The sequence below is a fragment of the Malus domestica genome, chromosome 17, assembly GCF_042453785.1.
Source record: "Malus domestica chromosome 17, GDT2T_hap1".
Taxonomy (NCBI): Eukaryota; Viridiplantae; Streptophyta; class Magnoliopsida; order Rosales; family Rosaceae; genus Malus; species Malus domestica.
The window spans coordinates 13,991,216-14,062,789 of NC_091677.1; the positions used below are offsets into that span (position 1 = coordinate 13,991,216).

Sequence of the window (71,574 nt, forward strand, 5' to 3'; positions counted from 1 at the left end):
CCGCTGCTTCTCATCAGTTTCATCAACATCCCAAACAACTTGTAATGGCAGTAAAATTAAATTAGTTATCGCAAAAATATTATTTTTAAACAAAAACAATTACACATTCTTTAATACAAACTTACCGATAACTCCTGCACCATGGAGTTCTTCAACTCCACATGCACCATTTTCCAAGACTTAAACTTGGTAGAACTCTGCTTCCACACCAATCCCTCTATATCGAACCTAAGTTCGGCAGACGCTTCAGTTGAACTGTTGTCATCAAACGAGGGCAAATGCTTACATTGGTACCTCTCTATTGTGAACACAGCTTTCTTCATTTTTTTCCTACCACAAAAATTTAAAACGTAATAACCTATTAAAACAATAATTTCAACCATATCAAATGTAAAACAATTAATTCAACAATAATTTTTTATTTAATTCCCTTCACGAGAGCCTTCTCCCTCCCAACTTTTCGTTGAATCTGAAATCGAATCGACCATCGTTTGAAACAAAACCTTTGCAAAATAAGGTTCTGAAATTGTGTTTATATAAAACCCGACACACTTTGAGAGACGAATCCTTGGTCGTGCAAAGTGTGTTATAAACCCTAAACTCTAAACACTTTGAGCGTTTAATGCGTGGCTGACCGTTTTCAGCTACACTTTGCACGATGAATATGTAGAAAAACTTATCTCGCAAACTTTTGGTGCCAAATTTTATTTACCCGCCTTTTCTTGCGTGATGAACAAAAATAATCATCCTGCTAAATTTTTTATTTTTTATTTTTTTTGAATTCTTCTGATGTTTGTGCGACGTAAGTATGTTTCCATTCCACAAGTTACACTTATGCGACGAAATCTTCTTCATCACGCAAAATATCATCGCCCAAGCTGTTTTTTCTACTAGTGTCTGGTATTCCATGTTCTTTTGGCAAGTATATAATTAGTACATGCAAACCGTTACTCGCTAATATTAATTTGCATAGCCTTCGTAATTATCTAGGGGATTTTCGAAGGGAATGGATAGAAAATCAAGTTTTTAATTTTTGTTCTAAAATTTTGGAATTAGATAGAATTGGATTTTAAATTTGGAATATTTACAATATTCAAAATTTTAAGAATCAGAGTAACACAGAAATTTCGGAACATAATTCATAAATTTATATATTTTACTAGTTTTTGAATAATCTTGAATTTTTTTTCTACATGCTATTTTTGTTTCCTTAATATTTGGTACATGCAATACATATATTTTACAGTTCTCTGGGACCGAGTTGAGTGCGACCACTTGCCTCGGACCCAACGCGGGAAGGCACATCGGAGCGGAGGCCTAGCCTTAGATAAACACTCATGGATGCTTTGCTCCTCGAAATGCGATCTCCTTCCATATTTGATGTATGGTCTCCATGCTCCTACGTCTTACTACTAATGGATGGGAACTGTATCATCTGCAATCCTGGCTGTCTGCGAAATGGTGACTCCTGCTAGATCTCATGACAAGCCAAGATCAAAGTCATGAACGAGGTTGGTTTGAAAAAAAAAAAAAAAGTTGATTGAGCATACTCGTCTGCTGACTGAGCGCCGTAGTTAGGTCTGCAACCCACAAAGAAAGAGCTTCCGGATGGGTGTAATCCCAATGGTCTACTCTAGCATGGGTCTACTAGCAAAAGCATGATGCACTGCGGCCGGAGGCGCTAAAGACTGCATTGATTGGCTAAAGACCATGGGAGCTAGGGCATTTGAATCAATGGCTCAGATCACGAAATTGATTCAACTGGGACCATTCATAAGCGTTGTTGCAGCTAGGTAGGAAGTGATTGAGGGAGCGACAACTATTCGGTGGGGAGTGGCCAAACCTTGTGGTATCGTTCCGACGGTGGCAACTGCCGCCCCATTATTGTTGTTGATGTTGTTGCGTTGCAACCAAGGCTATGTCGCACGGTGGTGGCGCCGCGGCGGTCTCAGTAGCAACACTACTACAAAAGGGACTTATAGTGTCAGTTGGTGGTGTCGGTTTAATATAATGTAGTGGCGGATAAAAGAGTCGCGACACTAATTGAACATGACGTCAGATTTAGTGTCGCTTATAAGCGTCATAAAATGTCTACGTCGCTTTTAAACCGACGTAAACATTTAATGTCGCTTATAATCGACATATAATTTAATAATTTTAAATACTGGCGTCGCTTTAAAGAAAACAGTGTCGCTTTTAAGCGACATAAAGTATTGGTGTCGCTTCTAGGCGACACTAATTAATTTAATAATTTTATAACCCTAAAAAAATACTATAATAATTATATATATTAATTTAACAATTTTATACCCCTAAAAATTAAAATAATTATATATATATATATATATATATTAAATTAAATACTAAAAATTGGTGACCATTGGATCGGCTTAAATATACATATCATTCAATTTCTTAAGTGTTATACGTACAAAATAAATAAATTTAAATCTACTTAATAAATATATATATATACACACACACCATTGAACTTGATAGGATACGAATTCTACGAAACTAATTTCAACGATCAAACCGTCAAACTTGTTTGTATATGCTTCTAGATTGCATCAGCAAAAAATCTCAAAAAACAAACATTCAGAGATCAAGTAATGGGATAAAACGTTTCGACGGTTATCAATGAAAATCACGATTTAATGGTTATTTTAACTCCGATTTTGATGATTTTTTACATCTACACTCCTTGACCCTATATGAATACAATGAATTAACTCGATCTTCAATTTCAAATATTTACACTAGTGGATACCAATAAATCTTATGTTATACTTAATAAAAGTATGAATAAACTCTTAAGTGTTAGTGAATCTATTGTTTTGATGGGATACGCATTCTACGAAACTAGTTTCAACGATCCAACCGTCAAACATATTGTATATACTTCAAGATCGCATACGCCAAAAATTACAACAAAAAAAAACATTCAGAGATCAACTAACGAAATAAAACTTTTCGACGGTTATCAACGAAAAATCATGATTTAACGGTTATTTTAACTCCGATTTTGATGATTTTTAACAGCTACACTCCTTGACCATATATGAATACAATGTATTAACTCGATCTTCAATTTCAAATATTTACACTAGTGGATACCAATAAATCTTATGTTATACTTAATAAAAGTATGAATAAACTCTTAAGTATTAGTCAATCTATTGTTTTGATTTGATACGCATTCTACGAAACTAGTTTCAACGATCCAACCGTCACACATGTTTGTATATACTTCAAGATCATATACGCCAAAAATTACAAAAAAAAACATTCAGAGATCAAGTAACGGGATAAAACTTTTCGACGGTTATCAACGAAAAATCACGATATAACGGTTTTTTTAACTCCGATTTTGATGATTTAGCTACACTCCTTGACCCTATATGAATACAATGAATTAACTTGATCTTCAATTTCAAATATTTACACAAGTGGATACCAATAAATCTTATGTTATACTTAATGAAAGTATAAATAAACTCTAAGTGTTAGTGAATCTATCGTTTTAATGTGATATGCATTCTACGAAACTAATTTCAACTATCCAACCGTCAAACTTGTTTGTATATGCTTCGAGATCGCATACGCCAAAAATCGCAAAAAACAAACATTCAGAGATCAAGTAACGGGACAAAACTTTTCGACGGTTATAAACAAAAAATCTTGATTTAACAGTTATTTTAACTCCGATTTTGATGATTTTTTACAGCTACACTCCTTGACCCTATATGAATATAATGAATTAACTCAATCTTCAATTTCAAATATTTACACTAGTGGATACCAATAAATCTTATGTTATACTTAATGAAAGTATGAATAAACTCTTAAGTATTAGTCAATCTATTGTTTTGATTTGATACGCATTCTACGAAACTAGTTTCAATGATCCATCCATCACACATGTTTGTATATACTTCGAGATCGCATACACCAAAAATTACAAAAAACAAACATTCAGAGATCAAGTAACGGGATAAAACTTTTCGACGGTTATCAACGAAAAATCACGATATAACGGTTATCAAGTAACGATCTTCAATTTAAAATATTTACACTAGTGGATACCATAAATCTTATGTTATACTTATTGAAGGTATAAATAAACTCTAAGTGTTAGTGAATCTATCGTTTTGATGGGATACGCATTCTACGAAACTAATTTCAACGATCCAACTGTCAAACTTATTTTAATTTGTTTTTGTTGTTATTTTGATAACTTTGATAGCTTTTTGTATATTTATTCGAATTAATTAATTTTGTCACTTGAATTGTTATGAGAAAATGGAAATGAATAATATTTATAAGCATTTATGTTAAATTAACAATATTAAATATAACATAAACTTATAATATTTAGTAATATAAGAATATATTATGTTAAATTAATTTGTTTTGCACTCTAGATATTCAAAATAAACTAGGCGGGAACTTTCCCGCTTGTCAGTAGTTGTGTCGATTTAAACCGACACCAAGTGAAACTAAATTGACTCAAAGGCCACCTCATTAAAGCTTGTCAGACCATGGTGTCGGTTTTAACCGACACCAAGGTTTATTAAAGCGACGCCTTATTAATTTCAAAAAACTATGTCAGAAGTAGTTGACTGATTTAATGCGTGTCAGTGGTGGTGTCGATTTAAACCGACACCAAGTGCAACTAAACCGACGCCAGTTTTTGTTCAATAAATTTTGTCAGAAAGTGGTGGATAATGAATGCCAGAAGTTGGTGGCGGTTTAAACCGACACCAACTCTCACTATTACGACGCCAGGGGTTTTAATGCGACGTGAGGGTCCTTAATGTCGGTTTCAACCGATGCTAGTTCTGCATCCATATTTAAACCTCTTATTCCCCCATTTCGCGGTGCATTTATTTGAGTTTCAGTTTCAAGTTCAACCTTCATTTCTTCTCCCTTCTCAGTTTTTAGGTTATTACTTCTTGAAGATTGTTTTGCTATGGATCATTTTGAGGATGAACATGCTGAACTCCAATTCGAAGAGGAAGAAGTCAAAGGTTGTCCATTTTTTATTTTTTATTTTTTTTGGAAACTTGGTACTTTTTTATTTTATTATGGTTCTTAGTTTCAGTTTTTGTTTTTGTAGTCTAAATATTATGATGCCCAAATTGATAATTGTTTTTTGGTTTTTAGTTTCAGTTTATGGTTTTTTATTTTATTATTGTTTTTTAGTTTCAATTTTTAGTTTTTGGTTTTTTAGTTTCAGTTTTTTAGTGTTTGGTTTTTAGTTTTAGTTTTTGGTTTTTAATTGTTTTTTTTCTTTGTTTATAAGGAACAACTCAACAGGGACGGGGACGGGGACTCTCAATGCCCAACTGGACGGAACAACTTTGTTCCTTTGATGCGTCTGGAAAATGCATTAGTTAAAATTCTAGTGCTTTTTCAAAACATGTAGGATAGAGGTTAGGGATTATAGAAATATTCCGTTGGTGAGAGATTGGCGTATGATCAAGGAAGATCTCAGGGAAGCTTTCTGGAATAGAATAAAGGTACAATTTTTATTTTTTTTGGCAAACAAAGGTATAAATATTTTGTTACTTTAAGAGAGTATAATATGTCAATGTTTATATCATTGTTATTAAATTTTATTATATATAGTTGAATTCTTATTTTTAAAAATTTTATTGTAAGGCAACTGTGGAGGGAAGTATTCAAAGTATGATTGAGTTTGGGCAAGAAGATAGTGATGAGCTCAGGACCCGAGTTTATGTGGAGACGATAGTTTCTATTTCTTTTTTTTGTATGTTGTATATTTGTAATGTCGGATTTGTTCGTTGTTTTGACAAATGAGTTTTTATATATTATGTGAAATATAAAATGTTTGTTATGAGTTTTTGTATGTTATGTGAAATTATTTTGATATAAATTTTTGTAATTAATATTCATTAAAGACTAAAGAAGTTTTTTTTTTTTTTTTTTTTAGTTAACGTCGGTTTTGAGCGCCATCATGCCAGCTGTTAATGTAGATGATGTCGGTTTAGACCGACAGTAGGTGTGATTTTTTAATTTTTTTAATTTTACTTAACGTCGGTTTTGAGCGCCATCATGTCAACTATTAATGTCGCTTAAAAGCGACGTAAGAGCTTATGTTGCTTTTAAGCGAGGCTATTGTTTATTTTTATTTTATATTACTTTACTTCTTGGTGACGGATTAAGGGGATTAAGCGACGTCATTGCCCTTTTGTGACGGTAGTATTGGTGTCGGTTACTAAAACCGACATTGCATAATTTAATGTCGGTTTTTTACCAAATATCCGACATTAACATGTGTTTCTTGTCGGTTTTAAAACGCCAGTAATATCCTCTTTTGTAGTAGTGCAATTGTGGTGGAGAATTAGTGCCGCAGTGACAATAGCCCGAATAGTTCTGATAAGAGAAGGATGAACCTCATTGAAAATTGTATCACATCTGGCCCTCCAGATAAACCAACACAAAAGACCAGATAGGACATAGTACGTTCGAGGTCCACCTTACTGCCCTTATTTTGATTTCCAACCGAGTACAACCACTCGCCCAAAGTTGTGACAAAACTTTGATCAATCTGAAGGCTCAATGGACCTTCCTTCCACACCCTAGATACCCACGGGCAAAGCAGAAGAAAATGCTCCACAGTCTCCTTGCGTGCGCAAATGGGGCAAAGTGGGGAAATAGCACACCGACGTCGATATAGGTTGAGTTTGGTGGCACAAGCATCATGGAGAGTCCTCCACAGAAAGTTTCTCATTTTTGGAGGGGCTTTACAACTCCAAACCCAAACCCACACCCGTGGATTCATACTTCGAGAAGATGAATGACGATCGTTGTTCACCGTATGGTGGCGATTGTAACACCACCTATAGCCAAACTTCACCGAAAATGAGCCATTCCTTTCAAACGGCCAAATAAGTTTATCCAATCTCCTAGCTGGCCCCACATGAATGTGTGAAATGGCCACCCGCTCATTCACAGAAACAATATTAGACATGAGATCAGTATTCCACTCCCTCGATACTGGATCAATAAACTCAGCAACATTGCACTATCTGTTTATATCTTATGTGAACGTACTTAATGATCAATGGAAATATTGCAGCCCAACATTTCTAAATCAAGCAAAAATCAGTCATGGAATTCAAGCCGGATCCTTATATAGCAACTTTGCTTAATTGTGCTTTGTGGTCCTTCTATGGTTGCCCAACTGTCCATCCTGACAGCCTTCTTGTCCTCAATCAATGGCATTGGATTTGTCATCGAATTAATCTATATTGCATCTTCTTAACATACTCTTCTGGGAAAAAACCCATAAGAATACCATAAAACAATAAAGCCAGGGTCATCATTTTTTTTTTTTTACAAATTAATTTACTTAATCATGTGTCATTGCACATTTCAGTGTCTTGATTATTCATCCAGCTTTTTTTTCAGCGAAACGTTATCATTGCTCTTCTAGTTTAAGCTGCCTTCTTTGCTATTGTGGTTTTCGTTACTTTACGCTTCTTCAAGTTCCCTCAAGGACGATCTAGGATAATTGGGATCTTATGTATTGTCTTCAACATCATTATGTATGCCTCACCCTTGACAGTCATGGTACGTACGGATAATAATTTTCATGAATTATGCTACGTTTGAATGTCTTAGACAGTGTGTGGATGATCAAAATATTTACATTTTTTTCTATTATTTGGTTGGCAGAAAATGGTGATCAAAACAAAGAGCATCAAGTACATGCCGTTTTCCCTCTCACTCGCCAACTTCTGCAATGGCATTGTCTAGTCCATCTATGCATTCCTTAAACTTGATCAATATATTCTAGTAATTAATTAATATTCTAAACAAGAAGTTTTCAATTTATCCTAGGAGTTTTTTTTTTTTTTTTTTTTTTGAAGAAGAAGAAGGTACGATATTCATTGAACATTGAAAAAACGTACAAATTAAGGATAGGGTGCTTAACATTGGGCCTCAATCAAAACCTTGCCGGGAATTTCAACCCAATCAAAGGGAAAAAGAATGTACCGCTCAATTAGCTAGTAATACCATCCTCTAATAATAATTCAGAAATTACATCAGGAGGCTCTTCAAACCAAGAAACAGGGTGCTCAATAGTTAGACCAAACCTCGCAAGATGGTGGGCCACCTTATTCGTCTCTCTTCGACCAAACGTAACTTTCCATTCTCTAAACTCTTGCAAAAGCTTCTTGGTATCTTCAAACAAATGTCCATAATGACCACTATATGTTGCACCTTTGTTCTGAATTGTGGAGGTCACCAACAACGCATCCCCCTCTACTTGAATTTCATCCAAGCTCCACCTGCATAAAAACACAGCTGTTGCCCGTGCAACAGCAACCTTCACATGTAGTGCATATCGCACTCCTGCTTCCCTGTCCACCTGTGCCGCAAGAAAACCATCATCGGCATCTCTAACTATAAACCCAAAACCTCCAATTGATCCATCTTTATCCCATGCAGCATCAAAATTGCACTTTATCCATCCAGAAATAGGAGGCTGCCATCGAGTTATTCGCATGGATGAGGGTTGGGTTGCAGCAAGATTCCACTTTCTAAATTCCCCCAGCCACGTTTGTGCCTTAAGTTAGGTATCGAATGGAGAAACCTTAATACCATTCCAGATAAATTCATTACGTACTTTCCAAATACTCCAAACTAGGATAAGGAACAACTCAAAACTTTCTTTAAAGACTTCCTACACCATGAACTCCAGCCACCCTTGAAACCCGTTCACACTACTAGTAAAAGATTTAATTCCCAATGGACTTCCAAACCACACAGCTGCCGCTCGAGAACATTTTAAAAGGGCATGTTCTACCATCTCCTATTCCTGATCACAGTTGCCACAAGTAGCCTCCATAAGTACACGTCTCAACTTCAAATTTACCTTGGTAGGCAACGCATTCATGCATCCACACCATACACAAATTTTCACTTTCCCCTGAACTTTTTCCCTCTATAGTGCTTTCCAATGTAACTTTGTTTTCTCGCTAACCATTGAACCTATGGGCTCCTCACCACCCATCCCTGGGCACGATCTGGCCACAAAATACGCACTCTTCATTGTGAATAAACCCTTGGAATCTTTTCCCCAAATCAACGAATTAGCATGATGAAATAAGCTTAACGGTATGTTTAAAATGAGGTATGCTTCTTCTTCCACAAACCAACTACGCACTAACGTTGAATTCCACCGGACACCATCCTCTTCCACCATTAAAGATCTCACCGTAAGAGATGGGTGCACCGCACTCAGTAACGGGCTAAGAAAGTGATACAAGTTATCCCGTGGCAACCAACTGTCTCCCCAAATGCGTATTTGTAGGCCATCCCTCACTCTCCATCGTGCTCCCTAAATAATAATTAATCGAGATGCCGCCACACTACGCCGGCAATAGAAGGAATTAGGCTTAACAGGCGCCTGCAAAAACTCATTGGTAGGATAATACCGAGCTTTGAAGAGTCGTGCAACAAGTGAATTAGGTTGCTATAGTAGTAGGCACCACCCTTGCTTCGTAAGCAAAGCAAGATTAAACATATACAAATCCTTAAATCCCAATCCCATCTCACCTTTAGGTTTACACAACCGCTGTCATTTCACCCAATGTATTCGACGCTTACCTACTTCTCTTCCCCACCAGAACCTTGCCACCATTTGATTTAACTCATCACAAAAAGACTTGGGTAACAAGAAAGTCTACATTGTATACAACGGTACTGCATGTGCCACTGTTTTAATTAAAATTTCCTTACCCACATTACTAAGTAATGAGCCACGTCAACCATTCAACTTTTTCCACAACCGATCTTTAATATAAGCAAATGTATCTTTCTTAGACTTACCGATGAATACTGAAAGCCCAAGATAGCGGTCATGGTAATCCACACGCTTCATCCCTAAGCAATCGGCTAATAAACGCCACACTACTTTTAGACAGGTTGACAGTTTGCCCCGAAGCCCGTTCATAAGTGGATAATAATTCCTTCAATTGCAAACACTCCTGAATAGAACTCCTAGCAAATATTAAACTGTCATTCGCAAATAATAGGTGATGAACACTTGGTGCCCCTTTACAAACTTGTACCCCCTGAATTCGGCCTTGAGTTTCCCACGAATCAAACAAAGCCGATAATCCTTCTGCACATAAAACAAATAAGAAAGGTGACAGAGGATTGCCTTGACGAATTCCCCGCTTCGGATAAACTAGTCCCACAAGCTCCCCATTCAGTTTGAATGAATAAGATACCGTCGAAACACACATCTTTATCCAGTGTATCCACTCATCTGCAAAACCCAACTGCTTCATCATTTGTTCCAAGAAACTCCATTCAATGCGATCATAGGCCTTACTGATATCTAGTTTCAAAGCCATTACACCGTTCCACCCATTATTTTTCTTATGCTTATAATGTGCAATTTCTGAAGTAACCATACAGTTATCAGATATTAACATGCCCGATATAAAAGCGTTATGCGAACATGAAATAATATCCAGGAGAATAGCTTTCAACCTATTAGTAAGCACCTTAGAGCAAATCTTATAAAGCAGTCATCTCAATAAGATCATTTTTTTTTTTGGAATCAAAGTTACATGAGTATAATTGATCTTTCTAAGCAAATGACCCAACGAAAGCATATGTCTTACCCCATCACACATATCTTGGCCAACAGTCTCCCAATACTTCTAATATAAACCCGGTGACATACCGTCAGGTCCCGGAGCTTTAGTCGGATGCATTTGAAACAACGCATCTTTAATTTCCTCATTCGACACTGGCCGTAATCACTCATGATTCATGTTTGCCGAAACCTTAGGGTTAACAACCCTCAAAATATCCGACATATCCACTGGACCCTATGAGTCAAAAAACTTTGAAAAATAATCCATGATCACCGTTTCCATGCCCCTCTTATCTTCATGCCATACTCCGGACGCATTAAATAACCCCAGCAAAGCATTCCTTCATTGTCGTCTAGAAGTCTTTTGGTTGTTAACTAACCCTAGGAGTTTTAAAGAACTAAAAAAGACTTAATTTGATTATTGTAATTAATTAACCTTTTTTTTTTTAATAATTTGGTAGTTTCCAAACGTTTTGGGATCGCTTTCCGGCGTGGTGCAGCTCATCTTGTATGCAACCTACTATAAGGCCACTAATTGGGATGAGGTGTAAGAATATAGAGAATGGTTAGGATCATGCCAAGTGTCATAAGATTGTATCTCTTAGTTAGTTAGTTAGTTAGTTAGTTAGTTAGAGATTTTATTCTCTATATATACACCAATGTAATATCTTGATGAGTAAGAAAAGCATACATAACATATTCTCTCTCTCTACGATCTTCTCTCTTCTTCTTCGATCTCTCTCTCTCTCTCTCTCTAGTTCTTGAAACCCTAGCTATATCTCTCGATCTTTCTACGTTAACATGGTATCATTCGCCATTGATGCTCACACTACTTCCTCCGATCCTCTGGTTGCTTCCGCTCATCTTCTCCGTATGTGAATTTTTCTGTTTCTTCAAGAATTCTGGTATTTTCTTTTCGCCTCTAACTTCTAGGGTTTCTGCAAATCTTGATCTTCTTGATTCTTCGTTCTAATTCCTTTCACTTCTACAACTATGGTGATTGTGTCGCCATTACAGATTATACATTCTCCGATTACTAGCCTTATTTCTACAATTTCCACATCTGTGAATGTTAAGCTTGATGAATCTAATTACTTAAATTGGCATTTTCAAATGCAATTGTTGCTTGAAAGACACGATATCATGGGATTTGTTGATGGATCGCATGTTTGTCCACCTCGATATGTTACTCGTTCTAATAATTCTGAAGGTTCTAATCTTGCTGCTGCAAATTCTTTTACTCAATCTGAGGTTGAAGCCGACATTATTTGGAAAATGCACGATCGTGCTCGAATGCAGCTGATCACTGCTACTTTATCACCAGTTGCAATTTTGTGTGTTATTGGTAGCACCAGTGCTTGTGATTTGTGGAATCGATTGAAAGAACAGTTTTCAGCTGTCTCTCGGACTAGTATTTTTCAGCTTAAGTCTAATCTTCATACTATTCGAAAGGGTTCAGACTCGGTGTCTCAATACATTCAATGTATTAAGGAAGCTAGGGATTATTTGTCTGTTGCCGGAGTAACCTTTGCTGATGAAGATATTGTTATCATAGCTCTTAATGGTCTACCCTCTTAATACAATAAATTTCGTAATGTGATAAGGGAACGTGAGAATATCATCTCTCTCATAGAATTTCGTGTGCAACTGCTTACTGAAGAACTGATCGTGGATAGCACAGTGAATTCTCAATTCATGACTACAATGGTTGCTGATAATTCTAATTCTAAACCCTCTACAGGCCTATCTCAGTCTAGTCTTTGGTTCTCATCCCATACTACTGGCCCTAATGGTGGTTATTCTGGTAGTTCAGGTGGGTATCGATCATTTAATAATAATAGGAAGGATAAAGGGAAGTTTAATCAAGGATATAGGTATCCTAATCCTAATTCGAGACAACGGTTTTTCAATCATTTTTCTAATTTGAATCATGGTTTCTCTGGAGTTCTTAGTCCTCATCCACCACAAAATTTTGGTCAGCATGTACCTCAACAAGTTCCTGGTAAAGCAAATCATACCACTTGGTATTGCTTCTTCAATGACAAAGGGCCTAACTTTGGTGGTCCTCATCACCAACTTTGGTGGTCCTCATCACTCTCAATCAACTGCTAGTGCATATGCTCCTTCTGCACTAGCATTTCCTACTCCAACTCACATGCAAGCACTGCACACAGTTAATTCTCAATCATCTCCAGGTTTTACTTCCCATCAACAACCACAAATATGGATCACTGACTCAAGAGCTACAAATCATATGACGGCTGATCTTAGTAACCTGACTTTGGCATCTCCTTATCCTACCAATGAGATAGTGCAAACAGCTAGTGGACTCTCTTCACTAGCCAATCATCACTTACTTCGTACTCAAGGCACTCCTCAAGCTTCTACATTTCTTGGTCAGCTTGTTAGTTCTAATCTCTGGCATAGTAGGTTAGGACATCCTTCTAATACCATTGTCAATATAATGTTGCATAAGTCTTCCATTTCGTGTAAAAATGATCATATCCCTTTGCTAAGTCATGGCTGTTTAGAGGGCAAATTCATGAAGCAGTCTTTTCAGTCTAGTAACCATAAATCTGTAATTCCTTTCGAGATTGTGCATAGTGACCTTTGGGGTCCTTTTCCATGTAATTCCATTGATGGATATCAATACTATGTGACTCTCATTGATGAGTGCACTAGATATTGTTGGTTTTTCCCTATTGTTAATAAATCAGATTTCTTTGAAACCTTTGTTGCCTTTCATTCATTTGTGAAAACTCAATTCTCTGTGTGTATCAAAACTTTACAAACTAATGGTGGTGGAGAGTATAGCAGTGTTAAACTTAAAAATTTCCTTCATAACAAAGGTATTTCACATCATATATCTTGTCCACATACCCCAAAACAAAATAGATTGGCTGAGAGGAAACATAGACACATTGTGTAAACCACTATCACCTTGTTGCAATCTGCAAAGTTACCCTCTCTTTTTTGGTCATTTGCTTGTCAAGAAGCTATGTACCTTATCAATCGTATGCCTACTCCAACCTTGCAAAAATGTTAACCCTTTGAAAGTTTATTTGGAGTCCCTCCTATCTTAACACATCTTAGAGTGTTTGGTTGTTCTTGTTTTCCATTGTTGAGACCTTATAATAACACTAAGTTCCAACCTAAAACCACTGAGTGTATATTTCTTGGCTATGCCTCGAAGTATAAAGGTTTCATCTGCTTTGATGTATTAAAGGGTAGAGTATATATATCGAGACATGCTGTATTTGATGAGTCTTGATTTCCCTATCCTTATTTGACTATGCTATCTAAACCTAAGTCTGTCCAGTCACCTTTGTCTCAACCATTCATTCCATCTCACGTCCCTACTATGGATAATATACTAGTTCAGCCTCAGTTTCAAACCCCACCATCACAATCTCAATCTTCATCTCCATCATTTGGTGCTCACACATTATCACCATCAATTCAACAGTCTCCTGGATCCATACAATCTCTCCCTGATCATATACCACTAGCATCATCTGATCATGTTTCACCTCAGTCCATTACTGTACATGCAAGCTCATCAACTCACTCCCTGTAGATCCTAATTTTAAACCTGACCTTCTTCAAGTGGTCTTGCCCATTGCGCCACTTAATTTGCATCCTATGAAAACTAGGAGTAAAGATGGTATAGTCAAGAAGAAAGTGTTTCTCAGCAAGGTTCATGATTCTAGTGTTGTTGATCTCACTCAAGTGGAACCTGCCACTTATAAATCTGCATTAAAAGTGTCAGTTTGGTTGAATGCTATGAGAGAAAAACTTGTTGCATTGCAGCATCAACAAACTTGGAGCTTAGTTCCTCTACCATCCAACAAGAATCTAGTTGGTTGCAAATGGGTGTTTAAACTTAAAAATAATTCAAATGGCTCAATTGCTCGACATAAGGCTCGATTGGTTGCTAAGGGGTTTAGTCAAGAACCTGGCTTGGATTATGGGGAGACATTTAGCCCAGTGGTTAAGCCAACCACTGTGCGCCTAGTTCTAGCCATGGCAGCTCACTTTAATTGGCCACTTAGGCAGTTGGATGTCAAGAATGCATTTATGCATGGAGTATTGAATGAAGAAGTATATATGGCTCAACCACCTGATTTTGAGGACACTTATCGGCCTGATTTAGTTTGTAAACTGCACAAGTTATTGTATGGTTTAAAACAGGCTCCCTGAGCCTGGAATGAGAGATTCACAAGCTTTCTTCCCTCTCTCGGATTCCAGTCTACATATTCTGACTCTTCATTATTTGTCAAGGCTGTTGGAAGTGATATTGTCATTCTTTTACTATATGTGGATGATATTATTATCTCTGGGAGTTCTTCTATAGTTATTCAACAAGTCATTCAGTCTCTTGCCACTGAGTTTAATATCAAAGACTTGGGAGAGCTTCATTACTTTCTGGGGATTCAAATCACCAAGACTACTCAAGGTGTATTTCTGTCACAGACAAAGTATATACAAGATCTATTGGAAAAAGTTGAGATGGTGGAATGTAAAGCTTGTGACACACCATGTCTTCCCTACAATAGACTGCTTAAGGGTGATGGTACCCCTTATAACAATCCAACTACATATAGGAGCATCATTGGTGCATTACAATATCTTATATTTACTCGCCCTGATATTGCCTTCTCAATTCATCAAGTTTACCAATTTATGCAGTCTCCAATGGTGTCTCACTTCACAACAATTAAACATATCTTGAGATATCTTAAGGGTACATTATTAGTTGGCATTTCTTATACTCGGGGTGATTTGTCCTTGAAGGCATTTAGTGACGCGGACTGGGCAAAAGACCCTAATGATCAACATTCAACTACTGGCATGGTTGTGTTTCTGGGTAACAACCCCATCTCGTGGTCCTCCAAGAAACAAAATATGGTATCTCAATCTTTTACAAAGGCTGAGTATCAAGCTATGTCGACCACATCTGTTGAACTTGACTGGATCCAGTAATTACTGTAGTTCATGCATGTAATACCTACTAATGCTCCTGTGCTTTTCTGTGATAATCTTTCTGCTATTGCATTATCGTTCAACCCTATCCAGCATCAATGGATAAAGCATATAGAGATTGACGTGCACTATGTGAGAGAACGGGTCGCTAAGAAAAAGCTCCTTGTTCAGTTTGTTTCCTCCCGAGAACAATTTGCAGACATACTAACAAAGGGTCTCAGTACTCCTCTATTTCGATCTCATTGCTTCAACCTCATGCTTGGTGTCCCTAAGCATGAGTTTGCGGGGGGATGTAAGAATATAGAAAATGGTTAGGATCATGCCAAGTGTCATAAGATTGTATCTCTTAGTTAGTTAGTTAGTTAGTTAGAGATTTTATTCTCTATATATACACCAATGTAATATCTTGATGAGTAAGAAAAGCATACATGACAGATTCTCTCTCTCTCTCTCTCTCTCTCTCTCTCTCTCTCTCTCTATAGTTCTTGAAACCCTAGCTGTATCTCTCGATCTTTCTACATTAACATGAGGATGATGAAAAGCCAAAATCTGAAGTTCAAATCTCTAATGTTTAGAGAGAGAGAGTGGTCTCCTGTAATATCAAACTCTTGATCCATGTAATCACGTTCAATTTGGACATTTTATATGTACATCTTCGCATGCATGCAGTTAATAGTTTGGTCAAAAACAAAAATGAATATTTTATGAGAAGAAGATTGTTTACAACCATCTCAATCTATATATGACGTGTACGTAATATTACTAATTATAAAATATTATATAACTTTCTAGTTTTTCTTATGAAGTGAAGAAAACTAAACCCTTTACAAAGAGAACTCAGGCCATATTTACAAGGTCCGACGACCAGTTACCATCTTGATAAAAGGTAGTACACAACTTAATTAGTCGTAAACATCTTTATTTTTCATTAAGTAGAAAATAGCAGTAAACCCTAGGAAGCAACAAAGAAGAAACAGATGAAAAGCCTTTTCAATATTGATTGACGTTTGTTAGAGATGACTCATATTAAATAATGCTTTTGTACTAACAATTACAAGATCATTAAAAGGTTGTTGCATAATTTCCCTCGGGATGTCTCTTTACAGTAGTTCCCTTGTGCATACTTCCTCTCCACTTAGTAATACGTTTGTGCCCTTTTGGTTTCATTTGATTTAAGAAAATAGTAGATCGAATTGTTATTGTAATTATCAATTTATATTCTATAATTCTATTTAGGCCAAATTTAATGTTTCAAGTGTTTTATTCATTAGATTTGATTTGTATAATTGTTTAAATCTTTTATTTTCAATCTTAGTAATTTATTTTCATATTATTTAATGCTACGTAAAAAAATTTCCAAAATCCGGTCCATTCGGCTTATTCATGAAGGGTGGGTGCTACCACATGCTATGGCAACGGTTCGGCTTGAGGACAAAAATGTCATATCCATTTCCATAAGCACAAAATTTAATCATATACATAACGGAAATTAATCATCGGGGATTATCGATAACAATACCACTGGGTAACGATTTCCCCATCAGTTAAATGTATATTCATCTTCATCAATGCAATAAAATTATTCGTTCAACTAACATATTACAATTTAGTAAATACTAAACATTCACATTCAAATCATTAAAAAAAACATAACAATATTCTCTAGAAGCGTTCACAATAAACCAAATACGATACCAAATAAGGTAAATTAGTCCCAAGAAAAAAGGGAAGGGATGACAAAAGCGAATACAACAACCATTATGGGAGAAACACAAAATAAATTATCAAATAATTTCAATACTTGTAAATATTATATAATATTATATTCAGGAGGGATTTGGGGACGAATACTAATAGGGACCGCTATATACATATCTGAACCCGTAACAAAAGAATACACACGATTTTTCTCCAAATTTGAAAAATACCCGAATTTTCATCTCCAAATTTGCCCATTAGGCCAATAATCCACGGTTATCGGGTTGAACATGTTGAATTGTCATCTTTACTATCCACACACATCTTTTTACTTCACACACACTCCATGTTAATTTTTGTCCTTTGATCATGTTCAAATTTTGGACGGCTAAAAATTAAGAAGTGTATAGAAAGTTAAAAAGAATGAGCGTCTATTTCCATGATGGTAAGTAGACCTGGCATTTGTGTCGTGTTTTTTATGTTCGTGTCGTTTTCGTGACATACCCGATATATTAACGGGTCGTGTTGTATAACACCTGTTAAGGTAAACGAGTAATATGACCCAATCCAAAATCGACCCGTTAATATTATCAGGTAATATGACCCAACCCGCTACCCATTAAAAAATATTTTTTAAATTAATAAATAATGAAAATGAAAAACATAATTTGACCAAAAAAAATGGAAAACATAATATTAAATTAATATATACATATCATGTTGTCGCATAAATATTATTCACAACATAAAAATAAATATTCGTCTTTAAAGTAGGGAATTGTTATTAGCACTCCAAAAATCTCATTCTACACTCCTCACAAGTGTATTTTTCTTTCTAATTATAGAAAGTTTGGAGTACCAAATGAGATTTTTAGAATGCTAATAACAATTCCCTTAAAGTATTACATACTTCAAAACAAGAGCCTAATAAAAAAACATTAATACATTACTACAAAATATCAAATGTTCAAGGATATGCAGGAGTTGCGTTTCCAGGTTGAGGAACCTTTGCATGTTTGTATATGCTTTCACATTTGTCAAACTTGTACGTTAATAATTATGAATTTTATTTATTTTGACTCCCTTAAAAAAACTATTCATGAGAGTTTGTTTTGGTTTTAAAAGTTCAAACGATGATGTAGTCATACTCAAAGATAGAGGATGCGATCACGAACATTTGCATATTTTTTCACATTTTTCGCACTTTTAAATTAAGTATTATAATTTTTTTACTGTATTTGGCATTTAAAATTACTTGATAATTTTTAGTAGTTTACAAAATTGAAACCATCAAAATAACTTTTTTCTTAACGTGTCGAAACGAGTTATCCGACTGTCATCTTTGTGTAAACCTATTAAGAACCCATTATTGTGTGATCCGATAACGATCTGATTAATTATCGTGTTGACTCAAAACTTGTTATTTTTACGTATCGTGTTTAATGAGTCGTGTAAGATATTGTTATGTCTATTGGTAAGCACATGCACACGTAGTGGCTTCTTGTCCAGCCACGTAAAACCAATCACACCGTGGGAGGGTTCCACAATTCGGTGAATGGAAAACGTGTAAGGTCAGGATCCTTCAATAACCGAGGTTCTATTTGCTGATAACCCCGCGATTGTTCTAGACGGTAGCTCCATTCTCCCGAAATTTCCACTCTCTGCTTTTTTATATCCCACAACTTTCTCACTAACCAAGCAATCAGTCGCTGCAAATCTCTCGTCCTACCAAACGCTTTCCCGCGCTAATCAAACAACTTTCTTCATGTAAGAATCTTTTCCATGTCACTTTTCTTTTAGTTTCTTCACTTGATTATGTCAACTTCTATTCTCAATTTCTCGGAAACTCGGTGTTTTCTTTCGTTTTCTCTTTAACTTTCCCGAGAAACAAACAGCTTAAATTCCCTTATCGCTGAATTTTTTTAGCAAACAGGCGTTTATCTCAAATGGGTCACCAAATCTTTCGACTTTACCCATATTTCTCCATCAAATCTCTCCTCTTGATTGCTTTGCTAATGGTTTACTAAACTTTCTCTTAATAGTATCAGATTTTTGTGCTTGCGAATTCTCAATCTTTGGTGAAAAATGAGCCGAGCAGCGGATTTGAGTGCGTTCGAAGTGGTGAACCAGCTGCTGATCTTCCCAGAGGCCATTGAGAAGCTCATGTTTCCGTCTCGGGCTCACGAGACCGGTAACGATAACAAAGGTGTGTCCAGCATTCCGGTTGACATTTTGGACACTCCCAAGGAGTACATATTTTTCTTGGATGTGCCTGGCCTATCCAAATCTGACATTCAGGTATAAATGCTTGATTTTGGTACAATTGCTTCTTTCTTTTTTATCGTGATCAAGAAATTAGGTTATGCGTTTTGGTTTAACTACGTTGGCTAGAGCAGTGTCCTCTCGTATGTACCTGTCTTCGGATCTTCCTCCTTAAGTTTCGATTAGATTAATTATAATATTTCTTGAATCATGGGAAAAAAAGGTAGCTAGGAGTAGCTAGGAGATGTATGCTCAATCGGCCTTTAGGTAAATAATACATGTCCTGCACTTTTTATTTTTTTTTTTTTAAGGCTGATGCATTGTGAGAGTAAACAGATTTGGTTATGCAATCCAGGTGACGGTTGAAGACGAGAACACTCTGGTGATCCGGAGCAATGGGAAGAGAAAGCGCGAAGACGGTGAGGAGGAGGGGTGCAAGTATATCAGGCTGGAGAGGAGAGCGGCCCAGAAGCTACTGAGGAAGTTCCGGTTGCCCGACAATGCCAATGTAGGAGCCATTAATGCGAAATGTGAGAACGGGGTTCTGACTGTGGTGGTTGAGAAGCTTCCTCCCCCTCCCAAGCCCAAGACTGTTAAAGTCTCCATCTCCTGAAGCGGATAGGGCAACATAAACAGAGAAACACGAGCTGGATTTCACGTGTAGGTTCTAGTTCTAGCGTTTAGGGTTTTCTCTGTTAGGGCTACAATATGGATGCTACTCTGTTAGTGCTGTATGTTGGAAAGACTGGCTGAACTTGGAGTTGTTAGGGTTTTACGTTCCTCGTGTTGTTTTGGAGATTATTCAACAAGCGTCTATTTCTGTTTTAAATGATATAAGCATCTTGTTTTATACGGGTTTTGGAAAGATTGTACACAAATAAAGCTTAAGAACAAAGAGAAGAATAAGCAATAAAACCACCTCACTAAAAATTATCTTGAATTGGCATAAGTTTCACAATGAGTATCATAATAATGTGGAGTGGGATAAGTTTCACAATGAGTATTATAATGATGTGGTTTAAGCTCGTTTTTGACGAAAATCAAATTTAAAACTCTATAATTATAAGTGAAGAAGATTATCATTGGACTGTGACTATCTTAACTTTAATTAGTGGGATCAGTTTCAATATGAGCCAAATATAATGATGTAGTTTAAATTCATTTTTGATTAAAATCAAATTTAAAACTTCTTAATTACAAATGAAAAATAATATTAAATTGTAATACTAAATGATTGATTATTTTAACTCAAATTGGTGTAAGCAAGGAAATCCGAACATTTTCATCTCACTTTAATTTTGAATACCAATGGGCTGTTTGTTTGTTGACCATTATTGTTTTTAGTTTATTTAAAATTTGACTTTCAATTTTTGGCGAGTTACAAAACGGTGAAAGACTGAAAATGAAATGGTTATCACGGTTCCTAAGTAATAACAAAACAATGCTGTAGAGGTTTTCATTAAAAGCCAACGGGTAAAAATGGTTATTGGTACAATCAGCTGAGTTCGAAACAAAATTTCAGACGTTTTTCCGGCAAAAAATGTCAACGGTACAATATATTTAGGAGGCTCAAAACAAAATGTTCTGATGTTTTTTGAAGGGGACTCCGACGAAGAAGGCAAGGTAGGTCCTAATCGAATGACTTTCTCTTCTTTCGTGACTTTGGCTTCTTCTTTCTAGATTCCTTTTCAGCAGGAACATTATCATTCAACAGATGCTCAAATTCTTCAAGACTTGCAAACGGCGACGCTCCAGACTTCCCTCGCTTCCGTTTACTTTTGCTTTTAACATTCTTCTCGTCCTCATCCTCTTCAAAGCTGTCATCTGCATCTCCTATGTCAATGTCATCATCATCGTCTGCATCACCTATGTCAATGTCACCATCGTCTGCATCTCCTATATCAATAGCATCATCATCATCATCACTCAGGCCATCGTCCGCAATGGCATCAAAGTCTTCTCCCTCCCCACTGTCCGAGGGAAGGTCCAGCTCAGTATCACTGACATTAGCAACCAAGTCTTCATCATCTTCATTGGCAACTTGGTCCAGATCATCATAATCATAGTCACCGTCTGCTTCGATAGAAACACCAGCAGAATCCAGCATATTGTCAATCTCTTCGTTATCACTATCATCACCGCCACCCCCATCCACGTCAAACAAATCTGCAGCGCCTTCATCTTCAGTTGATTTCTTCTTTTTCTTCTTTGGTTTCTTTGAAGAATTCATTTTGTTCATATAGAACTTGTGGAAGACAAGATCTTCCGGGGCTACATCTTCCTCGGCCAATGAGAGAATCTCGGGTCCGATTAATTGGTTGGCCATGTCAAGCTGGAACAAAAAAAGCTCAGTTAGCATTGCAGATGAAGGGGCCTAATATTTCAGCACTGCCCATAACTATGGTCCCCCATCAATCATTCGGCAGAATGAGAGAAGAAAACAAGAGAAGCAAATAAAAACAAGCTGACCTTTTTAGCAGGTTCAATTTGTGAACCGCCATGCCATGCGCTTTGCTTTGGTTTCTTCTCCATAAACTTGTCCAGAAAAGCAGTAAGTGATAGGTCATTCAGCGGGTTTCCATTGTAGACAATGTTCGCCCCAGAGAGTAGAGTCTTTGCCATGGTAGAAACTGAAGGGTGCACATGTGAAGAAAGTACTGTCAGCTCCCACCAGCTCACACGATCCGCATTACTGTTCACTCATAAAGAAATGAGAATTAGAAAGTTAACAGAAAATTCAAAGTAAAAAAAAAAGGGTGCAAAGTATAAGAAATCCTGCAGTGAGTTGTTATAAAAGAAAATTTTGTTTGACCTGTACTTTTTCTGTCACCATTCTTCTTGACTAACAAAGTATGATATATTGCGCTAACTGCCAGAAGAATATTGATTCTAGCATTGATGTGTACAGAAGCTTGGAAAAGATAACTAACCAATAAGAGGGCTCTCTGTGTCGTGGATCATAGCCTCCAGGCAAGCGAGGGCTCTCAGATGATGCTTGTGGTTGTTGCCCACCAGCAAGGGCTGGTTTGGGATCATTTTGACCTTTTGTCACAAGAAACTCCTCTGCTTCATCAGAACCTTCATCATCAGAATAAGAGGCAGCGGACTCCTCATCATCTTCTAAAGAATCATGGTCAGAATTGACAGCATCATTGCTGTGCATAAGCTCAACATCAAGTTCTTGTTTCTCTGGCACAGGGGTGGGTTTATCATCAGTTTCTTCTCGAACATCTTCAAAATGCTCAAGTTCATCATCAACTGACTCATTCTGAAGCACCATGTTCCTGTGTGGGGATGGCGTAATAGAAAACTGTTTATTTGACCATGTTGAGTAAATCTATGGCACAGATCTCCAAAACAGCAACTGCTTACCATAACAGAGGTCTTGCTTTAAGAACTTCAGAGAGAAGGAAGAGACATCCACATGCATATTGAGGTGGCTGCTGAAGCGCAACCTGTTCAAATCAGTTATTAGTTATAAATCCACAGAAGTGCCGCACATGAGTCACCAACCTCAATTGCTCAACGCATAGTTTCCTCCAAGAAGCATACATTAACATTAAAAACTTCAAGAATCCCCAATTAATGTAGCCCAACAGATGTCTTCTCAAAAAAAAATGTAGCCCAACAGATGCAAATTCCATTTTGTGGGTTTTATTAGCAAGGTAGGTAACCCAGAGAAAAGAAAAACGTGTAGAGTGATACAGGACTGTACTTGTATGTGACACAAACATAAGAACATAATAAGTGCATACCTGCAATACACGCTTTGCGAACGCAGCCGCACGCTTCAAGTTCACATCATTTTTCATTGCCCTCAGAATAAGTCCAATAAACATTTCAGCCTAAAAAGCAAGCCATATAAAGACAGTGAGAATATAACTGGATGAAAGGAATCAAAATTGTTGCATACTATAAAACTACCCAACTTCTGCTGAAGCTGATAATGGAGTCAAGTGAACCTTGTTGAACCCAAAAAAAGTTTCTCAAAGACCATAATCAAGTGTGACGGACAACTCGTAAGAAAAAGCACAAACCAAAAACAGTAAAATAAAGAGTATATACAAAATTACAAATCCAGCTCCACTTGCCTTAGAAGTATTCATGGCAGCTGGAAGTAGTAGTTTTGAGTACAAGGCCCTGTAAAATCTATCACTGATGATTTGATTCTTAGACGAGATCTTATCGAGAAGCATTAATGCTTGAACTCCTACGTTAAAATTCTTAGAATGAACCTGCACAAGTGTCCGGATTAAATTCCAAGCGCAGATACATCTCATCTACCAAGTAATGAATAGCAAAGCTCTGAGCTTACCAGCTGGAAAAGCATTGGTGTTTGGACCTCAACAATGTCATCGGCCTCATTGCTTGAGACAAAGGGAAATGCTCTATTGACTCCCTGTGAAAGGGACGCAGAAGTAGTTAGTAAGTTCATAGGAAAATGTTTTTCTAAGCCCATAATTTATGCCTAGCTTTTTGCTCTCTTTTTTCTTTTTTTTCTTTTCCAGTACGAGTAACTAAAGCTTGTAAGGGCACCAAGAGGAACATCTGAGATGACAGGTACATTGTTATGAAAGCAAAGGATGCATCCCATATATACGGTAGACCCAAGAAGTATTTGTACTAACCACCAGTAGAGCTGATAGAAGGCGTGAATCCAATTCAACATGAGAATCCGATGAAGTCTTATCCTCATTAGAACTGAGTGGTTTTTTAGACCATGCTTTCCCTTTTTTATCCATCTTTTCACCAGCATTAGCTTCATTAATAAGTACCTGAAATTTTACTTTGCGAACATTCATTTTCTATTTACATAACTCGGCCATAATCATAATGTATTCCAACAAAATGATCATAATGCAATGATATAAAGGATGTGTAATAGGGACAGAAATCATAAGTGTGATGAATGAGAAATATAATCAAAAGATAATACGGTTCATCATTACCTTGAAAAGTGAAAAGTAAACATCGATTAAACGTTTTGCCACCTTTGGTCCATCTCCTTTATGAGTTAGACGCATTTGGCTCAAAAAGTTAACCTGCATATGTAAAAGTTTTGTTCAACAAGGTTCGTAAGTTGCACCAATTCAAAGTGAATGCAGGCAGTATAGTGACATTTTGAGTTCAAATCCATGGCTCTTAAGTACTAATAATTTTAATACACAAATTAGCAAATTGGATGTAATCAAGAACAAGAAGAAAATTGCTAATTTTCTATATTAAAATTCAGATTAATAGATTGTCTACATGTACACACGCTTCAGACAAAATGGGAATGGACAGAAACATTAAATACTGATGCACTTTGGCCATAGGGTCTCTGACAAAGACATGCGTGCTCATATGTAAACATGTTAAAGAGGAAGAATACCAGTGTCTCATGATCTTGTCTAGAAAAGGAAAAGAAAAAATTCTCCTTCGCTTCATGATGTTATTGTCGGATGTTCTCACTGCCTAATTACTTTGGTAAGACAGCTTAAGCCTATGCATATAACTCAATATTTCAATAACATTTTATGGGCAAACAATCAAACAAAAATGTACTGTGGAAGCTGAAACGAGTAGTAGTGCTACAAGCTTGGTCCAGATTATGGTAGCGATTAAACTAATAGTAGTGTTATCTTTATGATAGGACATACTGCATGATATTTTGCTTGTGGAGTCAAACGTGGGCGAAAGAGAAAAGAGTCCACCTCATCAATCACCACTGCCTGTTCAAAGGAGGTCTTAGTATAAAGATGGGATGCAAAGGCACCAAGATGAGTACTCAGACCCACAAATTAGATTTAGCACTAAACAGTTGTACCTTCATGTTTGGATGATCAGACAAAAGGTTTGATAAGTGAAAATCAGCATCAGAAGCGCCCTTATTTTTAGGATCTCCCAGCTATAACAAACCAAAAGAAAGAAAGCAGACAATGAAGCAAGTTGATAGTTGTAAGGGAAAAAATAGGTATATGAAGGTGGGTGAAGCCAAAATCCTCTACTTACTTTGTTAACTAGTGCAGACAGTAATCTGCGCTCCTGCTCCGATTTATTCTTTAGCAGCACATATATAGTCTGAAAGCAGTTATTTGGATAGGAAAGTAGAATCAAATTCTCACATCAGCATAATATAGATGCTACGAACAACTTCACATGCATTACAATTAAACAAATAAACTTAACAAAAGATATTGATTAAGTTTCATCTTTTCCTTTTGTGGTAACTTTAATCTTGTTTTTCTTAAGCAACAACAACAACAACAAAGTCTTTTCCCACTAAGTGGGGTCGGCTATATGAATCCTAGAACGCAAGGTTCAGTGTCATGTCCTCCGTTAGATCCAAGTACTCTAAGTCTTCTCTTAGAGTCTTTTCCAAAGTCTTCCTAGGTCTTCCTCTACCCCTTCGGCCCTAGACCTCTGTCCCGTAGTCGCATCTTCTAACCGGAGTGTCAGTAGGCCTTCGTTGCACATGTCCAAACCACCGTAACCGATTTTCTCTCATCTTTCCTTCAATTTCGGCTACTCCTACTTTACCTCGGATATCCTCATTCCTAATCTTATCCTTTCTCGTGTGCCCACACATCCAACGAAGCATCCTCATCTCCGCTACACCCATTTTATGTACGTGTTGATGCTTCACCGCCCAACATTCTGTGCCATACAGCATTGCCGACCTTTATTGCCATCCTATAAAATTTTCCCTTGAGCTTCAATGGCATACGACGGTCACACAACACGCCGGATGCACTTTTCCACTTCATCCATCCAGCTTGTATAGGTCTCCATCTAATTCTCCGTTCTTTTGCAAGATAGATCCTAGGTAGCGAAAGCGGTCGCTCTTTGGTACTTTCTGGTCTCTGATCCTCACCCCAAACTCATTTGGGCCTCCATTTGCACTTTGTTTTCCTTAAGCAACGATTAAATTTCATATTTTCATTTTGTGGTAACTTCAATCTTGTTTTGCTTATGCAAAAGTTAAACATCATAAAATCATATAAGTAAATGATACATCACACTTATCCCTTGTTTTTATATCAAACAACATTGGAAGAGAACAGAGAATAGAAAAGATCAAGGTTTTATGTGTAAATTTTTACAACAATCAACCTACATATTAATTATTACTCGAGCCTTAACCTTATATATAGTAAACCAATATCTGAAACAATAAGAAATGATAATATATACGCATATTTTAACAAACATGCTGCTCAAATTTCAATTTGATTATTGTTTTAAATATGGGCATGAATTGTATTCAAAAAAATAAAAATAAAAAATTGACTGGAGAAAATAAATATTGAAACATCGTAACTTCAGGAATAACTGGAAACAAACAAACATAAAAGGGGGTTTTACACAGGAAGAAAATTAACAAAAGGAGAAAAACGGAGAAAACTCCAACCTTCAATGCCTTGTTTTTTAGTTCAGGTAACATATCTTTTGATGCTTCCTCAAGAGCAAAAACATAGCGTTCATACCTGAGAGAGAGACATTATACATGTTAAAACTAGAAGTACTTTTCCTTGAATGAGTGAACAATCTTCAGCCACCGAGTTTAATCCATTAGTTTTTTGGCCATGTATGCTATTAGAAGTAAAACAATTCATTTGATAAGATTGTGGGGCAAAAGGAACAAAGAACAAAAACAAATACCTTTGTTTCAAGCACTCCTCCCAATACCATAGAAGCAGAAGAGAATAACCATCTTTTGTCTCAGGAACATGATTTAATGGCCGTTGTAAGAGGTTCTTAAGCTTACGATCAGGTAACAAACTGGCAAAGAGAAGCATATATGCAGATCAGAGCAAAGTAAGAAGCATAAACTCAGAAATATGAAGTCAAAGTTCTAAAACAAACTTAAGTGGACAAATAAATGCCGTTGATGATTACAAATCACGAGGGAAATAGCTTCTTACTAGAATTTACATCATATCAGTTATCATGTTTAATATTTTTTACTCTTTCCAGTTTGTTAAACCATACATGAGCATTATTTTCTGTAGGAGAGTCAGACCATTCATCATGAAACACGCCAAACTAGAAAACCCAAAAAATGATGATAAATTCAGTATAGCATGAAAACATGATCATTTCTATAATGAGGCACTGAACTACTTCTCAAATTTTGTAGCAAGGTCATGAACTGATAGTGGTTTTGGATGGGCTTGTTTAGTAGTACAAATTTTTTTTTGGGGGTTTGATGAGAGGTTCATTTTCTTTGCAAGTGGAGTGCTGTTGTTCATATATATATATATAGAGAGAGAGAGAGAACCTTGTAAGAAACAACTCTCTCAATGCTTCAAACCCTGCAAATGCATATCGCTTTCCCACTTTTGAGGTCACCATTCCTACAACAAACAACCAGTTCCAATAAAAGAAAGATTCAACAAAAAAAGGCTAATCAAGGTTCAAATAGAAAGATTGAATCCAGACGCGGCTTCCAACACAACCGAAGCAATTTGTCAGATTGACAATTTAATATGAATCAAATTAAGATACTCTAAATTGATTCTAGTAAATTAGCCTCAGATCAAATGTAATCTAGGTAAAATAACCAGAAGAATTCATTATTAGCAATTCTTTTCTTGCTGAAACAAACAGTCACGAAAGGAACAATCTACAATTCAAAGATTCAACATTGTTTTCCCGCATATATGAACAAAAACACAATTCAAAACATTTAAGCAGCAAATAACCTTCATCCTCTTTTTTTTTTTTTCAAATACCAAATGACTAACTACAAAATGAAATATTACCTATAAGTGCATCAAGGGACCTCATATTGGCAATGGGATTATCCCCAACCAACACCGAAAACGCCGATATCTTATCAGAAGCAGTCCCTGACCTCTGCGTAGTAAGCAACAGCTTGATATCCCCACTCTTCCCCTTTGAAGACTCGTAGTCCGCTACGTACTGCGCCATTAACCTTTCTCCAAGCTCTCTCTTCTTTGCCACCACAATATTCCACTCCTCCGCATTCTTCACCTCCACTTTCTTCCCACTCGCAAGCACTTTACCCTCCAACTCCTCAGCTTCCTCATACCACACTCCCAAGTTGTTTGCCGACATCAATGGCAGCTTCGGGAGGTTCTTGAACTTCTCAAAGTTCCTCGCTTTGTCCTTGTTGCTGTTTTCTTCCAGTGAAGAAAGTGTGAGTTTCGGCTTCTGGTTTTCATTGGGCTTGAAATTTGGCTTGTTTGGCTTCTGGGTTTTGGTGGGGTTCTGGATTGGAGCTGGTTTGGACTTCTTGTGGGGTTTTTTGGGACCGGGATTGCGAAAATCGACATCATTGAAGCCGGAGGAAGGGAGAGAGGAGGCGAGGCCGAGAGAGGAAGCGAAGGAGGCTACGTCGGACCGGAGGTGCTCTATGTCTTCTGGGTTGCTTGCGGATTTCTTTGATTTTGAATCCGCCATTGTTGGCTATGGAATTAAGCTTTACCAGAAAAACAGACGAAGGGTTGGGAATATTTGTAGGGTTTAAGAAAATGGGTTTTGGATTTGGATCCGGGTAAATTTAAAAGTGGACCACAATCTGATGGGCTAGGCCATTGTGGAGCCTAGGATTGAATTTGATGGTAACTAGAGGCGTACAGCTCGTGTGCATTCGTGTTCTGTGGTTTTTTTTTTTTTTTTTTTTTTTTTTTTAATATTACAGTTTGATGGTATTTTTCTTCATTTGAAAATAAGAGGTTTGAATTTCAAATCTCGTTGATGAAAAATTCGATACCAAATTAGGCTGCCCATTATGTAGTTTAGTCAAACTTCCCCTCTTTTTAGTATAAAAATATCAATGTATTCATAAAAAAATTAAAAAAAAATAAATGTCTTTCGCGTTCGTATTAGGCGCTTGTCGGGTTCTCGGGTATGTAACAAAAAATAAATATCAAAGAGAAAAATGGTGATTTCTTTAGTAAAGAATAAAGTAACGATTTTTAAGTTATATAGAACAAAATAAGATTAAAATCGAATTTTAGAGTCATGGCTAAAAATAAGTATTAAAAAATTAAACAAAAATAAAAATAAAAACAAAACGAAGTGAAAAACTCTAAACCGGTGGATCATTGACTTTTACAAATCGTAGCCTTTGGTATAATCCAACGGCTGAAATATTACAGAAGAAATCTTAATCGTCCTCCTAGGGTTTTTCACACTCATCCTCCAGTAGATATAGCGAACAAACTCGCCGCTTCCCACTCTTGCAGCCTTGTCTCACTCCCGCACACAAAACCCGCCGGAGGCAATTTAGGGTTTTCCGAAGCTCATCTCCCTCTCTCTCTGTCGAAGTCTAGACGATGGCTACCACCGCCGCAGCACCGCGTCAGCTCTCTCAGAAGGAGGCTGACATTCAGATGATGTTGGCCGCCGAGGTCCATCTGGGCACCAAAAACTGCGACTTTCAGATGGAAAGATACGTTTTCAAGAGACGCAACGATGGTATGCATCATATTTCCTCCTTAATCTTCCTCAGATTTACTTATTTTTTATGCTTAATTTTTTGGTAATATAATATGAAATTTCAGATTTTTTATTATGTTTTTCTTGGTTTTATGGTGTTTTAAATGGTGGGTTCCTTCTAATTTTAGCTGAAATGATCGACAGCATTGTTTGGTATACTAGGTTTATGTGTGTGTGTGTATATATATGTTTTTGCTAGATCTGGTGTATACTACTATAGCTTTAGTGTTATTTGTTCTTGTTGGTATATTTTGTTGTTGTTATTTTCCTTTGAATTAAAATTCACGTTTCCCTATTTAAGCAGCTTCATGTGTTAGTTGATTTTAGAAAATGAAATGTTTGTGTTATATCGATCCCTTGCTGTAAAGGGTATCTTATTATTTTGTATTGCACCGGTTTGTTGTAGATCTGGATGAGCCTGCAACTGTATAATTTGTTTTGTGTGGCGATGAGTTAGTTGCGAAGTGCATATGCGCTATTCTCCGTCAAATATTAACTGTTGGCTTGTTAGAGGAACAGGCCCTCTATTGCTGATTTGGTTCTCAATCACTGATTTGGCCATTTTCAGGAATCTATATCATAAATCTTGGGAAAACATGGGACAAGCTGCAGCTGGCAGCCAGAGTGATTGTTGCAATTGAAAACCCGAAGGATATCATCGTACAATCCGCAAGGCCATACGGTCAGAGGGCTGTGCTGAAATTTGCTCAGCACACTGGTGCGAATGCAATTGCTGGCAGGCACACTCCTGGTACTTTTACCAATCAGCTCCAGACATCATTCAATGAGCCCCGTCTTCTCATTCTGACTGACCCACGAACTGACAGCCAGGTTATGATCTTCTTTCATTTCTAGTGGCTTTTGCTGTTTTTGTATATGTTAATTTGTAGACAGTTGCAACAGTAAAAATGATAATATTAGCTATGAAATTTGAATCGTAATTTATCTGTGATCCTGTCTGTGATACTACATGGTTCTTTGCCCTGGTTTGGTACTGAGGTGATTCTAAAAAAAGTGGCTATCCAAAAAAGCCGGGAGCTTTTTTATGTTTGGTAAACATTTAGCTTCAGCTTTTTTTCACAGTTTTTGGTGAAAAAAAAAACCAAAAACACAAAGCTGCAAAACCCAGCTTTGAAAAACCAGCATTTTTTCACATCTGTTTTACATAAAAGTTTATCAAACACTATAATACTGCTTTTTTTTTCAGAAACACTTTTACAAAAAAGTTTACCAAACACTCTGCTACTTTATTTCACAGCTGCTTATTCTCACAGCACAGCAGAAGCAGTTTTTTTTCAAAGCACAGCAATACTAAACCAGCCTTTTATTTCCTCAATCCTGCTCTGCTTGATTTTCACAATGTGTTCTAATATTATTTCTGTACACGCAGCCTATTAAGGAAGCTGCTCTTGGAAACATACCCACCATTGCTTTCTGCGACACCGATTCTCCGATGCGTTATGTTGATATTGGCATCCCAGCCAATAACAAGGGCAAGCACAGCATTGGATGTCTTTTCTGGCTCCTAGCAAGGATGGTCTTGCAAATGCGTGGTTCGCTTCTACCAGGTCACAAGTGGGATGTTATGGTAAGCATAGAATACCACTGGTGAACAATCTTTGTACATTATTTGTAATTGACTAGATGGCTTTAATTTTTGAATTGTATCTAAACTTCTCATCTTCGTACAAATGTCTCTCTGCAGGTTGATCTGTTCTTCTATAGAGAGCCTGAGGAGGCCAAGGACAAGGAAGAAGAAGGTGCAGCAATTGAGTACGGAAACGATTTTTCTGCACCTGTTGGTGGTGATTGGTCTGCCCCAATATCTGATGCTCAGTGGGTAACGGATGCACCTGCACCACCCATTGCAGCAGCTCCTGGCTGGACTGCAGAAGCAGGTTTCATCTCTCAACCTTTGTGCTTGAATTGTCGCACATGTGTTGTTTATATTATGTACCTTTGTTTCTGCTGCTTATTTTTTTTTCCAACTGCTATTGTTGCCATGCTATATATGCAAATGGTCCATTTTCTGTGGTTAGCTCATTTCCTCGTGGATTCTGCTGGATGTTAGAAATATTTATGCTTGAAACCTGGAATTCCTTTGAACTTCGTTGTTCGACTGTCTACCTATTCTGACTCATCCCGTATATGTTTTGCAGCACCAATAGCAGCAGATGGATGGGATGCGGTTGCTCCACCACCACAGGCTCTGGCTACTCCTCCCATTATTGAAGGTGGTGCTCCCGCCGCCACCTGGGATTAAGGAAATTTTGGTCATCACAATGTGTTGAATCTTTTGTAATCGGCGAGATTTTCTTATATTTTTGGGTTTCGGAAAAGGGATTGTGATTCCATTTTGAAAAATGGATTGGTTTTAAAACTGTTAAAAACTTGTAGAATTGAGTTTTCGTGGTATCTTGACAATGTTATCCTTATTTATATCATATGCTTTCTATTACAAGTCTTCCCTGAAACATTCAGCTTTGATGGACAAGCTAAAACGTCAACCACAAACGAAGGATGGTTGGGCTCCTAAGGTTAGAGTACTCACCATTACAAGTCTTCCTTGTATGTGTTTATAAGTAATTGAGGTACTCCATATTGTCAATGAATTTTAAGGTTTAATGATTTTGCATGTTGAGTTGCATAAATCCATTTATTTTCCACCCTGTGATAAAATTGGGCGCTTAATCAACTTCTTGGGTGAATCCAAAACTAAACCCTACCAGAAATTGTAAATGATGATTATGCTTTTCAAGGAGATCAAATTTTGGAAAATGGTTTTCAAACGCCCATTTCTCCTTCTGAGCACCTTGCTTTTTCCTCGCCTTTAGAATGAATAAATCAAACGGAATTAAAGAAATTGCTAGCGAGAAAATGGGTGTTGCGGAAATCACTTCCCTGGCACTAAGGGCTGGTTTGGTATTACTGTGCTTTGAAAAAAAACTGCTGTGAGAATAAGTGGCTGTGCTGTGAGAATAAGCGGCTGAAATAAATCAACAGAGTGTTTGATAAATTTCTTTGTAAAAGTGCTTTTGGAAAAAAAAGCAATCTGATAGTGGGTTCTTTGTAAAAGTGCTTTTGGAAAAAAAAAAGCAATATGATAGTGGGTATTTTCATTAAAGGAGCACTGTAGCTCTGTGTGCTTTGAAAAAAAACCAGTTTTCCAAAGCTATAAATAGCAGCTTCAACTTTTTCCTTTGATTTCAGCTTATTCTCACAGCAGCTTCCAAAATAAGCCATTTTTTTTCAGTTTACCAAACACCTAAAACCCTCACAGCTTTTTTTCATGGGTGCTTTTTTTTTAAGCACTTCACTCCCAAACCATCCCTAAATGATGTGAACATCAGCGCGGACGTGCACAAGCAGGTAATACAAAGTTTGCTCAACAAATAAACATGAAAAAGAAAATGAAACGGAACAAAATCCCAACCTGCATATTGAATCGAGAGCAGGAAATCTGTTGTTTATCTAATAATATTCACAGGTATATAAATTTTAGAGATATTAGAACCTAGAAGACGCGGCGGAGTTGGAGAACTATACGAGCGCCTTATTGCTACTTATCTTTACTTCCCCTACCATGACAATGGACCATATGACAAGGTAAACTGTAAAGTCTACCCAAGAATTAGTTTCCACCTTGAAGAATATATTTCTCAGCAAGTCCCAGTACTATGCTCTTTTGGTTGATGATATTCTTACCATTTATTTTCTGTACATGAACCCAAATCCTTCGGACGGGTTGAGTTAAAGCTATGACGCAAAACCTTATAGTTAGCTTCAAAGAAACAGCAACTCCCCATTAGCTACCCAGTTCATGAAGCCCGCTGAATACGGAGTTGTCATATTATCACGAGTGACCTCCGCTTCACATTGCTCCTTTCCCTAATAAATCAGGAAAAATAAAAGACATTAACAATTGAGTAACACAGGGGTACAAAGATGACAAGATTTAAAACTGTTTAACAGGGTATGGAAGTCTATAAAACATCTGATGGAGATACCGGTTCTGCGGAAACAGAAACCAACTAATACTAAAATTTGAAGAATACGTAACGTCAATGGATAAAGTGTCATACTCTTTTCCTCTAACTTTATTAAGCAAACTAGCCATTGCCAATTGGTCACTGAAACTAAGGATGCTATGACGGAGGTCTACTTACACAAGTGCAGCAGAATGGTATAACCAACTACTCTTCCATCTTTTCATCAGGAAATCTGGTAAATCTTTTCTAAATAAATGCAAATGGTACTCTATTTCATGCTAAAGCCAGCAAAAAGATAATAATAGTTTACCTTTCTCATGGATCCAGATTCACTTGCAGATGTTCTTGTTTCAACCCTTGGTCCGTTCACAAGATTCTCCGATGAAAGGCTGGTCATAGACCTATTGCCAATCAATTGTCAGTTCTCAAATCTTGAAGTTCACATGACATATTGGCAAGTCTAATCTGCATGCTAATTTTGAGAGGCTAGGAACAAGTACCTTCCACATATTTCTTCACAAGAATTTCCTGATGAGGACAACCAGTCCACATCCAGAATATTTGACAAGTTGCAATCATCGTCATGTTCATCATAAATGATATGATCACTCTGGAGGCATTCGTCTTCTTGCAACCCACAGAAAATCTGCTTGCGAGGCATTGAGGGAGTAAACCTACAAAAGCAATATTAGACCAGAAAAAGGAATTACTGTAGGCATACCTCAATAAAGATGATCAAGCATTCAATTTATTGGCTTAGAAAAACTAGAACTGTTTGCAACACAAGCATACCTGCAAGCGGATATATCACTTTCACAAGTTGAGATTACTGGTGCGGACTCTGAAATCGCTCTGTTACTTCCTTGTGCAATTTCAGACAAAGGTTGACTTTGCACAACTTCTGTACTTGTCATAGGGGAATCACTTTCACCGAGAATATGGCCCTCGGATAGTGACCTTTTGATAAACGACCTACATATGTAGAAATTCGTCTTGAATGTCATTAGTAGAGCCAGCCATAGGCTATTTATTCCTCATGATAATATCAAACAAACAGAAACTGCATTATCGATTTTTCTTTTTCTGTTAATAAGAAACCTTAATGTTAGTTTACACATAATTCTCATAGCCATAAGCTGAGGATTATTTTAACCCTAAACATCATCCACTGAGATATCAGATACCCAAACTTAAAAAGTGAAAAACCTTTTAGGCCCAACATAGCCCACCACCATCACCGATATTATCCCCAACTAACCACCTATTACTAGGTGTGGGGTTTTATCACAAAAGGGCTAGGTGATATAAGTAGTGAACCTTCCACATACAAAATGTGGATTTCATTGATATGTGTGCGCATATATATTTTCTTCTTACAATGGTGCTCTCCCTATTTCGACTGCAAAGAACAAACACATAACATTTCATACAATAACACTGTCATCAGCAAAATTAGGACCATACCTCCCAACATTGTTGTGTTGATCCGAATTCAATTCCCACAGTTGTGGTTTACCAGGTTGTGGTTGAAAGTACCCTAGGAATCTGCACAATTATATAGTGAAATAGTGCACCTGTTAGCTTACACTACTCAAACGGAACCGGACCAAGTATATCAAGTACAATATGCAGGGTCCTCAAGATTTCTTTGAGCAGAAAACAACTACAGCTATTAACCTGTTAATAAAAGTGGCTCAATTGAACTTACTATTAACCTGTTAATAAAAGTGGCTCAATTGAACTTACACATTAATAGCATCTTGTTTCACACTGTCCACGTAGGCATTACTGTAAAACCGCTGTAGAGTTCTAAAGAACTCCTGGGACTGAGTTGCTGCCTTCCACTGGCCTCTAGTCTCAGAGAATATCTGTTTCAGGTCAACAAGGAAAAAAATCAGTGAACAGGAAATAATCAACCGACTCAATAAGGCCATTTATATGGCCAAGGTATAAGGGAAAATCGGGGTAGTCACACTGCCTCTTTAAAACCTGGATCAAGTCCCCCGGTCTTGCCTTGAGCCTGCCACCTACTAAAATAGGTGACCATGACATAGAGTTCCAACTATTTAACAGAGATTGAAATCCAGAATCTCACAGGGGAGGATCCACCAGCAAACAAATATAAGATACAATAAATGACTTCAAGGTAATTTAGTTACAGTTACCACTTCCATCTTCCCAATTTCAATCCATTACGCTCTTCGTACTTTTTTTATTAGATACCCGCAGTGGAAGTTGAGATCTAAAATCATGCACATTCAGTTCTCTGTTGCGGGTGATGTTTAGAAGGGTTACCTTGTTATGAGCTGCAGAGCCGCCATATTGTAGTGCAAGTACGTCTCCCATTGTCTCATAAACTCTCATCAAGTCCTCTGCCAGAGGGTTATCCAGATCAATATCCGGAGATTCTATAAATCCTAAAGCATGAAGCTGATGTCCAAGAGCAACTAGCCCAAAACAATATTGGGCAACGTTTGTGCGATCTAAACAGTCTATGCAATTGGTCCTCAGGACTCCTTTCTGAAACATCATGGATGTGACATTGCAATTCATGCTTGCATCATCCCCATCACTGCCATTGCTAATCTCTGTTTCTCGACTATCAGCATCCTCATCTTTACTTGAACAGCTATGTGACAAGCAGTCATCGACATCATCATTTTTCCTGTATCACCTTAAGTTGTCAGCACTTTAAATAGTGTGCAAGTAATTCTATACATGCATACTTTAAAACACCTACTAGTGTATACAATGATAGATAAAACTACTGAACAAGGAAGCATATAACAAGGAATACCAAGCCGAAAAGCAATATCTTGACAAGAAGAACTTACTCAAAGCCAGATAATCCCACAGGCCTTAAATTGGGGGTTACTTGACAGTAGAAGATTCCAGTCAATCCCAATGCATATGTAGCCACTTTTCCGAGATGTCCCAATACATTGGTAGCTTTGCTGTAAATGAAAAATTATACAGGTTCAATTAATCCCAACCATACTGTTAAGTACAGACGTTCGTTCTACCTATAATAGGAAAAGGGAAAGTTGAGTACCTTCTGGCATGATGGTGCAGATCCCAATGGAGAAACCTCAGGCGGCTCTCTCTTGGTAAACTCCTATTAATAAATCTGATAGCATGTGAAAACTCTGCACGGAGAATAGTTTCTCGAGGCTTCTTCTCATTTGTCTAGAAAGAACGATCAATTATAGATGGAACAAAGATTGGAAGAGAGTTGAAAGGACGATCAGGTTTAGATTAGCATTTATATACAAGGATAGAAAAACAAGAAGCATTGACGCCCATAAAATAAAAGAGTGCTACCTTAATCAGATTCACAATAATTATTGGGTCTCCATATCTCTGGACAAGATTTTCAAAATGAAGTCTTGTGGCCTCGTAATTATGATCCTTCCTTGATACTGGCAAAAGATAGAATGTCAGCAGGACATATAATAACCACAGAAAATAAAACAAGTGGGTTCCCCAGAGTCATACATATTATATCAGGTTTGATATTTAGTCGAGAGGTTTCCTGGGACCAGAAAAGGGGAATTGAGCCTCGGTGCTGCACAACAGAACTTATTCGCACTGGGCATCCTTCAGGAGCATCTTCAATAACAAGCTGTTCTGTCTCAACATCATTAGCTACTCTACCTTTCTCATTTACACCTCGCTTTAGATATCTGCAGAGACGGGCATGCAAATGTATATTTCTAAAGAATATAGTATAACCATTAATTATTACAGAAAACAGGCAATAGCAGTGTCCAAACCTGGTGCCAGCAAAGTGACGTGAACGTCTGGCAATGAGGGTCAACTTGAAATCCCTGCCAGATACAGAAAGATCGACCTGGACACCGAAGCATGACGCCATTGAAAATATTACCAAAGAAGTACCAAAAAATGTGCATAAAATTTCCTTACGAAAAACTATAAAGGATGAGATCATGGGTTAATCACTACACGGTCATAGTCATGGGATACCCATGCAACTAACCACAAACAATACTGTTTGTGTATCTTAAGAAATAGAAAACATATACTCCCAACTTAAAGGGAAGAAATTATAAGCTTAGAGAGCTAAATTGCAAAAGAAATTCTGGCAAGCGATCATTCAATTTCTAGTCATAAGTAGTGCCAATAAAGGATGTAGCGTTCTGACCTGTTTAAAGAATCCATACACTAAGGCAACTGTCCATAGAGTATTCTTCAGACAATATCGGATTCCACGCGTCAAATACTCATTCCAAACAAACATTGTTTCATAAAGGGGAGGTCCTGTCTGATTATCACATAAGTTCTTTTGTAGACTAGACATAACATTGTATGAATAGCTGAAAAAGAAGTCCTTTGTGAGGTCCACCGAGCATAGGAGCTTCTTGTATCTATGTCAACAAGAAAAGGAAAACGAGGAGTAATGTACATAAATTATTAACTTAATAATTTAAACAAATCGAAAAAAAATACTGATGAAACAACTATTTGAAGTAAAGATATTAACCAAAAAGGGGAAAAAAGAAGAAAAGGAAAGTGCTTTCCCCGCGAAAAACCTGATGATACCTTGCCTCACTATATTTACATCATAACGGCAATGAAGTTTGCCCCTGCATATTTGCAGGAAATGAACTGGAAGGGCAGGTGGGAAAGGCCCCTAAAAAGCAGTATTAAAAGCAAAGGATCTAACAAACAAGATTGCATACTTGCCAAATCAATAGTCTATAAGATTCATTATTTGCCTTATCTTAGCAAAGACAAACTAAGGTAGCCGAAGAACAAGAACCAAGTCTGAATCGAGAAGGTCCGCATCATTAATTTCGCATTGAAGGGTGTATTAACTATTAACAATGGAGTACAGAGATTACCTCCACAGTGAAGAACTTTCTATTACTATACTAGCCATACTAGCCAAGTTAATTGAAACCTAAATAACGTAACACCATGGCACGATTCTTATAGATACACAAAAAGGGAATTTAAATTATGAATGCTACTCTCTTAAATCGCTTTAGAAGTACCAAGTACCAAGTACATATTACATTTACATGCAAAATGGACAAAAGACCTGTTCTCATCATTCTTAGAATTGGCCAATTTTGACCGCACGGCAGGGTTTGGAACTGGAATCATCTCGCTCTTGGAAATTGCATAGATCGTATGGCCACAAATTGCACCAATTTTCCTTCTTTTTGTAATAAGTATCATGTAATAAGGTCCCAAAAATTTCACGAACCCTAAAATCAGAAGAAAATATCTTTAGATTTTAAATTAAGAACACAAAAGATGTGCAAATGCATAAAACCATGCAAAGAAGTCTTACCAACGATTCCGTAACAAACAGTGATAAATTTAAGTCCACCCATCGGCTTGTTTCCTTCATGTATCCGTTTCAGGAGGTCATAGCACTCATTATCCGAGTATGTTGCAGGATCTTCAAGAATGTTTAACTCCGATGGATCCAATCTGTCAATCTTTAAAATCCTCCAAAAGGTTCTGCTTTTGTCCCTTCCTATCAAATAAAAATTCTGTTGCATACAAAAGCGTCATTAATAATCGGTAGGCTCAACTATTGGCACAACAAAGAGGTGAAACAAACAATCCAAGCAACGAATTGACACACTACTTTTTATATGTTCCTAAAATGAGAGCAACAAAACAGACAGCTTTCAACAAGCAAATCCATTAACATCCACTTTCCGAATCAAACAGGAATGGAAAGATATCATAAGGAAAACATTCAAGTTTCATTGCCCCAAATATCCAATAATGAAACAAATTTAGATTGACAGCAGGTCAAGATTTGCTAAGACTCCCGAGTCCTGATGCAGTACAACAAGAAACTAGAATCAAGAAATTCGCAACGCTAAAGGTCAATGTATAAGAACACGAACCAACTAATATTACAAACCAAATCATGAAGTTGACTAAAATTAGGATCTTTGCAATCAGAGCAATGGCGTTCTAGGATTCATACAGCCAACCCCACTTAGTAGGAAAAGGCTTTGTTGTTGTTGTTGCAATCAAAAGCAAAACTTGAAAGCTGTTCAAATCTCAAATCTTTGTGCCAAAATTTAATTGAATGAGTCCTAAAGCATCCTCCTTCAAGTCAAATCAAGCTATAGCAAAATTCATATCATGCATTCCTTCAAATTAAAAACAGATCAAATCTTAAAAACCAACAAACATAAACATTATATGTAACAAAAACACAGTACCGAGCGAGTTTCATAGAGCTTGAACTTCTGTAAAAAGCAAGAATTGGGTTGTTCCGGGTCGACCCGGTTAGGTGGGAGCTGCCCTGTCTCGGAGTTCATGATTTCGGATCAACCCGAGCCTCAAAAAGCCCGGGCAAAAAAACCTCTTGCTTTCAAAACCTGTGTGTAGAACTTTAAAATTTCAAAACCCAACTCCCTCACTGCCCAAAACCTCAAAATTTACACACAGCACATATACGAACATATACATATATAGAGACAGATGTTACACAATGAGAGTCATAGAGTCAATTATTATATATATATATGTATATAAATGTTTCTGAAATTCAGAGTACAACAAAGTTTTGAAAGTGCAAAAGGGCAAAGAAAATTACAAACAAAAAAGCTAAGAGGCTGGAAGAAGAAAGAAACTCTCTTTCTCTCCTCTCTCTCTCTCTCTCTCTCTCTCTCTCTCTCTCTCTGAAAGTGTCTGACTTCGTGTTTTGCTTATGAAGCAAGAGCAGACACAGAGAAAAGCTTCTCTCTCAGATCCTCAGGAAAACAGAGAGAGGCAAGGACAGCTTCCGCTTCTGTATCCACAAAAAAAAAAATATTAACAATAGTTGATAATAATGCCTCATCTCCTTATATAATATAGTAATATACACTTTTATTTATTTATTTAAAGAAAATCTGATTTTTTTTTTTTTTTTTTTTTGTGGGTTTCTTTATTTTCTCAGAAAATTCGTGACCCGCCAAGTCAACTCAAGATTTACCAATTTTATTTTTATTTTTATTTTGGAATTTTATATGGTAATTATTGTGAAATAAAATAATGGAATGACAAAAAAATTTATTTTATTTCCAGTGTTTGAGGAATTTTGTCTTTTTGGCCTGTGGCTGCATATTTTATTTTCACTTGACTCGAGTGGGGGTGGAAGGGACGTATTCCCAATAATTATTCACTTTTTAAAAGGAAAATAAATATTAAATTAGGAAGAAAAGAAAAATAGTGAGATGATATCATGGGGAGTGAGAATATGCTAATAATAATATGCTGCCTCGTTCTTCTTATCAAATTATTTCACAAATACACATGTATTTGTATTCGAATTCTTATTTCTCGATTCTTGTTAATCTCAAATAAATGTGTACATTGGAGAATTACATATCTACTTGTACTAAAATACTTGTTTATCAAATTTTTTGACTTTTCGTATATCTCAAATATGTATATTTTGTTTTTGTAAAAGCATCTCTAAATGAAAAGTCAAAAAGTTCACATCAGTAATGAGAACAAAAAAAATACAGCATTGGTGTTTTCCAACCAAAATATCACCTCCTATGTGGCATGTGGCTGACAACAAAGGTGGTTGCTGTTAAATTTGACAATTACTTCAAATCTATTTTTAGTGATAAACAAATGTTTTTCATCATTATTTATTATTTTTTGTTTTAAAAATACTTATTACAATTATGAAATGTAGTAATGTAGTAAATAATAGTTTAAATTTGACATATTGAGTGGAGGACAAAATTTAAAAAAAAAATAAAGTGTCACATAAACCTTCAAAATTAAAATTTGCATTTAAAATTTGACACTCCCTTTGAAAATAGTCTAACAACTCACGTTTAAAATGTCTCAATTTACGAGAGCGAGAAGACACTAGTATAAGTTTATTTTTTTATCAAAATATTTATCAGATTTTTTGTGAATATTAGTCTATTTGATACGTGCATTTTGTATTTTGTAAAATAATTCATACTAAGACGTCTATATTTACCGGATGAGTTATATGCTTTGTTTGCTTAACCAATCTCTTTCTTTTTATAAATTTGGAATTATAACCCTTCTAAAACCAAACAAAATATACTTCTTCTACACTACACGTCATGTTGCCTTATTACTTCTTCTGAACGAAAGAAAAATATTGTGAGATTATATTTGATCAAAGAAAAATTCAAACAGTGCAAAAATTTAACCATAATTTGAACTCATTTGAGAAATGTCCTCAAATGGCTCAAAACGTTTTTAGAAATAATATTTTAGGTTCTAACCAAAATTAACTTGGATTTTTTTTTGGGAAGTTTAACGAAAAGCACCTAGTACTGTTCACTTTAACGAAAAACCACATTTTTACATTAAAAAGTCAATCCTGGTACTATTCATTTTACTCTTTATTTTGTCCTTATCATTAAAACTCAAAGTTTTCAAACCCTTTTCATTAGTTTTCCTTTTTTTTTAAGGACTGGTTTAAAAACCATTTTTATCAAAAACATTTCCAATCATTTAAATGGTGCAAAATCAAACATTAATCAATTAGTTTAATTATGGTTTTGAACTTTTGTAAACCGCAAACCGATTACTTACATATTTATTAATATTATTTTATTTTACATGCGCGATCCTCTCATTGCATATTTATCTAATAACTAGATAAGAGGGTTGAATTTGAGGTTTATGGAAATCGATGATTGATTACCAAAAAAAAAGAATACGTAGCAAACTAAGCAAATTAATACGTAGCAAACTATGAAAATTTTGTTTGTTTGTTGTATTGGGCTGACAGAGTCGAAAAAATGATTAGGTGTACACCCAAACCGTTGAACATTGATTTTGTTTGGGTGATTTTGTTTTAACATTTTTGTAAAATCCAAACCGGACCACACGTTATATTATAATTGGTTTGGTCGTGATTTGGGGGCAAATCAATCTAATCCGAATCATGCCCCGCGGTCATTTCACCTTAATGCTAGGCAGTTAGTGGTCACTGATAATATAATGGCTACAGCCATTTAGGAGTGATTCAATGGTTGTACACGAATTTTAAGGTTGTATTTTATACAACAAATCTTAGGCTCGATTATTAGCAATAGTGAATCACACGATGATGCTCATAGAGGGTTGACATGTCTCTATGAGTCTTCTCGACTCCCCAAGAGTGAACTACCATGACGAAGTTAATGTAACCATGCAAAGGTTATTTTAATACAAACTAAAGTTTTTTAGCCAAAATGGTTCATGATATTGACATAACTCATCAATTTAGTGATGTAGTTTAAAATCGATATAAGTGGTCTCTGAGACTATCCACCGTTAATCAGTTTGGTCATTCCGTGAAAATCTCTGTTAAATTGAGGGTATTTTTGTTAAATCAATCATCCACTTGAACTAATGGTTACAATTTAACTCTACAAAATCAGGAATTATGCTAATTTCATAAATCATTTTGACTAAAAACTCTACAAACTAATTAAGGAAGAGCTTCTCACTAGCCTAATAGTGTAATGATATTCATTTCCACCGATAAATTTAGATTATATGTTCGATTCTTATTAATGACAACTTAACACCAAATTGTTATGAGTAGCTAACAGTTTGGCTTTAGCTTGAATCCACTTGTTTGAAAGAAATAAATGTGTTGACTTGAACAAAAAATTGATAATAATTGTAAGAGAAATGCTAAGGGATTTTCTGTCACATCATAGTTTAACGTCAAATTATGTGTCAACATCATAAAATATTATGCAAAAAATATAAAGTGGCAAAGAATCCATGAAAATACCACTTTTAAGAATCTTCTGAACATTTCTCTACTTGTAATCTAGAGAAGTTTTACAAAACAACTAGTTTCAATTGACCAATTTGATTTCCCTTCTCCCAAAGTTATTGCCCTTGATCTTTAGAAATCTCTAACTTGGTTATTTGGTTAAGTCATTGCCCTAACAAATGTTTTGGAGAGTAAAAAACCTATTAATGATGATAAGTGATTGAAGCACCCATGATTATGCTAACTAGTTGACACCCCCCACCCCCCACCAAAAGAAAAATATAATTCTTACATATATGATTAGGCAAAGTGGTCGGAGAGGTGAGGACTCATCAATGAAAGGCAATGCAACAAAAGAAATTAAGACTCTGGTAGTTAGTCCGACCCATTGTTGCATGCATTTGCCACGTTAACATCATGTTAAATCATTAAAGTTTCTAGATAATTTTTCACCAAAAAGAAAAAGTTTCAAGATAATTGATGCATTCATCTTTATTTTATTTTTTCTTCTTCTTTTTTATACGAGGATGTATTTACAATAAGATAGAAGCGTGAAGTATTAAGAAAGTATGTAACGAGTTTAAAATTCGTCACACGAACTTTAGTTGATTCATAATTTATACTTCATTTCAAGTAAGAAAACATATCATCAGTTAGTATACTAAATTTTTTTATTTCAAGAATGTAACATCCCACATCGCCCATGGGAGTGGATCCTGTAAGCCTTATATGTATATTTCTATCTATACTTAGCACGAGGCCTTTTGGGAGCTCACTGGCTTCGGGTTCCATTGGAACTCCGAAGTTAAGCAAGTTCGCGCAAGAGCATTCCCAAGATGGGTGACCCACTGGGAAGTTCTCGTCTGAGTTCCCAGAAACAAAACCGTGAGGGTGTGGTAGGGGCTCAAAGCGGACAATATCGTGCTACGGTGGAGTCGAGCCCGAGATGTGGTGGGGGCTCAGGCCGGGATGTGACAATTTGGTATCATAGCCAATCCCTGACCGGAAGTGTGCAGACAATGACGTCGAGACCCTAAGGGGGTGGATTATAACATCCCACATCGCCCATGGGAATGGATCTTGTAAACCTTCTATGTATATTCTCATATCTACCTAGCATGAGGCCTTTTGGGAGCTCACTAGCTTCGGATTCCATCGGAACTCCGAAGTTAGGTGAGTTCGCACGAGAGCATTCTCAGGATGGGTGACTCACTGAGAAGTTCTTGTCTGAGTTCCCAGAAACAAAATCGTGAGGGTGTGGTAGGAGCCCAAAGTGGACAATATCGTGTTACGGTAGAGTCGAGCCGGGGATGTGATAGGGACCCGAGCTGGGATGTGACAAAGTATGTAAGTAAATAATAGCGTACAAGCGATAGATGAGGTAATTCATCGAGGAAAAGTAAGTGAAAAAATTAAAATAATTAAAAGATGATAAAAGGAATTGACAATCGGATTATATGTTTGTATGATAACAATACGTTAATATAGAGTGAAGGGACAAATGAATTACCCGTAGGAGGTACACGAGTATTATAAGTAGAAAATTTGGTCATCGTCACTCTAAAAATAAACAAGATTCGAATACTTATATAAGAGAAAAAGTCACCTAGTTTTGATATTTTAATTCTTAATTTTTCAATCACGATGAAAGAATCCAAACTTGAGATTTTTAAGTTATGAGAATAGAATAAAATCTACACTATATTTTTCTACTATTTGTTTGGCGGAAAATTTAATGAACTAAACGTGGAAATGGAATAATTAAAAACAAATGCTGATTTTCACTTTATTGCTAACTCATCGTGAGGTTTAGTCCACTTCTCAATTCCCTTAATGTAGATAATATCGTTTGCTCAAAAAACAAACGTTCCTTTTTTTTTTTTTTTTTTGATAGAGTTATAAACTTACTAAAATCATGAAGAATAATACAATATTGCACCCGTTCTCAAGCAACCATTCCTTCCAATATTAAGTTAGACATTACAACTAAGCTACCCTATAGGAGGAGTGGAAGAATCATATACTTTATGACTCAATTTCATTTGCTTTTTTATTAATTAACATTCTTGAGCTCAACGTGTTGCATGTACAAAATCAAATATTGTAAACTTTAGGGGTATTTTGATATGGGTTCAAAGTAACTAAAAATTAGACCTATTTCAAAAATCAAAAGTCATTAAAAATTGGACCTATTTCGAAAGTATGCTTATAAAATTGGACCTATTTCAAATTTTCCCTAAACTTGAATAATTGTTCAAGTCTCCATACTGGATCGATGACATTGTCAACAAACTTTTGTTTAAAATAAAACCAGTGTGAATGAAATGATTAAAAGCCAATGCAATGACTATTTCATCTACTTTGTCATAGGAATTCATGAGTTTAAACTTAATGAACAATATCACTGAATAAATCAATGAGATGATTAAAGAATGACTAAAGAATAAGAAAGTAAAATAGAAATTATTCTAGGCTCCTCCCCTCCCAAAATAATAGTTCAGTTTTATTTTCTCTTTTCTTCTTCGTTAAGTTTCGCTCTTCGTAGAAAATGATAGTTCAGTATTGATTTGATACCCTATTATTATTTTTCTTCTCATCCCTTATTCAAATTCCACTCCCAAAATCCCATCTCAATAATTTTCTATTTTCTCTAAACGTCGATCCACCCCAATTCAAATGACCTTGTTATGATATGATATAATGTATTAGTCATTCTTTGTCAAATAAAGATTATTGTTTGCTTTTATGAGCAGTTGGATTATTAGAGCTCGAGTGCATATATCTGTCAATTATTCAATAGGTTCTTACGCCTTCATATTATACATTCAATAATAACGCGTCTTTAATCTTTAATGACAGTCAAAGTTTAGAGTTTTGGATTAATTAGGATTTTGGTTTTTTTTTTCTTTGGTCAATAACATAGAACAATGATGGTTTTGATTTATATACACATAGAATGTACATAGAAAGATTCATTAGATGTATAATTCAACCTACCAAACATAAGAAATGACTCAATTGAGTTGAAGTGGGCAACCTATTCATCATGGTTAGCTGTATCCTCCATTCCTACTTCAATTTTTATTTCATCACCAATTCACCATCCCATCTTTCATTATCTCTTGCCTCCACAACTAATGGATTATTATTTTTTAATTAACATTAGGTGTGAGGAAAGAGGGAAAGAGATCCTCTCCGGATTCCTATCTCCTAATTCATCAAGTTCGAGAATCCGAATCATTGAAATTTGATTCAACGGTTAAAATTATTATAATTTTTAAATTGAATCTTTGTTTGTAATCATTGCATCAAATTTCAATACCCCTAATTTCCAAACTTGACGAATTAGGAGGAAGGGACAGGAAAGAGTGTAGGATCTAATGGGAAATACCTTTCAATCTTTACACGTAGTCGGATAAGGCGGACTGGATGATGTGGCATAACGTGGAGCTTTCATGTCCTCCACGTGGGTTTTTTTTTGGTTTCGACAACGACACCACGTGTCTAGCAAGTCAAACTAATCATTCGCAAATTGGCGGATCCGAGAGGGCATTCGTCAAAATACCCGCAGCCACTCCATCCCTTTTTCCTACTTGCTTTTGCCTCCCTCGACACCTTAATGTAAATAATACTACTGGTGGTATTGGTACGATTACCGTACCAAAACTCATATACTAATTACTATGTTAAACTTTTTGTATAATAAAATCTATTATTATTATCGTGTTAAATTTTCGGTATACCGAATTTTGGCATGTCAAATAGTTCAGTTGACATGATATAATAATGGTAATTACAATTTTGTTTTGAGCCAAATTTGATTTTTTTTTTCTAACCCAATTCAAGGCCCAAACGTGTTTTGGCCACTCCCTTTGGGTTTCTAAAACTTTTTTATTTAATTATGAGAATTTTATAGATATTCATTAAAGAAACAAGAAGTAAATAAATGGAATAATTGCTAAAAGAACCCAATATCTCTAAAAAAATAGTACAAAGATTCCTAAATTCCATATCTACATTCTTTAAAATTGTACAAAAATTATCTTGATAGACGAAGCCAAGGAGAAAGACATCCCAATTTGATGAAGGAGAATATGAGATGGACTCCAGATAGAGAGAGTCGCCGGAACTGGAGCAATAGAGATGAAGTTGATGGCTAGATGAGTGAAAAGATGAAGAGTCGCAACGCAAGAAGGCTTAGGTTTTTTTATTGGGAAAGTAGAGGTTAGAGGGTAAGATGATTGGATAAATGACTAGAGAAAAAATATAAAGTGCATATATAATGATAATAATACCTAAATATATATAAATGAATAAATAAATAATATAATATTAATAGTAGTGGTACGATATGGTATGCCACTGGTAATGGCTTTGAATACCATTACCGTACAAAAAATGTATGGTATGGTACAAATACTGTACCATTACCAATGGTACAAATTTTTTGACACAACTTTGGTATGGTATGGTTGGTAATTCGGTTGGTATAATAATTTGGCAAAAAAATTCCACCCCTAAGCATATGTCCTCACGCTTTCAGGTGTGAAAATAATTTTTATTTTTATTTTAAAATGGGAAGGAGAAAAGGAGAAAAAAAAGAATGTGGATTAGAGAGAGAAGCTTTCTTTTTTATATTTATATTTTTTAAAATTAAAGGATGTTAGGATCATCCTTATGTGAGATTTTGAAAAAAAAAAACTGTAAAATTTAGTTTGTGTGAATTTACTTTACTACTTATAATTTTGTTTTGTGGTTGAAGACAAAATTATCTTTTTACCCTTAATTTAATTGACAAAGAATATTTTATTAATGTAGTTTAAATTTAACATTTTAAACATGATTTTTTTATTGTTAGGAAATTTAAACATGTTTACGTACATGGTGATTCGTTACAGACCCAGTCTAAGATGCATGGAGACCAAATATTGAACAAATAAAAATTACCATATGAATTAGCATACAAATTCTTAGATTGTTTTGGTGTAGGTAGAAACGAAATTTGGTTGAATATTTCTGTCACATTTCCCCCTTACAGGAGATTTTACATTTTATTTATCATAGCTATATTACTATTTTAAATTAACGAAAAAAGATTTAATAGCGTAAAGATTTAGAAGTGATCCAAAGGAGATACATTTGTTTTCCGATATTGCACGAGTAACATGACTTACATAGAGAGATAATGTTATTTATTGCAAATGTGAAGCCATTTTTACTTTTTATTTTTTTATAGTTTGGTTTTGATCCCTTGTCAAACTAATTGTTAGAATAAATTTTTTGTTTAAATAGTTTGGTCCAGGTCTCTAACATCATTTAGGGTCGAACCTCGTGGATGATGAATTCGATACTAAATTAGGTTGTCTATTGTGTGCTTTAACCGTACTCCTCTTCCCCTAGTGTAAAATATATTGTTGTACTAAAAAAAAAAAAAGCTTAATTCAAGCAACATAAGATGATGTAAAGGACAACCCAAAGCGAAGTAGCCATTTTTACGAAAAACAACATTTAAACAAAGGATATTATAGCAAACTAGTTACAATTAAATAAAGTGACTGCAATGAATAACTTGGAAACACCCTATACAACCAAGAAGGAAACTCCACATTTGAGTAGGTCCTTACATTTGGTCACTCGTGAATACATATTAAAGAGAGAGATTGAACACTTAAATCTCAGAGTGTAAATGAAAATTTTCTTGTAGCATAATATTCTTAATCACTTGAATTATAATTTACAAACTCCTTATCATGGTAAACTCGTTGCATAGTTACTGATTTATGCAGCGAGTTGTTTTATTAAGTGAGATTAGCAGTTATCTACGTGGGGTGTTTTGTAACTGTATCATGAAAAAAGACATCAGAGAGAGAGAGAGAGAGAAAAATAATTGAGAGGGTGAGAAGTGACAAATCGAAAGTTTGCTTAAATTGTAGAGAAGCCTTTCTTTCTAGGGAACTTTAACGAAAAGCACCCGGTACTGTTCACTTTAACGAAAAACCACATTTTTACACTAAAAAGTCAATCCTGGTACTATTCACTTTACCCTTTATTTTGTCCTTATCATTAAAACTCAAAGTTTTCAAACCCTTTTCATTAGTTTTCCTTTCTTTCTAATGATTCTAATCAATCCGAAAACTGTGATGTGGATTTGAATTGTCTGGATTAATCTCCTCCACCAGTGCATTTTAGAATCTGACTTCTTATGCACAAACACATGATGAAAACATGGAGATAGCTTTGTGACTGTTTTTTTCCAAAAAGTGAAGTATGTGTCCTTTACTCTCTAAAATTCTCTACCTCTACATGTGATCAATCCTTTTATCTTATCCAATTCGTGGCATTCCACTTTTGCCAGTTCATTTTCCTATCTACAGCTTCTTCAGTCCCTTTTCATATGCATACAGACAAAATAGCTCTTTCATGTAGGATGTGTATGGTTTAAGCCTTTAATGGTTGTGAAGCAATTAATCACCACTATACCCTAATGCCAAACTTTTCCCCTTTCTTTCTTAGAATGCCTTTTTAAACTAACGCATTGAAATTGGGTTAACCTACTTATAATAATTTGATATCTAATTGGCCATTCATTGGAGTTGAATCTGAAATCTCTTATTTACAAGTAGAGAAGAATGCCGATAGATCATAATACTATCTGTGTGACTGTAATTTATTTTGGAATTAGGGGAATTCTACCGTATCAGTTAACTGATGACGTGGTGACCTACTGAACAATAACTGGACGCTACGTGTCAATACGAGACCCACGTGAATATTAAAAAATTAAAAAAAATAAAAAAAATTAATAAAAATCAAAAAATCAAAAATAAAAAATTCTGGGCGTCCTACCTCACCCTTCCCAAACCCTCTCCCTCCTTCTCCCTCTCTTCCCTGCACCCATCCTCCCCGCACACCCACATATCTGCCCTGCTCCCTCCCTTCTCTCCTCTATACCCTACCCACCCCCACCCTCTTCACCTCCCCTCCCTTCTCTCTCCTCCACCCTCTTCACCCAATTCCTCCCATCAGATCGTCGCCGTATTCGAAACCCCCAAACCCGTCGCCGTCACCAAGGCCTCCAAGATCAAGACTGTTCAGCGATCGAGACGGCGATTCGCTATCTCCAAAACGCCGATCCGCTACTGGCTCCGTGGGAGATCAGCGACTTCGAGGAGCAACGAGAAGAGACGATCTTTAGGTTTTCGAGCAAGGCGGCGTCAGGTCGGGTCGAGTCGAGAGTGGTAACCGGTTCCCGTTGAAGAAGAGAACCGGGTCGAAGGAGAAGAAATGTGTTGATGCTGAAGCTGAGAAGGATGAGGAAAGGTGGAGAGCGAATCACTCATGCTTCATTTCCCTTGTTCATGAGATGGTATCTCTCTCTCCCTTTAATTGTTTGATCGAATTCAAGGCTAATAGGGTAGGACTATTACCTTACTTTAGCGATTTTCCTTTTTAAGATAAATCAAAGGTTAATTTCTCTACTAGGAAAGGGGTTAGTGTTTGCTTGAAGAGGAGGAAAACTGGGAAGAATGTAGCTACTGCCCAACGTGGATGGTCTTCTTCCAAAGTTAATTTCTCGATTTTCCCTCTCTTTCTCGTTTCTGTTTGGTTGCTTATCCAAAAAGAAAATAGGGGTTTTACTGTTTTGACGTCGCTTAGAGAAAATGGGGATCGCGAGGCTCTCATTTTTCTCTCTCGGTCTCCGATTGGCCCCATTTCCGGCGGCTCACGGGGTTGGGTCGATGGAGAAAGGTTGGCGGCTGGTGGGCTTTTTCCCAGAAGAGGGAGAGAGATAAAGACAGATGAAGAAAGGAGGAGGAAGGAAAAAGAATATTCTTACTTTTTAATTTTTTTAATATTCACGTAGGCCCCATATAGACACGTGACTTAACAGCCAGACTAACGGATGTATGAGACTGATACAAATTTAACACTTTAAGTATGACTCTGTAACGAAAAAAATTTCATGTACTAAATATTGAAACCCACGAAATTTGAGGGTGGTAAACTGAAATTAACCCTAAATCAAAAGACAAATCCAAAAGAAAATTAAATAACAGTAAATAGGAAAAATCATTGTAGCAAAAGAACTGAGAAATGTCAATTTAGGGCTATTTATTGAGCTTAGACTTTGCAGACGCATCCAAATTTCCAAAGCCTTTGGATTTAACAAAAATATAAAAGATGGACCTGCCATTATTTTCTTAATTGACATGAGACTGATGTTTTGTGATAGCAAAAATTAATTGATTTTACACCATTTACTCTACCTACCACTAATATGGATTTCTTATGCAATTTGACTCGTCAAAAAAAAAAAACACTAACAACACAGATGAGCCCTAATTTGACTCGGCATTGAACATTTCTTCCGATTGATTAAATAATTCTTCCTCTTCTTGATTGATTTCCCACATCATCTTTGAAGAAGAAGACGAAGAAGAAGAAGAGATTGTAAAAAGGAAGCAGAAACTATGAATAATGATAGAGATTTTGGTGAAGAAAGAAACATAAACTATAAATAATGATAAAGATTTTGAGAAAATTGGTGTGAGATTTTTGAGGATGGATGGTGGAATATATGAAGGATTCAGAAAGAATTAGGTTGTAGATAATGCCACGTGGCATGCTGTCATTCGTTAAAAATCTGGTGGAAATCTAGCCTCAAAGATTGTAATCGGATTATGACACATAGCACGATGTGATTGATTAAAATTTTTATTGGAAATCCATCACCAATAATTGTTTTTTCAGATAATGACACGTGGCGCAACGACAATGATTAATTTTTTTATCGGAAATCCATCACCAATAATTGTCTTTGCAGATAATGACACGTGGTGCAACTAAAATGATTAAAAATCTTATCTAAAATTACAAATAAAATTATTTTGAATTATTTTATAAATAAAAATATACAAATATTTTATTGCTATTGGCTTTTCGGATAATGACACGTGGCGCAATGAGAACGATTAAAAATCTTATCCGAAATTACAAATAAAATTATTATGTATTATTTTATAAATAAAAAAAATTATTGCCAATTGCAGGGCTATTCAATGCAGGGGTGGAGATGCAAAAGACAATTGCCACGACAATTACTGTTATTTAAGGGTAATTACTGTTCACTGGATGTATTAAATAATGAATAGCCTTGGTGGAGGGCTCGAGTTGCTCTAATTATAAGACGGTTTATATATAATCACGTTTGGCTTTTAATAACTTGAAAATGATATTAAACAAATATATCGTGGAAATGTGGAGCTGTTTAAATCCATGCACTAACTTATGACCCAAATTAGAGTAGCAAGTTGAGTGACTAATTAATTTATCAGGTATCGATGGGAAAAGTTTAATTTATAAACAAGCTCAATATCCTTTTTAAAAGAATGATACTATCCACACATTTATTTTTGTCTTTCATATACTATTTGTTAATTTCTGCCTTTTTATCTTCAATTCATTTGATCTGACGGTCGGAAATTGAGATAAATGTTTGAAAGGTAAAAAAAAGGTATCAACGAATTTATTTTAGAGTATATGATGATCTGTCATAACACGAGTGAATTGTAACAATACATAGTGTTCTAGTCTTGTGATAGTTACATCGAAAACTTCTCGAATGAATTAGTTTCTTGGTTTTCTTACATGTACGTAGACCTGGTGATAGTTTCGTGTCTACTATGTTCGTGTCATTTTCGTGACATACACGATATCTTAACGGAGTGTCATGTCAAACCTGTTAAAATGAACGTGTAATATCCGTTAAAATTAACGCGTAATATAACCTAACTCATTACCCATTAAAGAAAATTGATTTCACTTCAATAAATTATCAAATGAAAAACGTCATACTACATTAGTATCTACATACCACGTTGTCACTAAATTAGTACCTACACTCCCAAAACTCTAAAAATTCAAACGATGATGTAACCAAAGTCAAGGCGAAGAGGATGCAATCACGACTATTGGCATATTTTTTTACATTTTTCACACTTGTAAATTAATTATTATGAATTGTTTCAAATTTTCAACTCCACCTAAACACATTGTTCACGAGGGTTGAGAGGGTTTTAAAAATCCAAACGACGGTGTACCCATCATCAAAGCGTAGAGGATGAAATCACTATGAATTTTTTTAATGTAATTTGATTTTCCCACAAAATACCAAAGCACATCAAAAACTTCATAATAACTACTTTTGCAAGTGCGAAAAGTGTGAAAGAATGTGTAAACGCTCGTGATCACATCTTCTACGCTTTGACAATGGGTACACTACTGTTTGAGTTTTTAAAACCTCCAAACTCTCATGAACAATGTTTTTAGAAAAGTTTAAAATAAATAAAAAAAGCATGATAATTAATGTACAGGTACGAAAAATGTGGAAAAAAGAGAGGAGAAATTAGATTCTCATCCTTCATTTTGCTACTCCTTTGATTAAAACCTTATTCCTTTTCATTTTTTGATCAAGGTCCTTGGTATTAATAGCATTATTAATTATTTCAATAATAAAATATTTTTTATTTCTAAATATATTCACTTAATGTTAAAAATGTTACAATTAGTATATTTATATATATGGCTAAATTTTTTATCATATATTTTTATTTTTAGTTTGTACCCTTTTTCAATTTCCAACCCCTTTTTAAATTTGTACCAATTATCTTTTCAGTTTTAATTTGTACCCATATATTAATTTTTTTTGTGCCCATATTTTATCAAGTTTTATTTGTATTTGTATCCATTTTTAATTTTGCTAAATGTACCCATGCTAATTATATATATGTAACATCCCACATTACTCGGGGATGTGGATCCTGTAAGTATATTCTCATCTCTACCTAGCACGAGGCCTTTTGGGAGCTCACTGGCTTTGGGTTCTATCGGAACTTCGAAGTTAAGCGAGTTCGCGCGAGAGCAATCCCATGATGGGTGACCCACTGTGAAATTCTCGTGTGAGTTCCTAGAAACAAAACCGTGAGGGCGTGGTCAGGGCCCAAAGAGGATAATATCGTGCTACGGCGGAGTCGAGCCATGGATGTGGTGGGGGTCTGGGCTGGGATGTGACAATGTACCATTTATGTAATTTTTTTCAAAATTTTAATCTTAAAATGTACTCATTTTTAAATATATCAATTTGTTATATGTAAAATGTACCCTTTTTATATAAAATATATTCAATTTTTTTCTAATCCATTTTTAAACTTATATGGGTACATTCTTTTTACTTTGATTTGAGAATGTATCCATGTTAAGTTTAATCGAAGAAATTTACTAATTTTATTAAGCCTAATATCTGTTGACTTTTGTATTTTAGGTAGGATCCCTAATTGATATGTAATCCCATGTAATTAGTTTTCTTTCCTTTTATGTTAAGGTTATACACCTATAAGTTCCTCTTATTGAGAAGAATATATCATTATTCAAAGCATTCTCTACTTGGTACCAGAGCCAGAAAAACCCTAACTGGTATCACGTGATACCACCATTGATTCCCCGCGGTGCTGAGTTGTTCAGCACATCATCTAGAAAAAGGCAATCCTCCGCTCCAGTAGCACTGTGCCTCTGATCAGCGAGCGGCTGTTGTGCCGTTGCTGCCCCTCTGAAGAAATCACAGCGAGCGACCAATTTGCGTAGTCGTTGCTGTGCTCAACCAAGCGCAGCGAGCAACCTTGCGTTGTTGTTGTCCAAGAAACTGTGAATCAGCTATACTGTTGTTCGAAATCCGTTGAAACTTGCCCGAAGAAATTTGTTGACTCATCCACATCACGTTGGAGAGCCTGACTTGCGAACTCATCTGAGAATCGCTGCTGCAAATCAGAAAACCCAGACAACCCCTGCTACTTCAAGACTACAGACTCGTACCAGTTTTGTATTTAAGTTTTGTATTGTATTAAAGAAAAAACAAAAAGGGAAGAAAAAAAAAGAGAAAAAAATATATAGATCAGCTTTGCTTTATATATTGCTCTCTTTCTTTTGTTTTGTGGTTGGTGGGCTACCTTGTTGGCCCATACTAATTGGTTTCTTAGGCTCAGCTTGCTTGGAGGTCTAGGCTACATCAATCAAGGACTTGTGGACTAATTATAACTATTTGGGAATGGCCTCGATTACCGAAGCTAAGATCCATTCTGAACACATAGCCGAGAAAATGTCGACCTGTCTTAATGATATAGGTAATGATGGTAAGGCTTTCCACGTTTCTACCTCTGTTACGAATAATACATGGATAATTGATTCTGGTGCTACTGAACATATGACTTGTGATTCTAGACAGGTAGAAACCCTAAAACCATCCACCAAAACTGTCGTCAGTGTCGCCAATGGTAATCTTTCCCCTGTTATCGGGGAAGGAACCGTCTCCCTTTCAGATACCCTTAGTCTTGATACCGTACTTGTTGTGCCTTCTCTTGACTATAATTTATTATCTGTTGCTCAAATAATTGTCGTCCTGCATTGTCTTGTGATTTTTTGGCCTTCTTTTTGTGTTTTTAAGGACATTCGGACTCGCAAGACGATTGATTATGGTATTAGGAAAGGGAAGCTTTACTACTTAGAGCTGACATCAAACAGTTCTCGAATGTTGACTCAAGCTCTTGCAGTGGACGGAAATATAGGGGATAGGAATAAAGCTTCGGAGGTTTGGTTGTGGCATCGTCGACTTGGACATGCTTCTTTTGGCTATCTACAGATGTTGTTTCCTAGCCTATTTGTTAAACATGATGTTTCTAGCTTTAAATGTGGTGTTTGTGAACTAGCTAAAAGTCATCGTGCTTCGTTTCCATCCAGTTTGAATAAAAGTTCTGTTCCATTTATGATAATTCATTTTGATGTTTGGGGTCCATCTAAAACTGCTACATTTAATGGTGCTCATTGGTTCGTTACTTTTATTGATGATTGCACACGTATGAGTTGGGTTTGTTTGATGAAATCCAAAGGTGAAGTTACTTCTTTGTTTCAACAGTTTTACAAAATGGTACAAGTACAATATAAGTCACAAATACAGGTTCTCAGGAGTGATAATGGTGGCGAATATGTTAACTCTGAACTTTGTGCCTTTCTTGATCATCATGGGATTGTTCATCAAACTACATGTCCATATACTCCATAACAAAATGGGGTTGCCGAATGCAAGAACCATCAGCTTCTGGAGGTTGTTCGTGCTTCTTTACTCGAGGTTCGTCTCCCGTTATCCTATTGGGGAGAAGCTCTCACCTCAGCTGCGTATCTCATTAATCGTGTTCCATCCCGATCGGTTGATTTTCAAACACCCCTTCAGGCACTTTCTTCACATGTTGATGCTCATGCAGTCCCTAATCTTCCACCTCATGTGTTTGGTTGTGTGGCATTCGTTCATCTTCATAAACAACAGCGAAGTAAGCTTGAACCTCGAGCCTTACGATGTGTGTTTGTGGGGTATGCATCAAAGTAGAAAAGATACCGTTGTTATCACCAACGACGAATAAGTTGTTTGTCACTGTGGATGTTGCGTTTCATGAGAATGATATGTACTTTGCCAATCCTGAGTCTTCACTTCAGGGGGAGAATAAGAAAGAAATTCAAACTCTTGATTATACTATTCCAGATATAGATAGAGTGAATGATTTGGATTTAAGTGGTGATGTCTTGAAAATAAGTGGTGATCATTCACACGAAAATAATGATGTGAATGAATTGGAATTAAGTGATAATGTCTTGGAGACAAGTGGTGATCATTCACATGGAAATAATGTTGAACACCTTGAAAGGGACGAGTCGACATCGCCAGATAACTCACTGCCTGATAGCTCACTGCCAGTTTCCTCACCACCGGACAGCCCTGTGTCGCCAGCTACCTCACAGTCGATCTTGAGTCCTAATAACCATAATCAATCGTCTTCGATCCCGGATGCACCACCACCACGTCGTCTCCCTGATCGCTTCAACCGAGGTATTCCTAAACTTACTTATGAAGCCGACCCTAAATGCAAAACTAGGTATCCGGTGAGTAAGCCCAACCCTGAGTCTAATGTGTTATACGCGTTATGTAATTATGTGTCTACCAGTCACCTGTCAGAATCAAATAAGTCATTTATGCATCAATTATCTACTATATCTATTCCTAACAGTGTGCATGAGGCTTTAACTGATCCATGTTGGCAAGTAGCAATGAATGAAGAGTTGAAGTCTTTGAATAAGAATGCTACCTGGGAGATCACAGATTTGCCAGCTGGCAAGAAACCTGTGAGATGCAAATGGGTCTATACTGTGAAATACAAAGCAGATGAGACGGTGGATCGTTTCAAGACAAGACTGGTAGCAAAAGGATACACTCAAAAATATGGAATCGACTACACAGATACATTTGCACCTGTAGCTAAGACCAACACAGTTCGTGTTTTGTTGTCCTTAGCTGCAAATCTTAATTGGCCCTTACAACAGTTCGATGTGAAGAACGCCTTCTTGCATGGAGACTTGACAGAAAAGAAAAGTGTGCAGGTTGAAGAAATCCTTGTATGGCTTGAAGCAGTCTCCTCGAGCATGGTTCAAAAAATTCACAAAATCTATCAGAGCATTTGGTTACAGACAAAGTAACTCTGATCATACTTTGTTCCTGAAAAGACAGAATAGGAAGCTTACTGCACTTATTGTGTATGTAGACGATATGGTGGTAACAGGTAATGATCTGGAAGAACATGCGGCTTTGCAAAGATACCTGTCTACAGAATTTGAAATGAAGGACCTTGGATCCCTGAAATATTTTTTAGGGATTGAAGTGTCGAGAAGCAGTTCTAGAATTTTCTTGTCTTAGAGGAAGTATATTATTGATTTGTTGCACGAAACTGGCATGTCAGCTTGTCCGCCAGTAGCTACACCATTAGAAGAAGGATTGAACCTTAGTGTTGATCCTGATCAAGTACCAGTTGACAAAGGAAGATACCAAAGGTTAGTAGGCAGTTTGATGTATTTGGCACACACAAGACCGGACCTTGCTTATGCCTTGAGTATAATGAGTCAATACATGCATGATCCTGGAGAACAACATATGAATGCCGTGATGAGAATATTGCGATATTTGAAGGGAAGTCTGGGCAAAGGAATTTTGTTTAAGAGGAATAATCACTTTAGTGTTAAAGGTTATACTGATGCAGACTGGGCAGGTTCCATTGATGATAGACGCTCAACATCAGGTTACTTTACGTTTGTTGGGGGTAACTTGGTTACATGGAGAAGTAAGAAACAGAATGTGGTTGCCCGTTCCAGTGCAGAAGCAGAATACAGAGGTATGGTTTTGGGGATTTGTGAAATTTTGTAGCTTAAGCTTCTGTTAAGTGATTTGGGTATACAACATGATCAACCCATGAAATTATTTTGTGATAATAAAGCTGCTTGTGACATTGCACATAATCCGGTACAACATGATAGAACAAAGCATGTTGAAGTTGATCGATTCTTCATCAAAGAAAAATTGGAAGGGAAAATAATTAAAGTACTGGCGATAAGAACAGAAGATCAGTTGACAGATATCCTCACAAAAGTTGTTTCGAGTCACAAGTTTTCAAGTTTCTTACACAAGTTGGGCATGGGCGACATATATGCACCAACTTGAGGGGGAGTGTTGACTTTTGTATTTTAGGTAGGATCCCTAATTGATATGTAATCCCATGTAATTAGTTTTCTTTCCTTTTATGTTAGGGTTATACACCTATAAGTTCCTCTTATTGAGAAGAATATATCATCATTCAAAGCATTCTCTACTATATCTTTTTTTTTTTTTTTTTTGTGATTTTGAAGAATGTACCCATGTTTTGATACAATAATTTGTTGGTTAATTTTTTATGAATGTACCCATGTTTACACACACACACACAATAGTATGTTTATATTTTAATATTTTTAAGCCCACAAATTATGGTTTTTTATTTAAAATCTCATTAATATAAATAACTATAAATTTCAATTTTTAATTTAAAAAAATATAGTAACGTACATAGAAATAAATTATCACATTAATTTCAGGGACTTGGATCAAAAATTGAAAACCAACAAGGTTTTAGTCAAAGAATATTCATAGCTAAGGACCGCATCCAAAGTCTCCCAAAAAAATAGTATAAAAATGCTCGTGATTGCATCAACTTTTAAAACCCTCCAAACCTCAGGAATATTTTTTTTTGTTTGAGTGCAAAAGTAATAAAAATTCATATTAATTAATATACAAGTGTGAAAAATGTAAAATGTAAAAAATAAAAAATAATAATAATACAAACGTTCGTAATAACAAGCTCTACAACTTTCATGAAGGAGTTAACTCCACACCATAATCCATAAATTACAGATTTATATTTAACAGTCAATTGTCGTTTACGTTTACGCTTTATTCTTCTTACCAAATTTCTTTTTTTTTTTCTCCAGAATTTTATTTTTAAATACATGACATTTTAACGGTTACTGAAAGATAAAAGGTTTATATCGTTGATATCATCTTCATATTTTTACGGGTAACGCCCTCCGATCCAACCGTTTAGCACATTCAGCAGATTGTGCTGCTCTTGGCGCCAAGAACCTAGATGCCCGAAGTATCCAAAACAAGAAGATCGAAGAAACGGGTAACGCGCCCTCCGATCCAACCGTTTTATTGTCGAATTTCTGGCCAGTAAACAAAGAAGAACATCGAAGAAAATTGAAGAGGGAGTTTGGAGTGTGATTATTTGGGAAGTGTAAAATCTAAAAATAAAATAATATCACACCCCAGAGTGAAAAGGCATGGCATTTACTGAAGATCAAGTAACAGGGGTGTGTAGAATATCAGAAAAGTATTAAAAAAACTAAAAAAGTGTGTGGGTAGTAATTTTGGTTGTGTGAATATCACTCTCTTAAAAGTTATCAAACAAATTTTTTTTTTTAAACAAGTTAAAACGGGTTACCAGTGGATACTTGTTAAGAACCTTTTATTAACGAATGACCTGATTAGTTGATGTCTTGATCCAATATTCGTTATTTTTGTGTCAAATTAACAAACCGTGTAAGAAATTGATAAGTGCACTCGTGAGATCAACTTCCTTTGTAGGGTTTGACACTTTCATGACAGTAAAAAGGCCTTTATATGGGGCAGATCAATTCTGGCTTAATTTAATCTTCGGTGTATATGTAGCTGCAAGCCTGCAAGTTTCGGGATGAAAATTTCTGAGCTTGGCCAGATAACTTTAACCCTTGAAAAACTGTGACAGTACCGGACCACAGATGCTTAACACAGAGAACTGATTAATATTAAATAAGATTTTAATACATTATAAATGATATATGTAATCTTTTTTTTGAAGTACGTACTACTGAGTATACTAAAAAATTAACGGTTAAATCTTGTATATTTGAATCTAATAAATCCTTGCAACGATTAAATTATGCATATTGAGTGGTGCGTAACATTATAGTTAGACTCTGTAAGAGCTTAATCAAATAAAAACCACATATTTTAAGAAAAATGTTGACCTGACATAGGGGAGACACTGCCCTCACATGTTTGTCTAATTAAGAAGAAAAAGTTGTAGAATATCATAGGAGGGTTCACTGGTTCAGTGTTTGATTTTGAAGCACATTTCTGTGGGAGCACATGTTGTCTTCTTCACTTAGTGGGAGGGTTCAGTGTTTGATTTTGAAGCACATATTTATGTGGGAGCACATGTTGTCTTTTTCACTCAGTAGTTCTGTAACCATGGATGATGATCCTCTTCTAATTCTTTTTGTGAGGATCCCGGTGATTATTTTATTGTGTCAATTTATCTTACATTGTACGGTTAGTTTTCATCAGAAATTGTTTGTGTTCAAATCTAAATAAAAAAAATTCAAAATAATTTAATACCATACAATAGACAATAAACGGACACAATAAAATGATCTCCGAGATCTTCACAAAAAGAATCCGAATAAAATCCTATTCCCTGTAACCATACATATCCATATGTGGTCCTGTCTTGGGTTCATTTCAAGAGTTCTGAGGTTCCATTTGATGCATAAAACGATTTTCACATTGTTAAATCTTTGCTCCCTAGCACACATTAAAAATAAAACATTTAACTATTGCGTAAAAATAAATTTGAATCATTAGTGTAGGCAAATAATCTTTTATATTAACAGTTTCCAATAAAAAAAATTTCTTTTATATTAACCAAAATTTTTAGTTCCCTTGAAAATGATCCACCAATGTATATATCAAGCTTATTCCTTCCATTACCTGCTATGAAAAATATTAGTACTTTATGTTTATTTTATAATTAGGTTATTTTGATAATTTACATAAAAGAATTTCTTAAGTCTAGATCTCTATAAATATAGCTTGTAATTCAAAATGTAATTCTCAACTTGTGGCTGTCTCGACAATATTTTTGTTTTGTTTTTTCCATTGATAAAATAATATCCGTGAACTTCATAGTTTGATTATTCTTCACACTCTGATTTCTATAATTGAGGTAGATAGAGAGTGAAGAATCCGTGCACCCTGCAACCAGAAGACAAACTCAAGCCCTATTACGAAAGACTTTTAACATCGTGTTAGAGCATTAGCCCAAAATTAAGCAGTTAAAGACATAGCCAACAATGCTTTACCAAGCTTACACTAAAAACTGATTATTTCTAAAGAAAAAGAGGGCAAGTTCCTTAAAATGACAGCTTCAACTAAATCCTAAAAAATATCAATGTTGATGCTAGATTGATATGATATCACATTACAAAGGTTCAATATTTGACAGTAAACCCCTGTGACATTTGTGGTCCACTCCATATTAACTCAGCTAATTGGTAGTTGGTCCATTCAGTGGCATGACCACCATGATTGCTGCATAATTCATATGTTTCTGCTTCAGTTTCTCCTCAACCACAACCAGATCCTCTATATCCTCCACTGCCACAACAAGCAGATCTACCATCCTTGAAACCTCACAATCCAATAGCCAAAAGTAAATTTAAAACCATGAAAGAAATCATAAAATTCTAAAAGGAATTTCTAGCCAAACTTATGTTGTCAGACTATGAATCTCTGAACTACATATTTCAAAGAGAGTTAAAACTAGTCCATCATCTATATTCAGCCTTGGGGGGGGGGGGGGGGAACATTTCTGTTTAATATAATGGTAAGAGCGTACCATATTTGGAAGGGTTATAATCAAATATTAAATACTTTGACTCCTGGTAATTTGGTCTCTAAATTCTTTAGAGCAATAGACAGAGTTCTATTGTGTAGTCTGGCAAGTGTGGATTGTTCTTCAGCAGTCACTACCCAGTTGGGCCAGTTCAGGATTTCCTGTTTTGATTTTAGGTTTGCAGCCCAAAGGTCCAACGTTCCGAAATGCAATTTCCTTCCTCCTAATTATATATTTCCTATACAATAAAGTTCGGTTCATTTAGTTCAAGCCAAAATATTAAACATGGACTATCAAAATCCAATTTATATTAGTCAAGTTTGTGATCACAGTTGCTACATTGCCTTTTGTGGTTCGGAGAAGCACACAAATTCTTGGGTGTTCTTGAGTACCCAGTATTCTGGGTATTTTAACAGCTAGATCTTGATTGTTAAATTTAAACAAAAATCTAATGGTTAAAATACCTCAAATACTCGATACTCTAGAGTATCCAAGAAAGTCCATTAAGAAGCATTTGGGTTTTAGGAAGAGAAGGTAAATTATTCATTGCCTACAATGTGAACAAGTAAACAGCTTTTAACAGCAACTTCTTGGCTTTTTTCCTCACCCAGCTTATGAATGAGTGACTTCTCTACAGCCTTAAAATGGCTAAATTGAGTTGGAAGACTTATCTGGAAAATCAAAGCACCTTCAGCTAGGTATTAAAAAAAAAACCATTTGCACATAATTTATAGCTGATTTCCTAATTTGACTAACTAGATGTCAGATCTTTAAGAGTCGGTCTAGCGACTTAGTACTAATCAATATCAATATAGTCCTCAACTCAGTTAATTAACTTCGAAGCCTAGCAAGTATAGAGTTTATCATAAAAGGATTAGTGAACACATAATAGAATCCTTCACAATACATTGTATTTTATTTTGTCAATCTTCTGATACGACACCAAAATATAAGCAAGATGTCTATGTTGACATGCTATATAGTTGAACGAAAAAAGGGAGGGTGAAACAAAATAAAAAATAAAATATTTTAATCACAAGGAACATTATTATCTTTGAACTAATACAAAGCATTTGTCCGAATTAATGAAGATGTAGTCTGATCATTCAAATTCAGACAAACACTTTTACAACACGTGTTTATTTAGATTTATATATAAAGTTTATACTGTGCTTAATACTTAATTAGTTTCAAATAGTGTTTTCAGATTGTAACCCACAGTGGAATTCGGAGTCCCAATCCAGAATTGCTTGGCAAGCTGCTCGTATGCCCTTTCAGTTGGATGAAAAGGATCAAAGAAGACATATTCACTAACATTGTGACATAAAGAGTAACCTCCCTTCACTCCACAGCTCAAATGTCCTCGATATGGACCACTGCCGCAGCATGCTGCCTTTCCTTCCACAAAACCTTTGCCAAGTACAATACCACAATTTATTGATTAATAATATGAAATTATGAATGAAATATCAGAGTAAACCGTGCATATATATATACACATAATAGCACTTTGAAAAAGTCGTCATGCACTTCTTAAGTGCTATTTCTCCTTGTGTATTATAAGGTAGCAGTGCATGATCGCCTTTTAGAGTTGCAATAACAACTTTTGCAAAAGATTATGAACATTGTTGTATATACCATATTTGGAAGGGTGATCTATTCTGCGTTTCAGAAACTCATAAGCTTCAATGAGTGAGTATCGAAATCCCTTGAGTTCATTCTCTAGCTTTTGCAGGGTTTTGAGAAGTGCTTTATCGTGGAGTACCACATATGGTGTAATTTCCTCAAAGCAAGCACCATTTTTATTTTCAAGTGCTCTTCCGTATGGAATACAAGCAGCAGGCCACATGCCAAGAAACCCAAAATTTCTTCCTCCATTCCTGTATATTTCCTAACACATCAAAATTCTAAAATATTAATACTTATATAGGAAAAATATATCTTGTCAAATTAACTGTATTAAAATTTACCTTGATCGCTGAAGTTATGTTGCCTATCACCAGTCCTACATATTTCTCAGGGGAGTAGGAACGAAGCACACTGGAATTTTTCTCAAAAGGGACAATGTAATCGTTGCTTCCGAAGGCAAACAAGTAAACAGCTCTTGATAGCAGAGTTGTGGCTTCATCATGCCCTAGTTCCTGTCTCAATGACTTTCTAACGCTTTCTAAATTTGAGAGTTGAGAAGGAAGGTCTATCACCTGAAAGGAGGTTACAGAACAATGAATTCCATTGTAAAGAGAAATATTTGATGTATGATATATATGTAAAATAAATGTAATAATTCTCATATGACCTATGTAATATGGGATTTTATTTTTATGAATTGTGGTGCTTTAAGAATAATAAGCTATAAAGTAAATATTTTTAAGAGGGTTATCAGTGGGAGAAGGAATGTCGCATCGTCTAGTAAATTTTAATGTAAAGTTAGCTGGATACAATGACTAAAATGGATAGGATGTTCAAAATTTTATGTACTGGACATTTTAGCAAAAAAGAAGAGTTGCGTTTATGGTGGTGCGTGGTGACCACGACGATGGTGGTTAGGAGTTGCGGTAATGGAAACAGTGGGTGGAGGGTCAGTGGGGGGATGGTAGGGGTATTGGTGCGGGTGACGGTGGTGGTGGCTGCAGTGGTAGGCTGGTGGAGTTGTATAGGTAGAAATGGTGGTGGGAATGTTGGCTGTGGCGACTAAGTTCAGGCACTGGCAGAGCTGGTGAATGTGGTGGTGGCGGTGAGGGTTTTGTTGGCGCATTGGTGGTGGGAGTGGTGGAGGCAGTGGTGGGCTGGTGGAGGTGTATAGGTAGCAATGGTGGTGGGTATGTTGGCTGTGGCGACTAAGTTGAGGCACTGGCAGAGGTGGTGAAAATGGTGGCGGCGTTGGTGGTGGGAGTGGTGGTGGCGATGGTGGTCTGGGGTGGTTGGCAGTGGCAGTGGTGGCTAATCTAGGTGGGGGATGGTCGAGTTGCTCCCCAAGGGATAGTGTGCAAAAACGCGAAAGAAAGACAAGCAACTAGTACAAAACTTGAAAGATTCATTAAAGAACAGTGTTCAAGATACCAAAGTGATTTTTGAACGATTTATGAAGGAAAGGGCATTAAGAAGAAGAAAGCACGGGGCTTCATTCTTGTAAACTCAAAGAAGGAAAAATTGGAACTTCAAGAAGAAGATGGAAACAAGAGGGCTCAAAGTGGCATCGTTAGAACAAGAAAAATAGAGAAAATATATCTCTCTAATATCAATAATAACAAAAAACTAAAAATATGACTTTAACCCTCAAATTCAAATTTTCCCATATAAAACCCAACATAATTTTTTTACTCAAAAAAACCTAGTGACTAGGATCCACCTAAGTGAATTCATTAATTACATATTACTTTACACATTTTACATTTTTAGATGCCTAAAATACTCCTATTGCATACTTGATGTGCACAATTAATTCTATGCAGATTGTAAGGAGAGAGTTAATGATTTTGCAAAAAGAAAAATAAGACATTAATATTAAAAAATTCATTGCATATTAATATCAAATATGAGAATTGTTGGCTTAATTCTATGTATCTGACATTATGAGTTTATATATATATATATATATATATATATATATCTTTACAAAAAGAAAAACCTAATATATGTAATAATACATAAAAAAAAAGTAATTTACGTACCATGTACAAAAATGTTATTTGATTCAAAATATGTATATATATGTGTGTGTGTGTGTGTGTATTTATATAATTAGACCATATTAATTTACTTACTTACTATTTGAAATGTTAATTTCCAATTATGCAAAATATTGTATACCAACAACAAAATATTTCATAAACTTAGGAATTGGATCATGCTTTTTGATTTTATCTTTTACCTACAAACAATCATATACATATTACTTTATATATTTTTACCAAAAACCGTCCCTAATAGGCTAATATATGTAATAATACATAAAAAATAATTTACCTACCATGTATACAAAAATGTTATTTGATTCAAAATATATAATCTAGGTTTTCTCAAAAAAAAAAAAAAAAAAAAAAAATATATATATATATATAATCTAGGTGTAGTATATATGTGACATCCCACATCGCCCAGGGGAGTGGATCCTGTAAGCCTTATATGTATATTCCCATCTTTACCTAGCACGAGGCATTTTAGGAGCTCACTGGCTTCGAGTTCTGGAACTCCAAAGTTAAGCAAGTTAGCACGAGAGCAATCCCATGATGGGTGATCCACTGAGAAGTTTTCGTGTGAGTTCACAGAAACAAAACCGTGAGGGTGTGGTCGGGGCCCAAAGCTGATAATATTGTGCTACGGTGGAGTCGAGTCCGGGATATGGTGGGGGCCTAGGCTGGGATGTGACAATATATATATTTTTATATAATTGGAACAAATTAATTTACCTACCTACATATTAATTTCCAATAATTTACCTACAAAAAATTATACCCCGTGTGTAATATAATATCTTTTTTTCACTAATACATGGAGAATAATTTACTCATAACAAGAAGAAATATAATTTGATGTATTACATTGAAAAATATGTCATACCTATATTTATACAACAATAAATCGTGCCTAATATATGTAACAATACATGAAAAATAATTTACCTACAAGTTAGAGAAGTGTTATTTAATTCAAAATATATAATACGGATTTAGTATAATTTTTTTTATTAATTGAAACAAATTAATTTACTTCCCAATTAATGCAAATTATATATATATATCACTAAAAAGGTAAATTTTTGGTATGATATGGATAAAATTAATGCAATACAACAATTTATATATTTTATTTCACTTTTTCTACAACTTTTAATTTGGAATAAATTTAGGGATTTGGGAAAGTGGCATGGGTGTAAATAAATTGTATTAGTAGGTCAATAGTATTCCAATGTGGCTGCATATTTTAAATTTGGGCTTTTGTTGGACGTTTATATGTAGATGAGTTTTTATCTAGGAATCATGAATTGTAAGGGCCAAAATTTAAAGCACCCTAAAAAAAACATAACTAATAGAGACCACTCCTTGTTGTTTGAAGAAACCCTCCGCTTCAATTGGTATTTTTTCATGAAAAGCAAACATGAGATAACAAATCCAGTCTTTCACTAAGATTTCGAATAGCTATCCCGAATTCAAGTTGATTATGTTTCGCCTCTTCCTCGGAGAAAGACGATCAAACAATTCCCAATCATGGTGAGGAAAGCTGAAGGCAAGAGACAAACAATTGAGGCAAATTTAGCTCTCAGACGAGCTAGGACACGAGTAGAGGTTATTAATGTGATGTCGTAACTAGTCTAGTTGGTCCGCCCGAATAAGCAAAATAAGGTGTATAAACAGAACTTCTGTTTATACACCTTATTTTGCTTATTCGTCCCTAATTTTGTTCCTGCCGATTGAATAAAAATCCATTCCTATAAAATTGGACCTATTTCAAATTTTCCCTTACTTTTTTTAACCAGATCTACTCGAAAGCGTCACAATTACATGTCACATACCAAGCCTTGATTAATTTCAACCAAAGCACCAGCTCCAGCAGATGCAAAGTTTACACCATATCTGAATTCACGATTACCAGGCTGTAGATATGGTGGAATCAATGGCAACTTTGCATACTCAGCTGCATCAATAAAATTTAACAATTCCATCATGTGCAAGTAGTAATATTTTATATATATATAAAAAAAAAAGAATCATACCATTGTAATTGTTACACATAACTTACCAATAAAATCTGGAATTAGACGACCATTAGAAAATCGCCCCGTTGAGGAGTGATTAAAGAAGTTTTCACCATATGGAAAAAAATTTGCTTTTGAAGTAGTGTTGAAGTAGTCATTATTTCCAGCATCAAATATGGAATCCCCAAGAATGAAAAGGGGTACATGTTTTATTGGCATGCCATGACTTTGGGACGTTGTGATAAGAAGGCTAGCAAAGAAGGCAAAGGCAAAGACTTGGATACTTATATTCGCCATATCGAGGAACTAGATGTATATTCACCGTGTGTAGTCTCAATTGATATATGTGTTTGTGTGTGTGTGTGTATATATATATATACAGTTCTTTGAGTACACGCAACGCCGTAGTATATGCACCTAAACATTTAATAGGTCCACTGAGGTATATCTATTTAAATTGTGTATATCTATATTGAGTTTTGAACTAAATTACTTCATTACTTTATGGATTTTTTTTATTAGTACACCACCTATAGTTACTTTATTTTTTAGTCGAGCGATAGCGTTAGTAAGTTAGATGTTAGATTAGTTATCGACAGAGTTCGAAACCACACCATCATGCAAGGCCACGATACTTTTCTATCAATGTGGTAAAGGGTCACTTGCACATATCAGTTTATTATTAAATGATCATTTATATACACTAACATGAAATGACTATTTAGATCATAAAAAATTATAAAAAAAAAATTTATTTTCTTAATAAACCCCAAATTAATTAAAAATATCAAACTTTCCTAAATCCCTAAATCCTTGTTTTCACTGTTTAGACGAATTTGACCGAGCTTAACAATAGCAATAAGTCTTGTAGATCTCACTGTTCTCTTCAAATCTATGTATTACATGCTCAAAACTAACACGTCAAACCAAAATTATATTAATTTGGACTGCTTGGAAAATCCAAAAGATGAACTTTCGAGATATGGCCATAACAAATAACTTATTAACCCACAAATTACCAAGTACTCAATTGTTTTAGTTGATTAATCGCGGCTTTCATCTTTTAATTTTATAGCATATAAAGTAACCCAATTTCTAGCCGGCATCACACTATATCTATGGTATTATTTGACCTCAGCAGTAGAATAAACATGAAACATATGTGAACTTGATTCATCAAAAGGCATTAGCATGTGGAAGTTGCCGAGAACCCATAGAGTCGTTACTTTTTATTTTTTATTTTTCTGTGTGTAGTCATTGTCATTTGGATATCAAGGAAGGGGAACCATGTATTTGGTGTTCTTTATAAATGTACCTAAAAGTTAGGTACGTATTGCTCAAATAATGACAAGAGTGGATGAGACTTGCGTACATCTATTCAAACTGTGTGGCAATCAGACTACGTTATATCTATGGGGAATTGGATCCTCTCCGAGGCAATGCCTCGGGATCTTACTGATTGGACAATATGGACCGTTAGATTTTGATCCAACGGTTACAAATAGAGGATCTCTCTAAAAGTTATAATAATTGTAGCCGTTATATCAAAATCCAACAATCCATGTTGTCCGATCAGTAAGATCCCGAGGCATTCCCTCGGAGAGGATCCAATTCCTATCTATGGTATTATTTGATGCAGCAGCAGTATGTAGGGACAACCTGTCTACCGCGTGGTAAACATGTGGACGTGATTCATCAAAAGAAAGGCATATATATATGTGGAAAACGCAGAGAACAACCTGTCTATTGCGTTGAGTCTGCTTTTTTCTGTGTGTATGTACATAAGGACATTGACTTTTGGATCGCAGATAAGAAGGGGGCGGACCAGGATCCTCTTCTGAGCTAAGGATGAGGATCCTCCTCATCAAGGGATGTGGGCCGTTGGATGAAAATTCAACGATTACAATTATTATAACTTTAAAAGGACCCCCCTGTTTGTAACCGTTGAATTTTCATCTAACGACCTACACTCATTGATGAGGAGGAATCTCATCCTTAGCTCAGGAGAGGATCCTGGGTCCGAAGGGGGCCATGTATTTTATCTTCTCTGCTTTTTTCTATTATAAAGACGTCCTATCTAGGATTTATTAGTCAAAACCTGTCACAAGAATTAAGCTGGAAAAGTTAAAAGCATTTCAATTTTGGCCAAAGGAATTAAGTTGGAAACTGGAATCACATTCTATTTGCTAATTTCTTGTGTTAATTAGGTACATAAGAGGACTGAAAACAATATTCAGGGACGAAACCGATCTTCTCCTGTGTTTAAATATCTCATATCTTCTGTAGTTTTGTAAAAAGAAGAGTTTAAATATGCTAAACCTACTCCAACTAACGAGATTTTTTGTAATAAAACCTCATATCTGATAAATTATGCAAGTAGTAATTACCAAGTTGAGGATAATATCAGTGTTGTTAGAAGTGGGCCTTTGGCTCGTCTCTCTGATAATTGGTATCAGAGTCAGGGAGCATGCATGTACTGTACTACCACGTGATGGGTAGGTGCCCTTGGCCCGCGTGATAATGGTAGGCCCTTTAGCCCTACGTGTAGGATGAGTCCCACTAGTAGAAAAAAAAGCTCATCTATCACGATCGATGCCTGTGGTAAATTGCAATCCACCACGGACATTATGCCTATTAGTAATCTGGATGTGATAGAAAGTCACAGATTTTACCACGAGTTATGCCCATTGTAGAATTGTAATATAACCACAGATTGTGCCCGTTGTAGATTAAGATCTAACACCACGTGCACTATAAGCGTTGTGGATTACAAATTGCCCACGACAAATGCCCGTTATAAAAAAAATTCCAATAAAAAAAATATTGTTTAATAAATGTATTATATAATATTTATAAACAAAATTACAAATTTACTATAGTATAACAATTAAATAAAAAAAAATCATAGATTCGAACATTACAGTGGTATACTAAACTAAAGCTAACAACAAAAAGATGAGATATACAAAGAAATACCAAACTATCCAGAGACCTCC

At 35.8% G+C, this 71,574-nt stretch overlaps 5 protein-coding genes and 1 long non-coding RNA gene across 7 annotated transcripts; 3 read left to right on the forward strand and 3 right to left on the reverse strand.

Moving 5' to 3' along the window:
- Positions 1 to 18,868: 18,868 nt before the first annotated feature.
- Positions 18,869 to 20,435, forward strand: LOC103454275 (17.4 kDa class III heat shock protein). Of its 2 annotated transcripts, none has more exons than XM_070817106.1 (3): positions 18,869 to 19,090; positions 19,366 to 19,621; positions 19,941 to 20,435. In XM_070817106.1, the coding sequence occupies exons 2-3, from the start codon at positions 19,409 to 19,411 to the stop codon at positions 20,196 to 20,198; spliced, it is 471 nt and encodes a 156-aa protein (XP_070673207.1). In that variant the 5' UTR covers positions 18,869 to 19,090; positions 19,366 to 19,408; the 3' UTR covers positions 20,199 to 20,435. The 2 variants fall into 2 exon arrangements, with proteins under 2 accessions (XP_070673207.1, XP_008392096.3); XM_008393874.4 differs by having other exon boundaries at positions 18,898 to 19,090; positions 19,372 to 19,621.
- Positions 20,436 to 21,016: 581 nt separating this feature from the next.
- LOC103454274 (protein SLOW WALKER 2-like) lies at positions 21,017 to 29,186 on the reverse strand. Its single transcript, XM_017322487.3, has 16 exons — positions 28,333 to 29,186; positions 27,849 to 27,924; positions 27,230 to 27,349; positions 26,979 to 27,054; positions 25,580 to 25,648; positions 25,395 to 25,475; positions 25,228 to 25,299; positions 24,535 to 24,627; positions 24,214 to 24,360; positions 23,901 to 23,984; positions 23,677 to 23,820; positions 23,341 to 23,430; positions 22,958 to 23,040; positions 22,516 to 22,869; positions 22,055 to 22,277; positions 21,017 to 21,917 (listed from the first exon to the last, which is right to left on the reverse strand). The coding sequence occupies exons 1-16, from the start codon at positions 28,991 to 28,993 to the stop codon at positions 21,216 to 21,218; spliced, it is 3,075 nt and encodes a 1,024-aa protein (XP_017177976.2). The 5' UTR covers positions 28,994 to 29,186; the 3' UTR covers positions 21,017 to 21,215.
- A 476-nt stretch (positions 29,187 to 29,662) lies between these two features.
- On the forward strand, positions 29,663 to 32,495 carry LOC103454273 (small ribosomal subunit protein uS2-like). Its single transcript, XM_008393872.4, has 5 exons — positions 29,663 to 30,013; positions 30,603 to 30,865; positions 31,425 to 31,622; positions 31,740 to 31,932; positions 32,194 to 32,495. The coding sequence occupies exons 1-5, from the start codon at positions 29,872 to 29,874 to the stop codon at positions 32,295 to 32,297; spliced, it is 900 nt and encodes a 299-aa protein (XP_008392094.2). The 5' UTR covers positions 29,663 to 29,871; the 3' UTR covers positions 32,298 to 32,495.
- Positions 32,496 to 33,445: 950 nt separating this feature from the next.
- LOC103454272 (phosphoinositide phosphatase SAC2-like) lies at positions 33,446 to 40,838 on the reverse strand. Its single transcript, XM_008393871.4, has 17 exons — positions 40,613 to 40,838; positions 40,236 to 40,394; positions 39,341 to 39,545; positions 39,086 to 39,254; positions 38,186 to 38,408; positions 37,797 to 37,873; positions 37,519 to 37,706; positions 37,345 to 37,442; positions 37,076 to 37,209; positions 36,858 to 36,977; positions 36,319 to 36,688; positions 35,770 to 35,891; positions 35,488 to 35,568; positions 34,816 to 34,995; positions 34,524 to 34,697; positions 34,334 to 34,424; positions 33,446 to 33,922 (listed from the first exon to the last, which is right to left on the reverse strand). The coding sequence occupies exons 2-17, from the start codon at positions 40,332 to 40,334 to the stop codon at positions 33,818 to 33,820; spliced, it is 2,436 nt and encodes an 811-aa protein (XP_008392093.3). The 5' UTR covers positions 40,335 to 40,394; positions 40,613 to 40,838; the 3' UTR covers positions 33,446 to 33,817.
- Positions 40,839 to 50,412: 9,574 nt separating this feature from the next.
- Positions 50,413 to 51,707, forward strand: LOC139193658 (uncharacterized). Its single transcript, XR_011578010.1, has 2 exons — positions 50,413 to 51,134; positions 51,251 to 51,707. It is a non-coding gene; the product is annotated as an uncharacterized lncRNA (long non-coding RNA).
- Positions 51,708 to 63,774: 12,067 nt separating this feature from the next.
- On the reverse strand, positions 63,775 to 68,919 carry LOC103430997 (GDSL esterase/lipase 1-like). Its single transcript, XM_029097832.2, has 5 exons — positions 68,623 to 68,919; positions 68,396 to 68,517; positions 64,854 to 65,084; positions 64,522 to 64,774; positions 63,775 to 64,293 (listed from the first exon to the last, which is right to left on the reverse strand). Exons 1-5 carry the CDS (start codon positions 68,873 to 68,875, stop codon positions 64,064 to 64,066), a joined length of 1,089 nt encoding a protein of 362 aa, XP_028953665.2. The 5' UTR covers positions 68,876 to 68,919; the 3' UTR covers positions 63,775 to 64,063.
- Positions 68,920 to 71,574: the final 2,655 nt, after the last annotated feature.

What these genes read in the sequence shown, in the direction of transcription:
- LOC103454275 (XM_070817106.1), top strand. Translation starts at nt 19,409, where the DNA reads ATGAGCCGAGCAGCGGATTTGAGTGCGTTCGAAGTGGTGAACCAGCTG. An exon ending in TATCCAAATCTGACATTCAG is followed by an intron (nt 19,622 to 19,940) that starts GTATAAATGCTT and finishes TATGCAATCCAG; the next exon opens with GTGACGGTTGAAGACGAGAA.
- LOC103430997 (XM_029097832.2), bottom strand. Translation starts at nt 68,875, where the DNA reads ATGGCGAATATAAGTATCCAAGTCTTTGCCTTTGCCTTCTTTGCTAGC. An exon ending in TCTAATTCCAGATTTTATTG is followed by an intron (nt 68,518 to 68,622) that starts GTAAGTTATGTG and finishes TTATTGATGCAG; the next exon opens with CTGAGTATGCAAAGTTGCCA. An exon ending in AGATCACCCTTCCAAATATG is followed by an intron (nt 64,294 to 64,521) that starts GTATATACAACA and finishes TACTTGGCAAAG; the next exon opens with GTTTTGTGGAAGGAAAGGCA.
- LOC103454274 (XM_017322487.3), bottom strand. Translation starts at nt 28,993, where the DNA reads ATGGCGGATTCAAAATCAAAGAAATCCGCAAGCAACCCAGAAGACATA. An exon ending in CTGATCATCCAAACATGAAG is followed by an intron (nt 25,300 to 25,394) that starts GTACAACTGTTT and finishes TCCTTTGAACAG; the next exon opens with GCAGTGGTGATTGATGAGGT. An exon ending in TCGCAAAGCGTGTATTGCAG is followed by an intron (nt 23,041 to 23,340) that starts GTATGCACTTAT and finishes TGATTTGAACAG; the next exon opens with GTTGCGCTTCAGCAGCCACC.
- LOC103454273 (XM_008393872.4), top strand. Translation starts at nt 29,872, where the DNA reads ATGGCTACCACCGCCGCAGCACCGCGTCAGCTCTCTCAGAAGGAGGCT. An exon ending in TTTCAAGAGACGCAACGATG is followed by an intron (nt 30,014 to 30,602) that starts GTATGCATCATA and finishes GGCCATTTTCAG; the next exon opens with GAATCTATATCATAAATCTT. An exon ending in GTCACAAGTGGGATGTTATG is followed by an intron (nt 31,623 to 31,739) that starts GTAAGCATAGAA and finishes GTCTCTCTGCAG; the next exon opens with GTTGATCTGTTCTTCTATAG.
- LOC103454272 (XM_008393871.4), bottom strand. Translation starts at nt 40,334, where the DNA reads ATGAACTCCGAGACAGGGCAGCTCCCACCTAACCGGGTCGACCCGGAA. An exon ending in TGTTTGTTACGGAATCGTTG is followed by an intron (nt 39,255 to 39,340) that starts GTAAGACTTCTT and finishes TTCTGATTTTAG; the next exon opens with GGTTCGTGAAATTTTTGGGA. An exon ending in CAACACAACAATGTTGGGAG is followed by an intron (nt 34,996 to 35,487) that starts GTATGGTCCTAA and finishes CTACATATGTAG; the next exon opens with GTCGTTTATCAAAAGGTCAC.